At 35.2% G+C, this 72089-nt stretch overlaps 1 protein-coding gene across 1 annotated transcript; it reads left to right on the top strand.

The window, feature by feature from the left end:
* Positions 1 to 22455: 22455 nt before the first annotated feature.
* Positions 22456 to 56559, top strand: LOC145694640 (potassium channel subfamily K member 18-like). Its single transcript, XM_081771054.1, has 2 exons — positions 22456 to 22641; positions 46023 to 56559. Exons 1-2 carry the CDS (start codon positions 22536 to 22538, stop codon positions 47126 to 47128), a joined length of 1212 nt encoding a protein of 403 aa, XP_081627180.1. The 5' UTR covers positions 22456 to 22535; the 3' UTR covers positions 47129 to 56559.
* The last annotated feature ends 15530 nt before the right edge of the window (positions 56560 to 72089 follow it).

Here is a 72089-nt window from a genome sequence, read left to right on the forward strand (position 1 = left end):
AAGTTTCGATCGGCTACAACATAATTTGAAAGAGGATTTACACGTATTGATTAAAAGGGTGAATGGTACTGATGTGAATAAGAAAGTAGAACCGGAAGAAGATCAGAAGAAAGTCGATGAACGAAATGAAAATATTGAAGAACAGGATGGAAATGAAACAATTGAACCTGTGACGAACGGTGATGCGGGAGATGTTACAATTGAAGAAAAACCGTCATCTCCGGCCAAGGAAACCTCCACTACTACTACAGGCGTATTCAAAATTGAAGTGAAAGGTCTACCGAGATTATACAGGTTAGAGAAATTGAAGAAATTGTTGACAAACGATTTGAAGTTGGGAAGCCATACTATTTGGTCACCGAAAGGAGTGAGTTCTTGGATTTATTTGATCTTTAAAACTGAAGAAGACCAACAGATGGCAGTGAAGACCTTGAATGGATACAGTTGGAAGAAGCGAGTTCTTTCAGCCGAAGTTGCCGAAGCTGATCATCGTAAACGAAAATTGGAAAACTCTGTTGATAAGGATTCTAAAAAGGCGAAAGTTGAGCTACCTGTAGGAGATAGAATAAAACAGGCAACAATACCTTTGTGGGATGTTACTTATGGAGAACAGTTGAAGAAGAATAATGAAGAAATAAAATCTTCACTCACGCGACTGATGGATTTGTTGCCGAGAAGGAATTTGGATTTAGCAGATTGGACAGAAGAAAGAAAAGAGAAGAATGAAGGACTTGCAGACTTTCTGAAGCATTCGCTTATAAGAAAAATTACGCATGATTTGAAAGATTATTTCCAAAACAGAGAAGGTAACTGTTTGAATGTGACATCGTTCTATTTCCTGATCTCCACTGAAAAGGAAGAAGGTGAGAAACCTCCACCACTGCAGCTGTTGTTCGGGAAAGAATATGTGAAAGAAACTGTATGTGACGTGAATTTCCGAGTATCTACAGATTATTATTTTCAAGTGAATGCTTTGATAGCCGAGCAGCTTTATGCTTCCATCACGAAAGTGGTTGAAGTTGACGAAGAAACTTCCTTCATAGATGTGTGTTGTGCCACTGGAGGAATTGGATTTATTCTTGCTAAGAAATGTGCTCAAATTCTTGGCATAGATACGTTGAATCAGACAATTGAAGATGGCTATATTCTCGTTTGTGACTCCTTGTTTAGTTTGATTGGATCTTTTGGACATGTAACTTAGATTTGAGTTACGGAGTTTGAGAAGGTTGTTTTTAAGTAATTTTACTTTAAATAACGTTATGATTTTGTCTATTATCAGTACTTTGTTCGAATAATAACATTTTGTTCAGAAGGGGAAAACAAAATATTTTTATGCCGATATATTATGTATATTTTGTTTTATGTTATTTAATCTTGTTGAGTTCATGTTTATGATCGCGGTTGCTGAATTTATGTTAGCATATGTCCTAATATTATGTGCCTTATTAAGTCTTTCTCTTATGATATACCTATTGTTTTGTTTATCTTTATTTCATCTTATGTGTTTAAAAAGAGATTCGATTGTATTAACTTGAAATCCATGACAGTGAACTTAAATTGAAGCTTTTAAACGTAATTATTGCCTTCTGATCTTGTTGTTGTTTTGATAAGATGACGATCTTAATTATAAATAATGTTGTTTGTATATGGATGTTATCGCTCAATGTAAAAGAGGATCAATTAACTAGTAACACAGCGTAAGTCATCAATTACTTATAATTTTGAATAGACCCATAAATGATATTTGTAATGAATCGACGTTTTATGATATGTAATTAGTAATAAAAGAAAAATATTGTTATAAATGAATTGATATATACATATGGAGAAAGAAGAGAAAAGAAAAATATTTATATTGATGTAATAATAATAATTAATACGAGGATTGATGTAATAATAATTAGTACGAGGGCTATTCAAAAGGTGAATGTTTTGAAAATATCCAGGGTTCTTTCCTTCACTGTAATACTGTTACGGAATTCCCGTTCTGGGCGACATTTACAGCGATTATCCCTATTATAATTAATCTGTACCTATATTATCAACATTGATCAGAGGCGCAATAATTAAGCATATAGCTTAGATATAATTAAAAGAAAGAATGTTGTTATTGACAGGACATGTTGTCATGAGTAAGATTATTAGTTTATTATTGATAAAACATGTTGTTATTGTCGAGATTATTAGTTGCTATGGGAAAGCTCATTACTGAGTTTTACACACGAAATTAGAGGATACGTATATAAAAGCTATGGTTGCTGTTGATATTTAATGTACGTATAAAACAGAAGAATAAATCGACGATTTCTGGACGCAATTCATGTTTATGGTTAGTAATTAGTAGCTGATATGTTTATTATAATAACATGATAATTTAAAGATACGTAAAACGAATCAGGGCTAAAGCGAAGTGTTTATATATATTTCGTTTTACATTGCTGTAGCAATTTACGTCACTAAGGAAATGTAATGTCCGTCTGGATAATACGTCAATGCGGTTTAAACAAAACTAAGTATAACAAAATATTTGAAGCGAAATATACACGTATAGAAAGCATAGAGAGCATGGTCAGGGACAGATTTTTTTTTAACTTCAGGGCGATGTTTAGGGTAGTAAGGAGGAAAACATATCAAACTTCCTCGGACTTACGAGGTGAGCGGGTACAGTGTAACAAACGCCGCCACTGAATCCAACAAAAGCCGCTCGTTATAACAGGGGGGCACGGAGAAGGTATTTTTTCTTCTTTTGCTTATATTTCGAAAAGTTATCTTAGCGAAAACAAAGTTACTAGATGAAAGCTGACAAAAATTTCCTAAAAGAATGTTTCTATTTCTGTTCCCATTAGTTTCGATAGGTCTACCTGAAAGAATCGCAAATTTTCAAAAAACACTTTTCCCCTCATGTTTTCCGACAAACTCTTCAGCGCTTCATCCCTTATTTTTACAGCAAAATCCTGAGATAATAACTTGTAGAGCACTAAATTATCTTTAAGATAAGTTATTATTGAAATTTTTATCTTCTGGTGATTGGAAGTTATAGCAATTTGATATTTCCGGGTAATTTTCGAGATTCCGGAAGAAAACTACCTTTCTTTGTATATATATAGGTGTTGTTATGTTGTATATTTACATTATGAAACCTCAGGAGAAGGTAGTTGTACAATAAACAACTATTTAAAAAATGCTCACTTATTAAAAATCCAGTCATATTAAGGCAAGTGCAGTACATATAATGGTAAGCACATTACTCAACTACACTATTGTAAATCTCGACCAGCGAGGAGACCTAAAGTTGACTCTCATACTTGATTACAGTATAAAACAAATTCTCGCATGTTAACAATTATTGATATTTTCCCCACTCATTTCGTTTCATTCTTTCAAAGTTAGTAGTATACGCTAATACCAGGCATGATTAATTGCTCATAATATGACAAACACACAACAAAGTTACAGTTGAGCATTCTTAGGATTAAAAAAATGATCGTTATTAATAATAATGAATGGCATATGTCGTGCGTATATGTATTTTATATTCCTTGGATTACATTTCGCATGTTGAGTTTCATTACTCTTAAACGTCATGAAATACAGTAAACAAATGATTTAGTGTTGTCATTTTGTCCAAAACATATAGAATAAGTTCATTCTCCAAATAATTTTGCTCATAAACAAATTTTCTTTCTTTTGAGTAATGCGTTTATAATTCCTTTTAATGTCTATACTTTATCATTGATATACACGCAATCCCAGAGTAGGAAGCTAGAGTAATTGTCAATTCTGGAAGAAAAATTAGGGGAGATGTATATCCTATTTTGTGTGTATCGTAGTGAGGAATTCGTCATTAAAAACGCACACGCACAGCTTATCTCACAATACTTTACAAAAAGAAAAAAAAAAAAGATAAAGAAATCGTTGATTGTTCAGAAACTAGTTAGGCTACCCACATCTCAAATCTGTTATGTGGGTTGCCTATGTCACCAGGCAACAGACTTCAAATTCTAACAAAAGTTTTAATTTAAATTACGTAATATAAATCCACCATTGCTACGCGTAGGAGAGGGAATAATCATTACAACAACAAGTGAGTAAGCCTCACCTCCTTTACTTCGACATCTTTTAAAGTTTATATGTGACCAATTGATGGAAACAAAAGAATGTGTGAGCCTTCAAAAAGAACCAAGTCAAGTCATATGTAGTATTTTACGTTGCTTTTGAATATATGAATAGACCATAGGACATAAGAAAAAATGTAAATTGCTTTAGAAAGTGAAAGAAACAAAACACGTCTATTCTTTTAAAAATTTATATTTTCCAAAAACGAGACATCAATCTTTATTTTCAATTTGGACAAAACCTGCAAATATCATAATAATAATAATAATAATAATAATAATAATAATAATAATAATAATAATAATAATAATAATAATAATAATAATAATAATATGCTGCATAACATTACAACATGAAGGGCTATGCTCGGCCAAATGGTAATTACTTAAGTTTTATGTTAGCATCAGGGGCGTACCCACGGGAGGTTCACCGGGTCCTGCTCCCCAAAACTTTCTAATTCAATATACATTTGTACACTTTCACAATAAAACTATACTTGTCTGACAGAGAAATGATTGATGTAACGTGAAAATTTCATCTTACACTTCATCTGTACTTTTTCTCTTATAAAAACAATCTAGTTTTATCATTTATTTTCCCTGATAATGTAAGTGAAAGTATTTTACAGTTACTTATCGTCTTTTCGAGTGCAGAATAATACCCGTTCAATACTACACACAGAACGTAGTGGCTTGTAGTATTGTAACTCGTCCCAAGAAAAAATTCTGGATGCGTGCCTGGTTAGCAAATTAGCAGCTATTACTATTTGAGCAGTTCGGACTATCTCAATGGCGAGCAGCACTCCTACGAAATTGAGTTATTAGTTTGGAATGGGTTAGGATCGAATCACATAATAGTATGTAGGTAGTTTTATTTCCGAAATGTATCTGCAGATGGCAGCAGAAGCTTGTTTGGCAAGTGTCATTGCATTGATTTGCATGAGGATGTTGAACTTCCTTTCCCCGTTTACTCGAAACTTAGAAAATTTTACATACCATTGTGTTCTCCGAGCCGCTCATTTCTTCTGACTTTCCAGACCGAAGTATGATATCTCTAAATTCTAATTGCATCACAATGCTGGACTACTACAAAAAAAGTCAGTCCTCATATAGCAAAGGCTTGTGCGTCAACGGGGGCCGCAGTGACTCAGTGGTAGAGTGTTTACCTCTGGTGTTTGGGGTCCCTGGTTTTGATCCCAGCTTGCGCCAAGTGAAATTTGTAGTGGACAAACACCGTGTGCGTGGGTTTCCCCGGGGTTCTCCTGTTTCCTCCCATTTTCTTCATTCCGCCATTTCATTGATTTTTCATCACCGTCTCCTTTATCCTAACCGGCATAACTGTTGGACGTAAAACTCGTGCACGTGCGTTAACCATTATGTTACTTAGCAGTAACAATAACCTAATAATAAAAATGGCAATGTAAAATTATATATGCTAGAGATAATGTGAAAATTGTAAAAACAAAATTTTCCTTATTGTAGTGGTAATAGTCAAAATTTCAGCTTAACCGTAGAAAGTTCGTGCTCGTATCCTCTACGTGAAGGACTAGGAGGGGGTCAAATTTTCCCGCGCTTTTTTTAAGTACCTTTCGGAGTATATTTGTTCAATTTGAGTTCGCGTGTTAAACTAAATTTCAAAAAAGTAACTTTTCAAGGAATTATGATTTTTCTTTTGTAAAAAAAAGGGGGGCTAAACACAATGCGTAATACAGCTTATACATTACAACAAATTTCTATAATACTATGCAGAAAACCAATATTATAACTAACACTCGACAAGTTCTATGAAAGCCTAAGCGTTTATGTAAAGGAGAAAAGTAACATTTTAAAAAGTAATAGAAGTGTTGCATATAGAAAAAACAAATGAAAGGAATATTGGGGAAAAAGAAAGATGGGTAACCTATGACCAAGGGAGGAGGTGTCAAATCGGACCGCACAACATGAATTATTTTTTAACAAAAAAAAAACAAAGCACTATACTCCAGTTCAAAAAAGCGAAAATGAATCTTTCATCAAAAGGAACAATAACAGAAAAACAAAGAATCCTGAATACATATTAATGCATATAAACTAAATAAAAAAGAACGCGCCGGCAAAAATTGATACCCCTTTGGTCTTTCTAGGGTTAACAATTCAAATAATAATTTAAACTTTTTATCTTCTTGAACAATATCATTCCATGATCATTGAGTGTTGATGCACTTGATAGTATGTCGTTGCTGCGACTCGAAAATATAACTTTTCATAAGAACCAAAAAAGCGTGATTTATCATCATTTAAGTTATTAACAAGTTACCTTTTCTTGGTTAACTCCCTCAGATGGCAGCCCCGAAATACAAAATTTTCTGACAAATGAACAGAATCAGAGTAAATGTTATAATAAGAGTAACAAACGTTAGAAAGATCATCACTGTAGGGTGATTAATAAGGGAGAAAACGTAAGTTAAATTGTGGACTGTATGTGTTCGCGAATTGATGCGATATGAAGTGAAGTGGCAGTAGAGCATAATCTGACAGTGTTTCAAAGCCACTGTGTTATTAACTAACTTAGGACATGTGTGCTGCTGTATTATCATCGGGGTCAAAGTGGAACAAAACGAGCCCTGTGCGGCTTCTAACGTGTTCCTGCTCCTACTTCTACTCCTCGTCCTACTACTATTTATACTATGGATCCGTATAGAAAACTGCACGCACTTTTTTATCAATAAAATTATGTGTGCAAAGTTGACTAAATACCACGTGATATTACGTCATGCTCGGGTGGTGCACCTTCAATGTAAATTTAACCTCACCCTTTGGGAAGACATGATATTTAAACAGACCCATTGTTTGCGCACTGTGTAGTACTGTGTAGTTTGCAACACTTAACAGTTCCAAGGTAAGAATTCTGGGCATTAATACCAGGGCCGTCACGTGAGTTGTAAGCGCCCAGAGCGAGAATTCCGAGCCCTTTCCGCCCCAGTGTGTTATGAGAAACAAGCAGAGTTTACTCTGTACTCCTAGATTTAAATATGGAATGTAAGATAAAAGAGGTTAGTATTATGTCAATTTCTAAAAGTGAGTGGCTTTTGTAGTTAAAACATAACAGTTTGTGAAAACTGGTTTTGAACTATTGAAATCGAGTGCTATTGAACTTGATACACATCAACATAGTAATAGCATAGAATATACAAATAACGATACAAATGTTAAATTCCAAAATTAAAAAAAAAAAAAACTCAGAGAGTTCCAGTTGAATAATCCTAACTTTCAAGTTCAATACTTTATCGGGAGTCCCTCAAGGATCTTCTCTAGGTCCCCTGTTGGTTTCTTCTTGTTATTAATGACAGTCCTCTGTATATTAAAACTTCTCAAGTTCTTCATTTTGCCGATAATCTCAAATTATGCTCCAAAGTAAGTTTATTGATGAGTGCGTGAAACTTTCAATAACATCTACAATCAGTTCAAATATGGTGTGATAAGAATAAATTAGTCCTGAATGTATCCAAATGTAAATCTGTATCTTTCACGAAGAAAGAAAATCTAATTAACTTTACCTATACAATAAGTGGCACTTCCTTGTCTACTCCAAATACTATTAAAGATCTAGGAGTTATATTTAATGGCAAATTAATCTTTGCTCAATACGTTGACGCAATAACGAGTAGTGCATATATAAACCTAGGTTTAATTTATAGAATAGGGCAGGATTTCTACAAAGAATCAACATTAATAAGGTTATATTTTTTGTATGTGAGGTCAAAATTAGAACACTGTTGTATTGTTTGGACACCTAATGTTACTAAATACTCTGATGCAATAGAAATTATACAATTTATTATTTTTAAAATCCCTGCATACAAGAGAATCGGTTTCTACCCAAAGTATGTCCCCTATGAAGACTTAGTAACTAATTTTAGTTTTCAAACATTAGAAAAAATGAGATGGATGTTTGATCTTACCGTTGTTCTTACATAAATTATTCAACGGTAAAATTGACTGTCCAGAATTAGTTTCAGAAGTATTTTACGTGTTCCAATAGGTAAGACTAGAACAGCAAACGCTGGGACATTCCATTGAAGGGACACTCTGCTTCATGTAACGAAACGATTAGATTTCATGTAGTAGATGAATTTAGTATGTTCGAAAACAAGTTCGAAACAATTGTGTCAGGCAGTAACTTCTGCATAATTAAACGGCGTATATTTGTGTATGTTAATAATGTATGTTAGATAATTATGTACACGACCTTATAACTGGGCATTAAGCCTGTTCTGTTGTCCATATCAAATGAATAAATAAATAAATTTTACTTAGCCGTGGCCTGATCATTATTAAAATATCTGAATTAACATTAATTTTTAAAACTTTCATTTACCAATATAATCTGAATTTCTTGAATTTTGTTGATTTCTCGTCCTGGCGCCCCCCAGCCCTGATTAATACTCGTAGGAAAGAGCAAAAGATACCTGAAAATAAGAAATATTTGTGATCAATGGTGAACAATGAAGGCCAGAAATGAAACAGAGCTAATTGTAGGTAAGATATATGAAAGTAAGAACAGTTAAGTTGTAATACACCATTGAAAACAGATTCATGCGGGTTTTATCCAGGGCCGTCATCTGCGGCAGTTTAGCTCCTTTTTTCCAGAATATATATATATATATATATATATATATATATATATATATATATATATATATATATATATATATATATATATATATATATATATAAAAGAGAACGCACAAAATCCTTTGTCCGCTCATCACGCTAATACGGCTGAACCGATTTCTTTCATTTTTGGGGGGTTGTTAGGATTTGGACCCTAGATGGTTTTTATCATATCACTTTAATTTTCAATTAGCAGTGTCTTGAGATAATTGACCAATCAGGTGTTCATACGTAGAAAAAATCCTTTGTTCGCTCATCACGCTAATACGGTTGAACCGATTTCTTTCATTTTTGGGGGGTTGTTAGGATTTGGACCCTAGATGGTTTTTATCATATCACTTTAATTTTCAATTACCAGTGTCTTGAGATAATTGACCATTCAGGTGTCCATACGTACAAATCCTTTGTTATTAGTTCATCATATAAAAATAAACGTACTTATATGCAACCCGCATGACCCTGTGACTCGGCGGGTTAACATAAATGACAGGCGATATAAATCACTTGAAAGCGAAAAAGTAAAAATTATCTAAGTAACAAAGTTTATTGCGTTCCGGGATGACCGCAGCGAAGCGGGGCGGGTTGGGGTGACCGCAGCGAAGCGGGGCGGGTTAACATAAATGACAGGCGATATAATGTTAACATTAGTGCAATCTTCTATGGTTTTTATCATATCACTTGAAAGCGAAAAAGTAAAAATTATCTAAGTAACAAAGTTTATTGCGTTCCGGGGTGACCGCAGCGAAGCGGGGTGAACGCTGCTAGTATATATATATATATATATATTGTATTACAGGATATACTCATATGCTGGTGGAGGTTTTAATTACAAAGCAACAACTATTAAAAATTCACTATAGTAGTATTCCTGTGAAAATGGAAACTGGGAAAGGGAAAATGCAACACGACTTTCTGCTCATACTGTGGTATATAACTCATTTTCGACGAAAATGTCACATAGCTGTTTCCTAAGGCACAGCGATGATATATATAAATGATTCTAAGATCTACTCAAAGTACAAAACACATAATAAACTTTGGCCATTTGAATCAAGTATAGTAATTAGATGACAAAGTAACTTGAAGATATATGATTTCCGAAGAAAAGAGTATTAAATTTCAGATTCAAATTTCTAGATCAGAGTTCCTACTGATCAGAGAAGTCAGGGAAATCAGGGAAAGTGGTGCAGTCAGGGGAAACTCTGGGGAAAAGATGGAAATCAAGGAAAGTCAGGGAAATTTTATAAAATATATTTCATTCTAACATTAATTGTACACCAATTTCAGTTTAGCTAACAACCATTATATCGGACATTGTTCACATTTTATGGGAGGTAAGTGGAATGTAGTTGAGAAATTCACTGCTATTTTCTCTCTATAGAATAAATGTTCTCATATATAAATATTCACCGTTATTTATCCGACACCTGTCATGAAAGTCAGGGAATTTCTTTGCAAAAGTCAGGGAAAATCAGGGAGAAGTTAGGAAAATAGATTTCTCCTATCAATAGGAACCCTGTAGATACAGAACAAATATATTTATCTTTTCTCCTAATTTTCCTGTTATCAACGACTAATTGCCCTGCTTAATCTTAATTCTTGTTTGTTGTTTTTTTTTTTCAATGTTAATATAATACATAATTAAGGATAACCGTGAACATTCTGAAGTGACTTATTATTTGTGTGTATTAGCTGCTACAATGTGCATAATAAGAATTACTTTTAGTTCATTGATTAGGATTATGGGAAACGTGGACATTACGTAAAATTGATTAAAAGCGACTGGAAGCCTTATATCCGTTGTCCTTGGAGCACCAACAATGTGATAGGGGGTACTAACGATATATGAGGTCGAAATCGTTGTCTGCCATAGGTTGCCTGCCAGCTTCATAAAATGAAACCATCCTGTTACCCTAAAACTGTATATTTTCTATGTAGAAGTACTAACTTTAATGTTAATATATATTGAAAAAGTAATTTTCCCTTGAAATGTGGGTATGGAGAAGAATGGAGAGAATTAGCTGAATGGAGCGTAAAATGAATGAGAGGATGTTAGAAATGGTGGGAGAGAAAAGAACACTTTTAGATATTATTAGGAAGAGGAAGAGAAACTGGTTGGGACATTGCCTAAGAAGAGATTGTATCATGAGGGACGTCCTAGAGGGTATGGTGGCAGGAAAGAGAGGCAGAGAGCAAAGGAGACTACAATTAGTAAATGATATAAAAACAGAAAGATCATACGTGAAGACAAAAAGGTTAGCGGAGGACCGTGGAGCATGGAAGCTTCTTAGCTGCGGCAAGGGACCAGCCAATAAGGGCAGGGTTGACTTGAGTTGATTTTGAGTTTAACGTCCCGTTCAGCAGCGAGGCTATATGAGACGTGGACCTACTTATTAACGTGGAATCCGAACCACATGAGCTCCCGCCGGGAATCGAACTCGGATCTCCCGCGCTAAAGGCGCGTACGCTAACCGTTTAGCCACGAAGAAGCTCCCAATAGGGGCAGAATACCTATGATGATGATGATGATGATGATGATGAGGAGGAGGAGGAGGAGGAGGAAGAGGAGGAGGAGGAGGAGGAAGAGGAGAAAGATGATCATGATAGTGTAAGATAAGATAGATAAGATTGTAATATTAGTACGTTCGTCCGTTGTTCCACCCATAACTCTTGAACAAAAGGAATTTTTTGAATTATATTTCTCACAATAAAAAGCTAGAGGAATTACCTCGACCGACTTTGTTAATGGAGTCAATTCATTGACATTTTCATGGGGATTAACGACAATTTCAACGGTCACTATACATATCCCATTCATTCATAAAAATGTACAGTCTAGTTCAAAAAAACTGGTCAACCACATTTCTTTAAAATTTCCTGTGCTCTAACCTAAAGTTCAAATTAAATCAAACATTTATTAAATCAAACATTCAAATTAAATCAAACATTGATTTACTTTGATCAATTGATATCCTTATTTACAGCCAAAGTATCAGAATTTCCTATGGGTAAATGTCGGAATATGGACTATCAAAATAGGGTGGTGGCCAAGATTTCTGAACAAGACTGTACGTCTCGTGTAGCGCTAATATGCAACCTTCAAAACATTTTAAGAGTTACTGGTTGCATAAAAATCTACGGACGTGTTCAAATTATTAGGCTCAACATTCAGTTTCTGAATATTTTACTGTTCTTACAATCTTAGTGAGAAAATACGTTCGAACTTAGTCCAAATTACTACTTGGTAACTTCGCTCTAATTTCTAGTGGGTGTGGCATATGCTTTTCAATATCAATAAAACAAATGCGTACGTAACATTCAAGTATAATTACTATAAAGTGTGTATATCCAAATTGGAAACAAAAATGAATTAGAATACTTACAAGAAAATTAGCTCTCACACAAGCATTAATATTTTTTATGAAATCCCTTATTCTTTATTAAGTCTTTTATCCTTTGTGGCATACTATGTACGAATTTAGCATATTTTACCTTCAATTCAGCATCGTGAAACCACATATTGTTGATCTCCTTGTTCAATTGAAGTTTGGTTCTAATGTGTTTCTCCTCTAGCTTTTCTTTCATGAAGCTCCAAAAGTTTTCAATCGGGTTCATATCAGGACATCTGCCTGGTCACGGAAGAACACTAATTTCGTTGTCCTCGAAGAATTTTGTCACAGCTTTGACCCGGTGGCATGGGGCTCCATCATGCATAAAGATGAATTGTGCGTCATCAAACCAGAGTGCAGTCTGGGAAAGCAGTTCTTGAAGAACTTGTAGGTATTAGTAGTGCTTCATTGTCCTCTCTACTATATACAGTCTTCCAGGCCCGAAGTCAGAGACCACACCCCAGACCATGACTGAAGTAGAATGCTTCACGGTTTATTAAAGACATTCCAACCTGAATTCCTCCCAGGTGAACTTCGCACATATTGTGAACATTCATCAGACACAAAGATACATGATTCATTAATGAAACACACTATTCTCCAATCGTCAGCAGTCCAATATTCTAGGCTTTGTGCCCATTCGAGCCGCTTCTTTGCCATGATTGGAATAGAATCTATTTTTTTCCTTCCTTGGCCGTGTACTTTTATTCGCTCGACACAAAGTATCCTTCGAACACTTTCAGGCCAAATGTCTGCGCCATACTCAGCCATATTTATGCTTAAATCTATAAGAAATTGTACTTCTGTTTCCTAGAGCCAATTTTTTTAGTTTTCTGATACCTCTTAGCGATAGCTTTGGTTTTCGCCCATACTTCCCAACCATATTTTGGCTCTTTTTCACTTCAACAGAGATTCTACTCACAGACTTTTGTTCTATCCCAAATCTACTAGCAATGTATTGCCGTATATATATATCTTATTTCCACCAGAAGTATTTTGTTAACTTCCATTTTACAGAAGAGAGGTCTTTTGCTTTTCCCATTATACTGCAATTACAGGACTACACAGAATAAAAGATTGATACACGAAACACGTCACGATTATTTTAAACTGGCCATTCGAACTGTTGAACGCTTTGAATGTCGTTAACTTCTTACGACAGCAATCACAACACTTCAGACTGTAACTTGTTGGTAGGAACCACAATAGCTATCTACAACTGAAACACCACTTTCAGAATCTCTTCCCCCTCTCACTAATACCATCTGCTGTTCAACGGTGATATCACCACTTCAACTGTACAGTAAAGAAATGAAGGATCGTATATTGGTGGTTGAACCATTAAATTAAATGTTCTAGAACTTTGAAATTAGGAATCCTATATCAATTTTGCATTTTTCGAGCGTGAGTTTAATAATTAGAAAACGTCTGTAGACGAAAATATTTAGGTACTCTTAATTATTATTATGAACGCAAGCACATGCAATTACAATTGTAAGTTTCACTAATCTTATTTAAATTTTTCCCTCATTTAAAAATTTTGAAAATATTTGCATATGACTCATTCAATTATGCTGCTCTATCATCACTACAAATTTTGTTGATTCGCATTTCAGGGAAAGCATAGTTCCAGCTTTTTGTTTCTCCTTAATAGCACTTTTTTTCCGAACTTATCTTCTTTCTCTGCTGACGATTCATATACTGATTAAGGCATGTGTTATTCTGCAGATCGAACAGACGAGATCGTGGTGAACATGGTGAACAGACTATATTTCTAAATGGGTCGGTATTTTTAACCCGGGCCCAGGCGCGGGTCCGGCCCGTAAATTTACAATGTGAGGCCCGACTCAAATCCGAAATATGTTTTAGCATTTAGGCCTGAGCCCGGCCCGTGAATTTACAATTTGAGGCCCGACCCGAGTCCGAAATATGCTTTAGCATTTAGGCCTCAGCCCGGTCCGAGCTCGTGTGATAATCAAATGAACCCGAAATACAGAATTACAGAAACTTAATAATTAACGCAAAATTGTATTTTTATTTACAGCAATTTACAGTTGTGCTTTAAAAGTAATCCAGAAAGAACGCTGTAATATATATCGTGGTACAGTATATTTACAAAGTTAGGCCTGAAATGGGCCGAAAAATATGGCTATACATTTAAAATTTTACGACGCGATTCCGCCCCGGTCCCGAAGTTATATATGATTTGTAGGCCCGAGCCCGTGTAGACCTCTAGAACAGACGAGGCCCTTTGAATCCAGGTTTCTCGAAGATGAGACAGTCTGGTACGAAACGGATTTATACTCTGAGGATGGATCTTACATAATAATCTGCGTACCAGCCAACTGTACCGGTTTTAAGTCCCGGTCTGTCCTTTATCACCTACATGTTGTAGAAGGATGTAAAACCCAAAAACTCTAATTCAACTTCAGATAATATTTCAAGACACGAGTAAGCTTCCTATTCTTACTATAGAAAAGCAACAAAAAAGAATGGAGAATCAGAGCTCATACGTACGCACCAGATCCAGCAGTGTGAAATAAAGAAAGAGAGGGATTCCTAACCCTCAGTCTTAATCTCAAAGGAAATAGCATTCTCTGACTCTTTCTTGATCTCTCTGTTAACCTTCCAGTTTTACGCTCTTTTCTTTTGGCCGGAGAGCATCTTGGGAAATTTCTCGCAGTTTTATCCCTTGCCTCTTTTTGTTTTCTTTCATTGTTAGTTGCGAGCGCAGATCGATCCTTCGAGACAGCGAGAGTTCATCCGTTGGAGGTACCTGTTGAATTACTGGCGTTCAACGGAGGAAAGAAATTACGCCTCCCCTTCTGCTGTTTACGGCTGCCTACAACGTGAAGAATCGCACACGAGAACACAATATGGCCACCCAGAGACTATTCTTACCTTCTCCATCTCTCTATCTTATTTTTCGTTTTCTTTTCCTTTTTTTTTAATCCTCGAAACACTTCCTTCTAATTGCTAACCGAAACGATTCCTCAAGATAAAAATGTCCGCTGAGTCACATTGACTTCCTTTTCTCTAATCTTATCTATTATTTTTTTAAAAGAATTTTCCTAAAATATTTGTTTATTTAATAGGGATTTTTTAACATTTATATTTTTTTGATTGCTTGATTGATTATTGAATGTTGAATGGGAAAATCTTTTAGTTTAACGTCCTACGATTATGTCTTTTAGGCTAAGGGAGACGGTGATTTAAGTAAGTGAATGATGATGCAAGAATTGGTGGAATGAGAATGTGGAAGGAAACGGGAGTACCCTGAGAAAACCAACGTACACAATGTTTTCCACCACAAATTTACTTGGCCGGGGGTCGAACCAGGGACCCCACGTACCAGAACTAAGCGCTCTACCACTGAGCCACCGTGCCCTCTGGAATATTTAATATGGATGTCAAAAGCGGGGCTATTTGTGCTTGTCACGAAACTATATATTTATATTTTTATGTTCACCTACGATTAGAAAGATATCAATTTTCATAATTCGTTTCATAAAGTTTACTTTAACTTCTAAATTTACTAAAAAAAATAACAACTGAAAATAGTGCGGCTTGCGGAGCTCAGTGGTAGAGCGCTCAACTCTAGTTCACAACATCCCTGGTTCAATCCCAACTGCGCCAATTGAGCTTTGTGGTGGACAAACACTAGTGCATGAGTTATGCCAAGATTCTCCCGTTTCCTCCCTCTTCCTTCATTTCATCATTTCATTCGTTATCAATATCAGTCTCCCTTAGTTTGATACATAACTGTGGGTCTTTAATAAACTAGAAAAAAGGAAAACAGCGTTAATCTTTTATTTAATTAATTAATTAAGTAATTATTAGCAATTTCCTGTGAGCAACAACAATGGGAAGTATAATGAATAGAATTTAACCAAAGTCTACATTTAAAGATACCTCCCAATGTTCATCTGGTGAAACCTTAAGCAAAATAATAATAATAAAAAAAATACTTATTAGAAAAGTTGAACATCAGATTTGAAACAATTTGTTCACCACAAGACTACATGATTTAGGGCTAAATCAGCTCCTTTTATACTAGCGGGAGCTCCCTACCTTAGAACTCCCCGTCAAAATGATAAGATAGCTGCAACAACAATAATATGGGGTAAATGAGAATACTGAAAGAAACCGATTCATAAAATACACTCTTGTTCAAAAAAAATCTTGGCTACCCAACTTTCTTTAGAAGCGCATATTATGGCAACCGTCCGTAGGACAATCTAATACTTTTTCGTCCTAACGAAGATCTTAGTTGGCGAAAAAAATTTACAATTGTTGATCTAACTCTAACTTTAGGTCAGGCCCGGCGCTAGTTTTGCCGTCCTGGGCAGTACTTTGACATGCCGCTCATTTATTATTTTCTTTCGTCAAATTTTTCCGCCCCTGTATTCTTTTTCAAATTTTGCTGCCCGTCAGACTTGCCGCCCTGGGTGATGGCACAGCTCGACCCCCCTCGCGCCGGCCCTGCTTTAGGTAATAGTGCCAGGGCATTCCAATGAGAGATGGGTGGACAGAATTTTCTCAATAAGACTGTACAATCTTGTTGAATAATTAAACACGTCATTAGTTTAAAATTCCTGCAGTCGCACTCGTAAATTGTATCTTCACATGAACAGGATTACAAATTGTTTCTGAATGTACGTTAATATCGTATTCCTCGTGGCAAGGACATATATGCAGAGCTTCTGAAAAACAGGTACGTATTGAAGTCATTTTTGAGCACAACTAAACATCTATAAAGATTGATACTAGGAAAAGAACTAAAGAACAATATATTATCATCTTAAAGTGAAAAGCATGTCCAACACCATCCTCACCACGTTACCTCAAATATTCCATCATGTTTCGTTGAACTCTGTTCTACGTGTGATGCTCCAGAGCACGCGCTGCAATAGAGCTAGCTATCCTATCACGAATATTCTCCAGATTCCGGATTTCAACAGTATATACCTCAATTCCAAAATTTATTAAAGGACCATATCCTCTATGTTGAGGTCAGTTCATTGCGATATCCATTCCACAAGCCATTGCTTCCAAACAAGAATAGACGAAATAAATGTCATCCAACAAGAGGCTTAAATTTCTATATAAAGATTCATGAGGAATTGTCTTAGATAGAGGCTCTATGGAATAAACGAGGCAAGACAAATTTATTTCATAACAAGAGTCGAACACCCTAATCTGTGCGATACCATTTAACTATCGAAATCAATTTACCATTCCCTAATAGGTAAATTGTTATAGTATGCATATTTGGCGCGGGAGATCTGGTTTTGATTACTAGTGGGAGTTCGAGTGGTTCGGATCCCACATTAACCTGTAGGTCTACGTATAATATAGCATGGGTGCTCAAAAGGAACATTAAACTTAAAACAAACCATAACCGTGTTCCGATTTCGAATTCTTATATCTTGTAAATTAAATAAAATGCTAAAAATTAATGGACATTGATTGCCTCACGTTAGCTTAGGTCAATACATGGTGGCTCGTACGAAATATACTCTTTTTCTATAAAACAAAATCGGTTATGGTTTTTTGATGGTTAACATTTGGTCATCTACTACCTTCCACCCGCTCTGCCCTCCTTATTAATCCGTCCTGTTTTTAACCAATCCTCACCTCCGAGTTTTACAGGACCAGTGTTTCTTCCAGACATGTTTTTTCGGGGGCGGGGCACTGCTCCCGAAACTCTGAGAGTGCCCCTCGGAGGAGATCAAAATAATACATCTATAATATAATAATAAATAGAATAGTACCAGTAGTGCCTCCCCGGAATACTAAGTGTGCCCCGCCGGAACACTTTTTCTGAACGAACGACTGTACAGGACTTCATATAATTCAATTGAAGACCTGAATTGCAGAACATCCCAAGTCAACCGGCGTACTTTTGCATTTTTAGAAGAGAGACAAAGAAGATTCTAGTACTTGGCATGGTATTCTGTTTAGCTGAAATTATTTTGTATTAAAAAAGGTTTTGATTTGGATTTACGTATTATGTAAATGAATAGCCCTTAAAACATAGATGCTAACATAAAAAACAAAAAACGCAAAATACGAAGAAAAAGAGTGGACTTGGGATGTTATGCAATTCAGGTCTTCAATTATTATTTTTATTATAAAAAAACATTTATCTGTTTAGGTTTTTGTCTTTCAATGGTCTTAACCAAAATTGTCTGCAAGAATAAGCCGGTGTTAACTAGAATTGTCATGCACCTAACCACCAATTTCCTTCAAGCACCTTGCACCTTGGTCCAAATCTGTCAAACAATTTCTGAGAAACAAAACTTACATTTCTTTGTCCATTTTAACCTTAGCTATATTTGGTCCATCTCAATTAAATTTGGCACACCTGGCATTTTACCATTAGAGACCTTTGTGCCAATTTTGGCCCAATCTATGAAGCCATCATAAGAAACAGGTTATCAATCACCTCCATATTGGTGAAAATTTGTGAAAATTTGTTCATCCATTTCTGGGTAATAAAACTTCAGGCAAAGATTGTACTACATAAAGTTTTAAAAGTAATTTTTAGTTATTCCTAAATTTATTTATTTACTTATATATATACATATATTATGATTCAAAAAATATAATTGATATTTTTTGTTTATCCTTGTTTGTGTATATCATTGTTTGTTTAATTAAATGAGTAAGAAACGTAAACATCATTTCACAAAAACTACAAATGTTCTTGTAGAGAAACGTGGCATAAAGGCATTTCATCAGATTACCTAAGAAACAACAATGACAAAGATACAGAGAACTCAAGAATCTCGTGGAGGTTCGAAAGTTCTGAGAGAACAAAAGTAAACATGAGAGAAACAGGTAGAAGTTTGAAAACATAATACTAGTTAATACAAGTGAGTACTTTGCATTATCAGAATAAACAGCAAGAGTTGAGTTCGTGCACTATTTATATATAGGCCAAAGCAGTTGTAATTAATCGAAGTGCAATACAGCTGTGGAATGATATCTCTACGTTCCTGAAAAAATACACGTAACATTAAATATTTTAATTCCTACACTGCTGTTGGGCTTCCAATAACAAGTTACGAGTTATCGTTAGTCAGTTATGTTACAATTTTTGAGTGAGCTAGGTCAGTCACCGAAGTTTAGTTATTTACTGTATATGGTTTCAAGTAACAATCCATACGAAAATTACTAATATAGAATCTCAGCAATAGCTTTACAAACTGAAGTTTGCAGCACACACTATCGAGCCAAATGCCAAATTTCATCTAAGTTTGGGTAAAGGTAAGATTTTAAAACATTTATTTATGTTATAGTACAAACCTAGTGATCAGTCTCGAAGCTCTAAGCACGCGATGATGGAAGCGTATCACGATTGTTCAATTTACTTTGTATATTTCATAAGAGCTCCGAGCACGTGCCATCAATAATTTGTACACTTTTTTTCACAATTTAAAATCAGTCATAAGTTACTTTTATAACTTAATACCTTTATATGACGATCACTTTGTTACTTAAGGCAAACACAGTATCCATCACAGCGTGTTAATAATTTTAACCACAAAAACTGTTCGTTTTGTTTTTTATACTTGATGCACAAACAGCCCACATGAGGTAGTTAGTTGAGAAAAAAATGGATTAAGTGAGAACATGATATGTATAAAACGGCACGGAGAAGTGTAGCTGAAAGACGAGTAGCTTTTTCTTTCTTTCTTTCTTTCTTTTTTTCTTTCTTTTTTTTTACATTGCTTTAACTTTTATTTGCAGGAGAAAAAAGTTTTCCAAAACTTTCTTTGGACTCAAATCTCCATGAATTATAGCATGTTTATATGCAAATTTCCATCCTTCCTTTTTCTTCCTGTTAGTAACATTATATTTTATTCTAGTTTTATAATCTGTCTCTTTCCATTATTTATTTCAGTAGTCCTTGGTTTACAGATAAATGTAAATCTCGATGACTTGTAATAGCGCATTTTAGAAATTACAGAAGTATTTTTATTGATTTTTTTTTAAAAAAAAACTATTTTCTTTCCCCACAACAGAATCAATATCGTTATATTATATTGTAAATATCTTTATATTATATTGCTTACACAGGTATAGATAGAACAAATTACAGTCCTAATTCGATTTCTTCCACTACCAAGTTTTATTACAAAATCCTCTCTTCTATAAACAGCATGTTACAAAAATCACTATAATGTAAATTCCTCTAATACTTGGGGAAAATATATTATCGAAAGACCCAAACAACCTAGAGAAGGATTTCCACAGAGCTCCGAGCAAGCTAGGTGCAGTGGACTTAGGATCCCAATACTCCAAATAAGCAGAGGGGTTAAAGGCCACAAAGTTTCACGCAAGCTGGGTGGTTGAGGTTAGGAATCCCAGAGAGTTCCAGCAAACCAACAAGTAAAGTCATCCGGACGTCCGAATCAAACCTAGTCCATTAGATAAACATAACAAAGATATGTTCATGCACAAAAATTTAGGTGCCATAGACAACGGAGTAAGTTCCTGGGGCCCATTAACCCTGTTAGTATAAAGAAAATCGTAGACTCGCAGTGAAATAGCTTTTGCATCAACACTGTTCATTGGAAAGTCATGGTTTATAAATCATTCTCTTCAGCATGAAACAGGCTTTCCAGAGGTGCTATGTATTGAGGCATATAACGTACTTGAACAGGGAAAATTGGGAGAATCTCGGGAAAATTCCCTCCAGAAATCCCTCCCATCAACAATGTACTTCGAAAAATACTATAAAGATTAAGAAATGTGTGTACCAAATTTTATATTGATAGAATAGATATGAAGGAAAAGCTTGTATACCAATATACTTTTGTGTATACATTTGTATACATTTGGATTGTGCATTTTTATCCGGGGCCCCTCCAGAGGGGTCCAGAGTTGATGGGAGGGATTTCTGGAGGAAATTTTCCCGACATTCTTCCAATTTTCCCTATTCAAGTACGTTATGGGCCCCAATACATAGCACCTGTAGAAAGCTTGTTTCATGCTGAAGAGAATAAACTATAAACGATGACTTTCCAATGAACAGTTTTGATGCAATAGCTATTTCACTGCGAGTCTACGATTTTCTATATACTAACAGGGTTAATTGGCCCCAGGGACTTACTTCGTTGTCCATGGTTCCTAAATTTTTGTGCATAAACATGTCTTTGTTACGTTTATCTAATGGACTAGGTTTGATTCTGACGTCCGGATGACACGTTCATGTCCGTTCCTTGTAAATGGGCAGAAAAAGAGGCCTAGAGTTCCAAGCAAACAAAAGGTTTTGGGTTAGGTTTTTCTCAAAGCTTCAGGTAGGTTGAGAGAGTGGAGGTAAGCAGCTGTATACTGATAATGATCGCTGTGGTCCTCTTGGTTATATATGACGGTGGCGCTGGTAGTCCTTCGACCCGTCACATGACCAGTTTTGTTGCTGGTGTTCCTGTCGTCTTGTCACTGGAGTAGGTCTTAGCACCGCTTCGACAATGACAATGCGCTTCACAATGCTGTTAGCGGGTGGTTTCATTTCCAGGAGGGAGATTTTTTGTAGAAGGAATTTCAAACCTTGTAAAACATTTTGACAAGTGCTTCAGTTTGAATTGTGATTATATTGGAAAGTAGTGTAATGTTGTACTTTTCTTATGTATTTTATCTATGAGTATGTGTAATTGATAAAACCAAACGGCTTTTTTTAAATTGCTCTCGTAGCTCTCTTCATGTCAAATAAGATCGTTCTCAGATATGACCATTCCGTTCTGAAGCTACTAATGAAAAATATTTATAAAGAATATCAAGAGGTATTTTGTTGATGACAGCACATGTTGTACTTTCTACACAATATTCACAAGTAAAATACCAAAGGCTATGATAATGTAATAAACATGTAACACCCCAAATGATTAGTGCCTTGACTCCGAGTACAAATTCCATTGGCTCAGAATTTTGAGTGCTGGCCAGCATCATGATCCAATTAATATTAACATTATATTTGAATTACAAAATAGTGAACTCCTGTCTAAATCCAGAAATAACAGGAAAATAGTACATGTGTTCTAACAACATATCTCCCATTAAAAGCTTCATAAGCCGTAACACTAGAATTTTTTTTATCTAATTTATTGCATTCCACAGTGTATTTTTAATACGCATACTGAAGAAAAAAATCGGTTGAAAGTATAATATTTCAACTTATTTTTCCTTTGTTTATCATGTATTGTCCTACAAATTGTATGCTAAATAAATATATTGTACACAATTAATTAAAACACCTGAAGTATTTAATTTGTTTGTTTTGTTCTTTGCAGAGCGTCTGAACGTGTTGTATAAGGAGAACTGGACTCATCAGGTTGGCCAGAAGCTTCGAGAATTTGAAACGAATGTCGTGATGGCAACTAAATTGAAAGGCTACGATGGAAAGAATATAACAGACGATCAACAATGGTCCTTCAGTGGAGCTCTCTTGTACTCTGTTACGGTCATCACTACTATAGGTAAAACTGTTTGCTACATTGTTTTCGTTTAATTGTTTATACTTGGCACGCCCAAGCTCTTGCTTCTTACCGGCATTTGCCCAATGAATGAAATAGTCACCCAAACTATGGGAATCCTTCACGAATTTCGGAGACTTTCTGGATACGACTTTGGAACTCCAGCTTCTTCGGATACTTTTCTCTATGATCAAATTCTTCTGGTTTCGTGAAGTAAGTATCTGACGCCAGGGACGCACGCACCGGGCGTCCGGAGCCCCTCATACTTTCGTAACTCGACTAACATTTGAGCAGTTTCTTAACATAACTATACTTCTGTAACAGAGAAACAATTTATGTAGCCTGAATATTTGATTTTACACCTTCCTTTCCTTATAAAAATAATATAGCTCTAGCAAATTTTCGAATATAGGTAGCAATAATGAAAACAATTACTTATCGTCTTTTCGGATGGAGAACAACACAGGTTTAATACTACATAGACGTATTGGACTCCTCCAGAGAAAAGAAACTTGGGACTCCTCCCAACAAACAATTCTCGGTGTGCGCCTGTCTGACGCCAATATTTCAGTTTTGGTGCGTGGATTAGTGGAACTTATTCCAGGTTTATCTGAGATAGGAGCAAATTTACGAGTCCGTTCTCAACTATGTTTATAATAACTGGAAATACTTATTGGATTGCAGAAAAGAAGTAAGAGTTATAGTGTGAGTCCACTGTAGAATTCATGAGATGTTCCTTTACTTCCTGACCACTCAAAGTACACAAACGTTATATATATCGATGGTGCTCACGGATTACAGAGCACAATTCAACAAGCTAAAATAAACCGAAAAATGCATATAATTGTATACCCTTCGTATCCTCGTCTATAGACACGTATTGCACCCTGTGGCTATGTCGCACATAAAGAACCGTAGAGTAAATATACCCAATCCATCAAACATCGATTCTTTCCACGTGGCAGTTAAATTGACACACTTTGACACTAGCACCACTTATTATCGTAACAATCGATGTAGCTGTTTGATGGATTCGTAGAGTAATGATGATGGTTTCAAATTAATCTGCAACGTTGCCAATAATGAAACTTTTGATTCCCTATAGCGGTTGAAGGAGGCTCCTTCGCTTTATTTGACCATAATAATAGCACACTGTTTCCCTTGGGCGCAATTTTTATAACGCCCAGCATGCTAATGTTAATTGGTTAGTTGGTTGAAATGTATGTCCCTACAGAGCATCGAGGTGACATGAGACGGGATTAAAGTGGACTCTGAACCTCCATCTGGTGTTGTATCCGTGGAACGTTCACTTTTGGAGAATCAATATTGTCAAGATAGTTTTTTTTAAAGTGAAAATTCGCATTGTATCTGTTCGGTAGGACTTCATTAGCAAATTACAATGAACTACAGGGTGAGGCCAAAGTCTGGATACACCCCTATAAAAGTCGAACGGTGTGAGAAATCATAATGTCATTTGGTATGGAGTATCTATAGGTGGGAGTGCAACTTACAGAAGCTATAGCGACAGCGGCGGTCATCTTGAAATCCTTCATCTTGGATCCGGGTTACGTTTTCAAACAGGAAGGGGGTCATGTCGCATATCATTCTAGACTTCCTTTTCCTAAGAGATTCGCCTGTGCAATCCGTTTTGCAATATCTTTATTTCTGTAGGTATTATGACCTCTTAAGATTTAAAATTGCAAGGAGGTGATAAATTTTCTTTATCGTTGCAGGTGATCCACAATGGTACTTACACAGGAGGAACGCACTGAAATTGTGTTAATAAGTAGTGGACGAAGTGCCAGAGTGATTGCAGCTGACCTCAGTGCCCGGTATACTGAAAGAAATGACATTTCACATATGACACTTTCCAAGTTATTAGACAAATTTCGTGCAACAGGTTCTATGTCAGACAAGCCACGCAGTGGATGTCGAAGAACAGCCACTGACGAGGAGACTGCAACAACAATTGTAGCATCGGTTGAAAAGTCCACATCGCAGTACGAGCCGGTTATCAGCAATATCCGGTGTCAGTCAGCGTTCAATCCTGTTGTGTTGCACACACACCAATGGCATTCGTACAAGTTACAGTTGCAACATCATCTCTCGGAGGATGACCCTGATCGGCGGTTAGAGTCTGCAGAATGGACTCTGGATCAGTGCGACAGTAATCCAAACTTCATACGACAGGTGTTGTTCAGAACGAAACTAACTTTCATGTGCAAGGTGAGGTAAACAAACAGAATCACCGTTACAGGTCAGATGCAAACCCCTCGTGGTTGGATCCCTTTAAAGGTGCTGGTAGTGGAAAAGTGATGGTTTGGTGTGGGATTTGAGACACAGGAACCGTGGATCCGGTGTTTATTGATCGAACCTTGAATGGGGAGAGGTATCTTAACGTGCTCATGATTATGTGTTTCCAACGTCGTTGAATCCACAGGATGATTTCCCAACTTTCTTCCAACATGGCGGTTCACCTCCCCACTATGCTACTGAGGTCAGACAGTTTCTGGATGAAAAGTTTCCAGGTCACTGAATAGGTAGGAGGGTTCCCATGGAATTGCCACCACGGTCCCCTGATTTCACACTTCTTGACATTTATCTGTGGGGTCATTTGAAATCAATTTTCTGTCGACCCACAGACCCTGCGGCGTGTGCAGGAGGACTGGCAAAAAAGACTCCGATTGTGTATCCAGCGCAATGGAGGTCATATTAAGCATATGCTGTAATGCCGACTCTGACAAGTGTCTCAAATTTTAACAGGTCATAACTCTTACACAAATAAAGTTATCGCAAAACGGATTACACAAGTGTATTTCTCAGGAAAAGGCAGTGTAAAATGATATCGTGGCATGACCCCTTCCGAATAGTAAAAACTTAACCCAAATCCAAGATGGCGGATTTCAACATGGCCGCCGCTATATCCATAGCTACTATAAGTTGCGCCCCCAAGTATAGACATCTATACCAAACGACATTATGATTCCTCACACTGTTCGACTTTTATAAGGGAGTATCCAGACTTTTGCCTGACTCTGTAATTTGATTGACTGTCAATCAAAATCAGCTGCTCGACAAAAGCGATCATAAGTCTATTGGATTACCAAGTTCATATTTGTAGTGACTCAGTTTTTTACTATCCAAATACCTTGGTTGGAAGCAGTTCAAGTAAATCCCAGAAATACATACTAAAACATGAAGTTTTAAAGGTGATACCTCAGCGTACTCCCTCTGTTAGAAATGTTTCTCTGTTTCGTCTTTTAAAATAACTTATGACTTAACCTTCTTAAAATATTTGATGTATATAATTCTTAAAATATGTTGTTTGTTCCTCTTAATTAATTTACTAAGTATTTCTTTTGATGGAATGAATGAAGTCATATTTAAATGTGAAGAGGAGACGAATTCCAAGGTAGTATAGAGTGTCCCATAATGTGGTAATATTTTGCATTAACTACTTTTACTTCTCTTAATCTCATACAAATTCAGAAGAGCCGTTTATGAAAATGTATGACTTCCACCACAAAATTTATTAATCTATTGAAAATCAAATATTCATAACCTTTACCATGAAACAATTTACAGTATAATCTATTTTATCGTCTCAATAATGTTAATTAGCAGGAGACCTTCCATTCTGTTTAGATGTGTTTTTTTTTTTTATCTGGAGGGTAAGATATTACTGATCACAATAAAAGGTAAACTTACAATAGAAGTATCTTGGCCATTTTGTCCCTTCTGAATACAGTAATTGAGACTATCACTAAGCACAGTCTAGTGAACAGTCAATGTGAATCTGCTAAAAAAATCTCCGAAAATCTCCCATTCAATACCTTGTTTGAAAGCTTATATAGGCCGTTCCTTTCTCTTTTACATCCTTGATTTCTAGGATAGAACTTGTTTGTTTTTCCGTTTATAATTTACCTTTCTTTTCTTAACCTAAAAGCATTTGAAATTAGAAACTGTTCTGCTATTTTTAAATAAATTTTTCAAATACAGGATCACAAATGGTAAACATGTCTTACATTTCAAAGTTATGCATAATTTTTTTAAAAAATCGTTATTTCAAAAATCGTTTTTTAACTACAGAATATCATTACATCTCAGTTCAAAGCATTTACAAATGAAAGTCACATTATAAGTTAAATCGGTTGGGTTAGAGTTTATCCTCCCTTTGAGCATCCGGATTCAAACCACATGACATCCGACCGGAGTCGAATGCGAATCTCCCGCGCCAAAAACGTGTATGCTGACCATATAGCCACGAGGGAGCTCTTATTATAAGTGAAAGTTAACGGGTCAAATGTTACGATGAAACTTCATTTAAATAAGTGTGAGCTGTATGAAGGTGTAATAAGATCAGGAAAGTCGTTCTTAATATTGATAAGTATTTATGTATTATAATTAGAAGACATATGCATTCGTAAGCGCATAAAAATCAAAAAATTGTCGTGACTCCCTTGCACAAAGACTGCAGATTTCTCAATATGCGACGGCCTTCTCTTAGTAGTCAATGAGAAGTACTGAAAACTGCCATGATCTCTAAGATAGCGTTATCAGAAGCTATCATATAAATAGCAAGATGACCCCTATATTAAATTAATCTCAATTGTCGACTCTTTTTACCAATTCACTGAGTTTGAAGAAGATCATTGTCTCCACAAAGCAAATCAATGCTTTGTTATTCAAGTTGTTCCTCAATTGAATTATTTAGAAGTTCATATTGATGTAGACCCTACTGACTATGCTGAGGTCAAGTTCTCTAAAAAATAGCAAGATATAGAGTACAATAATAAGGCAACTCCGATCTTTTAAAGTTATTGCCTTCAACTGAAATTGGGGCACGGTGGCTAAGTGGTAGAGAGATCACCTCTGGTGCGAGAGGGCTCTGGTTCGATGCCCGGCCATGTCAATTTATCGTAGACGATATGCTGTCCATGGGTTTTCTCAGGGTTCTTCTTTTCATCCGAAATTTTACTCCATAATTTATTTCATTAGCATTCACTTTCTTTAATTTTGTATATTTCAACTTAAAGGGCATAACAGTGGGATATAAAACTGGAACGTTCATTTCATCTATTTTCAACTTGCGTCGATTACCCGCTTCACTGGGTTAAAATAAGAAAAAATTAGTGATATGTTCCGTTACTCAGTCACTTTTTACTATTATTAGACCTACTGAAGCGCTCTCTGATATCGGTCATTTTCGATCATTTATATATATATATCTCCCCCTGCTTAATTTGAGGAGCTGAATTTGGATTTAAACGGCGTTGGAAGTGTCACTATTCATCTCAGCGATCCCGAAAACTATGGATTCCACACTAATATCAGTCATTTTCGATGATTTTTATATATCTTCCCCCTCGTCCTCTCCTAAGTTGTACCATCAAAGGGAAATGATAAAAACCATCCCAGCAGGCCGGTAGCCAGCCCAAAATGTAGGGGGGATGGTAGAAGTCAGGGGGGCCCGACCCAATCCTATTATAGTTATCACCATATTATTGTTCATTTGCAAGCCTACCGTAAAAATTTTAGAGGGCGGCAAAAATTTAGGGGGGCCCGGCCCCCGTAGACCCCCCGTGCATATGGACCTGTATCCAAGGCCCAAACCTCATCTATAATGAAAATTTGGAGATCGGTCGGGTCGTTCAAGAGTTATTAAGTCACGAACATAGTGAATTTCATTTTTATTTATATATAGAAAGTATAGAATCAATTGAAAGTATAGAAAAGATCGACAGCTGATAAGCCTTCGCTCCATTGAGAAATTCCGCATAACTAAGCTTTGACCCTACAAGATAAGCCAGCTTGCTGTTAATGTTCAAGTGTTGATTACTTTTTGTAAGAGAAAAATGTGTATTCTAAGAGGAAATGATTAAAAATAAACAAACTTTGATCGTCTCCAGAAGAACTTGCATTCTATAGCTAAGTTTTATAGACATATTGACAGAACAAAATTATTAACCAACTGAACAGTGAAGTAGAAGAATCAATAACTTAAAGAGAAAATTAGCCATTATGTTTGTTTGGGAATATTTTCTTCACGTCCTGTTATATAGTAACTTTACTGTAGTTACTTTCAGGTTCAAAACGACGAAAGTACACATTGCTTGAACTTGTGGGAAATACTTTACGAAAACAAGAGATGTTGGCGAAAATCACTGTAAAATATCATATTACCTTCTTTATGCATTTTATCATGAGAGAAGGAGCGTGCTCAGCCGTTAGAACGACAGGGTCTGGTCCAAAGGCTATAGATAACAAGAGTTTCAACCCCAAGGGAACTTGGTGAAGAATGTTCTCGTACACTCACTGAGGACAGTGGCGCCGTTGAGTTTCATAAGAAAAAAAGTGCGACAACAATTTGAATGATAAATGGTAACAATTGAAGATAAACGAAAAGACAAAGTTTGAACATACTGTCTTCAAGAATAGGTCGTTTCTTGAAGTGGGGAAAAGGAGAAACAGAATGTCGAAATTTTATTTATGTCTTACAAGTTCAAGAATACGGCCTTGTTCTTCCTATATTTTACACGGATTTTCTCCCACGTTCTTTTTTTCTTTTTTTACTTTTTCTTAGCAGAAATTTATAGATAGCCAAAAATCACTTTTGTTTTATTCAATTTGTTAATGGGTCAATCCATACGAAGTGGTCCAGAGGTGGTTGCTCGACCATCTCCGAAAATTAAAAAAAAAAAAAAAAATAGTGTGACGAACCTTGTGTATGAGAAGGTCAATTACATCATTCACGTTGTTGTGTGTAGAGTGTTCCTGAATGGCGGTCATCTTTGTTGTCGGTGGAGTGCCAATTTTTGCATTTGCAAGCGTTTATGAAAACTACAGTTGCTCAGGATGTACACATCAGACGAACACCAAAGAAAAACGAATGTTTACAGGAGAGACTGAGTTACACGGGAAATATGAACTTTTACATTTAAATAAATATGGAGAGTTGCAAACCAATATATGAAATCACAAGAAAAATTAGAGAAAATTACACTTTTAAACGCGTTGTATTTTGGAATGGCATAAAGTGGAGGGTTCATAAGTTTTGTGCTGAATACTATTGCATGTAAAGATTCTGTAGAAATATCTACAGCTATGATGCTACTAACACCGTACATTTATGGGAGGTCCGAAGTTGAAGTTTGTGATTTTGATGCCATTTTTGGAGCCTAATATCTCAGGAAGGCAAAGTACTAAAAATTGCTGCTTATGCCACAAAGTAATTATGGATGTGAATAAACTATTGCAAAAAAAAATCATGACTTATATTACATGGAGAAAAAAGTGAGGACATGGTAAAAATGCGAAGAAAGTACCTGCGTGACCGCAGTCCAGTTCGACGATGGGTATCGTGGGTGCAAGGGGGAGCTAACACCCTTATCATATAGACGTGGCAATGATCATGGAGCTAGAAGGGTGGAACAAAGGCCACTCACAAGCTTTTTTATAACTGAATACAAACAAAAGCGGACCTAATTGCTGCATCATGCATAGTTTTTGAGATCTAGCATGAAACATATCCAAATATTTAAATTTTTCCAGCTACTTTATTCACATACAGAATTACTTTGTGGCATAAGCAGCATTTTTTAGTACTTTGCCTTCCTGAGATATTAGGCCCCAAAAATGGCATCAAAATCACAAACTTCAACTTGCGGACCTCCGATAAATCTACAGTGTCAGTAATATCATAGCTGTGGATAGTTCTACAGAATCTTTACATGCAATAGTATTCAGCACAAAAATTATGAATCCCATTTTATGCCATTCCAAAATACAGCCCGTTTAAAAGTGTAATTTTGTCTAGTTTTTCTGGTGATTTCATATATTAGTTTGCAACCCTCCATATTTATTTAGACGCAAAAGTTCATATTCTTTGCGTACCTTAGTCTCTCCCTTAAACATTAGTTTCTGTTTCGTGAACGTCTGATATGTACGTACTGAGCACTGTAGTTTTCGGAAACACTTGCAAATGCAGAAATTGGCACTCCACCGACAACAAAGATGGTCGCCATTCAGGAACACTTGTACATACGAAAACGTGAATAATGTTATTGACCTTCTCATACACACGGTTCGTCACACTCAATTTTTTATAATTTTCGGAGATAATCGAGCAACCATTTTCAGAATTTCTGGACCACTTCAGATGGATTGACCCTAATGTTTTCCTTCTTCCGAAAATTCAGAATCAAAGGCTATAAAGTTTAAATGGAAATTAGAACCATTAACGAAGTATTTATTACAATAAAATGTTATTGATGTGGGAGAGCCAGGTTCGATTCCCGACGGAAGTCCATCTGATTCGAATTCCTCGTTAATGAGTACTGTAGGTCCACGTCTCATATAGCTTCGCTGCTGAAAGGGACGTTAAAATCAAAATCAACTCAACTCAATAAAAACTGATCAATTATCCTATTCTCGAAAATATACAGAGGTAGTCTACGTGAGTAACATTCTGGTTTCGAAGTCATAAGGTCTCAGGTTCGAAATTTACTAGTTTATCTTCACTAGAAGGTTTCCAGTTTCTTTCACAGCCCCTTCAAGCGAATTTAAGGATGACACATTTATTTTATGGGTCCTAGTTAATTTACTTTTAAATCTTAATCTTAATTTAGCTTCCGTTGTTACACATTAGTTCTTAATATTTTTATTTTATTTATTTATTTTAGAAAATTACAAAGGCAACGAAGAAATGTCGAAATGTCAGAAATCTATTTAGTATTTACAAAACATTAAACAACTGTTCTTTCTAGCACCCTTATAATGCAACTGTTTTTTTTTTTTTTTTTTTTTTAATTTTGGTACATGATACAATATTGAAAACAGATACTAACAAATAAAACCAACATGACTTGCGCAATACGCTATAAAGTGATCATTTTCCTGTAGGCTTACTGTTGTAATATACATCGTATCTTTGTGTATTGGTTTGTTGTATAATTAATGCAAAAAATGTGGGATACCTTCAGATTGGCACATGATTCTAACCATAAAACACCTATTCTAAATGTATTATGTTCATTTAAAAGTTTATATTCTGCAATTGCTGGCTGTATATGCCATAGGAAGTATCTGTGTAGTTTCGTTTATTTGCAGTCCTGAGAAAATAGAACGCGAGAAGAATCTAGTTCATTAAGTTATAACTCAAAATCAGTCACAGAGGCCCGCAAACAGCTCGAAACATTAATAGGGAGCACGGTGACTCAGTGGCAGAGCGCTTCCCTCTGGTTCGTAGGATCTATCGTTCTATCCCCTGTCAAGTAAGTTTATGGTGTACATCATTAGGTCCAGAATATTCTCGTTTCCTCCCATATTCTCATTCCACCAATTCTTCCATTATCATTCACTTGCCTTAACCATCTGTCTCCCTTAGTCTAAAAAGCATAATCGTAGGACTGAAAAAGTTCATTTTATTTCAAGTGCAAGGTAAATGAAGTGCAATTGAATATACAGTGTAACAATGTTTGCAAAAGTTCTGCTGCGGATACTTAGACGTGGAAAATAAGAAAAAGCATATACAGTATATCGTACTTTTGCTAATGACGATAAGTTGAAGCCAATCATTGATATAGATAAGCGGAAGATGACACGACAGATGGTTACGAATTCAATGTTAACTGTCGCGTAGCATTTGGAGAAACTAGGAGTGTTACACGCAGCCCCGTATTCATATATTGTGCGCTCCTGTGCTCTAATAATTCCACACACACCCTCCCTACCACGGAAGTAACAATAAACACGTACTTTTGTCTATTTCACAATCACAGTTCAAAGTGTATTGTAAACTAACATATAGACTAACAAGCACAAAAAGCACTAGAAGCACACAAACACGTGGCACTTGTCGGAATGCCGAGCGAACAATGGAGGGATTGTTGTCACCAATATTAATCACAGGAAGTGGAAGGGGAGGGACACCTAAGTCCACAGAAAAAGAGAGAGAAGCCTACTAGAGATCTAATAGGGGCGTGATTTGGAAGCTGGGATTAGCTTACATCCATTGGTGGACGTCATTGTGAGACACCAATAATTATTGGTGATAACTGATAAGAAAAATAATATTGTTATATTATTCACCGTCAGTAATGGTTTAATAGCATTTGTATTAATAATACAATAAGCTGGCTGTGTGTAGCACTTTTCAACTCAAGAACAATAACAGATAGAAACATGAAGTTTTAATTTATTTTTAAAAGCTCTCAGAGAAATGATCCATATGACCTATTCCAGATCCCCAGGTCACACTTGAGCTGAGATATGGGGGTGCAAAGTCCCCATAAGAATAACATGGGACATTTAAAAATTATCAAAAAACGTCCATTTCATAGTTTTGGGGGTCGCTGAGATGAATAGTGACAGTTGTAATCCAATTCAACTTCAAGGTTATACTCCACTCCCCAGGGAGGAGGCGAGATTTTAAAAGGAATCGAAAACGACAGATATTAGTGTTGAATTCTAGTTTTCGAGGTTGTTGATTTTAACGGTATCAGTGTTCATGATGTTCAAGTTCATCCTTACCCCTTGGGGTAGGAGATGACTAAAAATAATCAGATAAGCTAGATATTTAGTTACTACTCTGCAATTAGAGCGAATTAAACACAATGACATATTTTCTTACCATTGCGCTTGACTCTATGGGTTGCTAGTTTTAAATGTTACTTTATTGTAAATCTTGAAAAAAAATCCAAACTTTTTTCCGCCAGCTAAATTCTGCCGTCTTGTGCTAGAGCACAGAATAGCACTTACCTAAATACGGGTCTGGCTACACGAAGTCAGCGGTTTAGATTCTGCTTTAAGCTGCTATTACGCAACAAAGGCAATCCATTTATCGACCATACTGAGTCACAAAACCAGAGATATCTTGTACGATAATCGACACATTGTATTAAAGATTGGTTCACCCTCTCACTCCTGAAACCTTTACAAAGCTGACGCTGTACTGAGAAAAGTTTACGGTGACTTTTTGAGGTGCACCGTATCAGCAGTGATACACTACAGCTTATCAAAGACGTCCAAGAAGTATTCAGGAAACTAACAAAATAAAAAGATACTGCAATGGTTATGTCCGATGATCAATTGATCAATATAAAGGTCCAATCATATGAGACATTGATGTGGGTAAATGTCGCGGAAGCTGCATGCATTGCGGTAGGAAATCCTAACTTATTCACCTTTCTAATTCGATTTCACTCATGGATTTCCATTGTTTCCGACAACTATATATAAAATACACCTTCGACAATCTATACAGTGATGACAATACCTTAGAAGACAATATCCATTCCAGAACAAAAGATTTTTATATCACGGAATAAATAATGTTGTTTTAGTCTACAGAACTGTACTGAAAAACGTTTATTATTATGATTATTATTCCGTTCAGCTTCAAGCAAGTTATGTCAGTTTGAACTTAATCAAAATCCTGCATTTGAAACCTAATACATTGTAAGTAATTTATCATAGAAACACAAGTATTACAAATAGTCTACACCAAGTCAAAATCAAGTACCAAGTCTCTGTGACGGCAATCGCTAAATTAAATTGAAACAAAGGACTAAAAATATACACGCTTATCTTCCACTCATATCAAATGATTTGGCTATTGGTACCTGAGTAAACAAATAAGCCAGTTGTTTTAAATACCTATAGCAGGTGTTAAACAGTATGTGTGTGTGTGAAAGGGATTATGTTCAACAAGAGTAATTACTAAGAGATTAAATTAACTAGAATTTAATTGAAGTGATTAACAGAATACGACATTGTCTACAACATAGTCAAAATGGCTAATTTATAACTAGTAGCTAAATGGCAAATTCATATGAGACACTGTGTCAGTTGGAAGCGGAGCAGCCTATGAGATGAAGATTTGTAAAAGCTAACAACTTGAATTGCGAGTAATGCTTATATAATTAGCATAGTTACACAATCCTCACTTTCCAAATCCCAGCAACGTCTAAATCCCTGTGTTAACGAATCACTGTTGTATGAGATACTTTCGAACAAGATTAAGTAAGTAGTCAAGATTGGGAATTTTAAGTAGGAGTTGTCAGAAACTATAAATTTAACATGAGGTGTTTTATTTCATGTAACAAGTATTTTATGATGTTGAAGGATAGCTGAAAATCAATATTTAAAAAAGAATTAGGATTAGAAATTAGATTGTTGGGCTTTCGGAACCTATGGTCGTGTTAGCCCGTCACACGTACGAGGGATGACGCCCGCATGGCGATCACATTCTCCGGGTAATTGGAGAGGGAGAAAGGAATGGGGAAGTAATGAAGCGACCTGGGACTATTATGCTAGGTACTATCCCGGCATTTGCCTAGCGTGAATGAGGAAAACCCCGGGTATTCTGCGCTTACACGCGGTTTTAATTGGTTTGCAGAATTTAAACGCGGCCGACAATGTCTGACAGATGAGCCTCACTCTGGGCACCCTAGCGCCGCAGTTACGAATGAAAATGTCGCAGCAATAAAAAAAAAACTTGTGAAAGAGGATCGAGATATCACGTACAGGGGAATTCAGTCAACATTAAATATTGGATCAACTGCAGGCCAGTCCATATAAAAGTTTATTTCGGCTTTTCCAATATGTTGCAGTTGCTGGGTCTCACATGCTCTTACGCCTGAGCAAAAGGATGACCACGTAGAGTTGTGCCGCTATACGCTTAAAAGATTTTCACAGTGGTAAAGTAAAGACGTTTATAATATCGTCACGGGTGACAAAACATGGATTTACAACTATGACCCCGAATAAAACAGCAGTCGACAGCATGATATTTTCAAAATGAAACTACGAAAGTTAAACGAGGACGGAGCGTGAGTAAAGTTATGATGGCATCTTTTTTCTATAAGATCGGCCATGTAGCAACTATACAGTTAGGTGATCAACGTATAGTAACAATAGAATGGTACGTTACTTATTGCCTACAGAGTGTCTTTGAAGCTTGGAAGATCTCTTCACCGAGAGTCTCCACTATCTCACTTTCATCACGACAATGCACGGCCACACACAGCTACTAAAACTTTGGAGTTTCTACTGGAAGATGGAGTCCGTATTCTACCGCACCAGCTTATTCTCGATTTAACTCCATGTGACTTTGGCTTCTTCCCAAAACTCAAGAAAAAGTTTTGAGGACGCCTTTTTCAAACAAGTGAAGAGACTAGCGCAGCGTATAATAATGAAATTTATGGTATTCCAAAGAAAATATTTTTTTAAAATGTTTGACTCGTGGCTTTTAAGAATATAAAAGGATATTGATATTTGCGGGAACTATTTCAGAAAATTCTGAAATATTTTCTGGAAATAAATTGATTTTCCAATGAGTATTTCAAAGCTTTCGGCATGCACACCGTATTATATATATATATATATATATATATATATATATATATATATATATATATATATATATATATATATATAAATGATTTGCTTTTTTTTATTTCATATCCGTGTTAAACATGAAAACAAATAATGATTATTACACTCAATGGTACTATTAATATTTGAATTGTCTGAGACCAGCGGTTAATCATACGACAACGATCGCTCCTTGTACCGGACGTGTCCAATGTGTTCCCCATTCCGGTCAATTGTCAGATGCATTCTAAGTTCCTAGCCACGCAAAACCTTGTACAAAATGTCGGCTGTAATTGGAATATGTGTCCAAGATTGTTCCTTGAGATGCTGAACATCTGTAATGTTCACTGCATACAGAAGAGACTTCACATGGCTCCACAGGCAGTAGTACAGTGAGACCAAGCCAGGGTAACGAGGAGGCCACCTCACAGCACCTTGGCGATCAATCCACGCATTAGGAAGCTGATCCTGGTAGTCACAGACACATGTATGGTAATGGAGGAGATGCCATCGTGCTGGAAAACTTAAGGAATGACCCATCCTCAAATATCAGTCATGACAAGATAGCATGCGCCGTTAGGGACTGATAAAAAGTGAACCCACAACGTAGTTCGTCACACGCCAGGCCATACCACACTTTCACCTTGTCGGGAACACCTGTGGTGCATCAAATCAATGCGATATACTATCCGACCAGTACGGCACGTTCTATTTGATAGTCTCAGCCGATACGTAGAAGTTTGCCTAGTCAGTAATCAATGCTCAGAGGCGAATCTGGTATCGTAGTGGGATTTTGTCGTAGCTAGTCTGTGGCCCATTGAGGAGATTCCAAACGAGGATCTGGATCATCTTCGGTAAGATGTTGGTAAAGTTCCAGCTTACAAGGGTACCACCTTCTCACTAATATAACGCATGTGATGAGGGATGACTAACATCACTTTGACGGATTACATTATGCGTGCTTCTTTTGAAACTTTTATTGAATGATACCAACACTATCACAGTTGTTGCCGCGCGTGGTCTACCAGTCTTGGGTCGATCTGCCACACAGATCTGGTTTCTTGGAATTTCTTCAGTACTCTGAACATAGTACCATTGCTGAGAGTTCTTTCTGGATGACAGTGGTCTGCAATCACCTGGATGCTTCATTCTCCAGAGATGAGTACGATCTCAATACGCTCTGCATGCGTCAGTGTCATCTTATACTAGTAAGACGCCTGCAACGATACAAACAAAGAAATAGTCGCAACTTCGTAACGGTTAGCGCTAGAGCAAAAATTGCAACGTGTTCAATTTCTACTGCTATTAAAATGACATATCACACACTCTGGTTTGTATTTAAGAAACTCGCGTAAAATTCAAGATGGCGGACATAAGTGCGATGTACTTTCAAACATTTCTCCCATTCCCCATCTACGTTGTCACTTTGGTTATATTTTGCTGCGTTTATTACTTATTATGGTGTTCCCACACTTTTGAACCACTCTGTATTGGCTTCTGTCGAAGGTTGCCATACTCTTAGAGTGTACTTATTGTTTACTAAAAAATAATTAATCAATTACTAATTTAAAATATGTGATGAGTGTAGTGAAAAGTTTTCAGTCTAATATAATTTCGGTAGGTTCGCATGAAACTTTGTTAGTAAATACCAAAAAAAAATCGTGTTGCCACTCCTGAACCTTTATTGACCAAAAGCAGTTGTGTTGCTGGTCCTAAAATAACTATATACTAAGCGTGCAGTTGTTTAGGTACAGTATCACCTACGCATACCATTGCCATTACAATTTACCTCAAGTTTACTGTTGTTCTACTTTCATTATAGCGTAACAACCAAATAAAAGAGCCCGGAATAAGCGCGGTTTGACTTTGTACAACAAATTTCAAACTTTACCTCAAGAGATTTGAAAAGTTCCAAGCATAAAGAGAAAACCGTAATTTTTTTGGCAATTAACCTACTTTCTCCTTAACAATTCAATAAATTTCAATTGTCCTTTTCACTATACCTTTCAGCATTTTATGTGATTTATTCTAACATGCTCAATTATTGTGTTACACTTTTATGTTTTCATTATTTGGAAAGAACTCACAATTGAACAATTAAAAAGCACCACAGAGCCTATTTGTTTCAATGAAATTCTTTTTTTTTTTTTTTTTTTTTTTACTCCCTCTCTGGGGAAAATTTTGAAATCCAATAATAATTCTGTACCATGTCGGAGAGTTCCATAATTTTTAGCTTCCGACTCGCACACGTGCTACATTAAAGCAACACAGGAAATCGATATTTTCAAGCGAGAGATATCAAAAGATGAATTTTCTTTTCTAATGAGTTCATTATTTTTCCTTCTTCCTCAAAGTAGAGTTAATTACGGTTTATATTTGATGTTATTTCCTTTCTTTATTTGGTTTATTACTTTTCCAACTTCACTTTTTTATTGTCTTTGTTTTCTCAAGTTATTCTGTCCGTGCTGAATAAAATGCTAATTGGAAAAAGTGAATCAATCTTCTGAGTCCACAGATGTTCCAATTTGTATTGGGTAGATACTCGTATTAATATTAAGTAAAGCTATGAGATCTTAGTTTAGAAACAAGGTATATCTGAGCTTCTTTTAGTTTCGTGGCTAGCGCACTGGAACTATAAGCGGTTAAAATCACTGGATCAGTGTAAAGCAGTCATCACTAGTATGAGGAATGTTGGTTCGATCCCCGACTACGGGAGTTTATGATGGAAGGAAACCATAAAATATAAAAAGCATTAAAAGCATAATAGAATTTTTCAACCAATTGGTACCACATCTTTGTGACCATGTACAACTTGAAATTAGCTAATTCTTTAAGCATAATAAAGCGTACTTGAAAAAAATAAATCCTAAAGTATCCTCAGTTTTAAATACTTCAGATAGAATATTGACCTGAGTACCTTGTGTTTCCTAACGACACTTGCGCCCTTCCTCTATCTTTTTTTATTATTTAACTTCAAGTTGATTGCTGTAATTCTATATTATTATTATTATTATTATTATTACTATTATTATTATTATGCGTGTTGGTAAGTCCTCGAACAAATGAGTTTTTGTTTGCACCTGGAATGTTTCTTTCACGTTTCTCGATTTTCAGCTTCCTCTTTTAACTCCCAATATTTTCTTCTATTTTTCAAATCATCAATCAGTTGTGTTCTTCTTACTTCTGGCGTTCCTTCTATGGCTGTATGAAGAAGACATTTTTTTGGCAAAACATTCCAATCCAATGGTCTTCATCTTACGATGGGTGCTGGTTAAAAGCGTCCTATTCTCTCATACCCGTTTTCAAAATCTTGGTTTGTTATTCTCTCCGTGCATTTTATCTTCTCCAACTTCCTGCAACACCACACTTCAAAGCTCTCTAAATATTTCTCCTCTAATTTCCGTAATGTTCAAGTCTCTTGACAAAATACTTCCCAAATATTTGAAATGATTGACCTCTTCAAGTTCTCTTTCTTCTACTTTAACCCGTAAGGCGTATTTACACAAGATATTCTCATGACTTTCAATTTTTCGACATTGATTTCCATTGTTTCCCTGTATCAACTAATTTTGTCACTCGTCTCTTGTAGTTCTTCAGTTCTAGCTTTAATAACTGTGCCATTCGCATAGCTGACCTTGTTGTTGATCTACCCTCCAATCTTGATATCTCCAATTCCCTTTAATGCTTCCCTCGTTAAGCATTCACTGTAAATGTTGAATAATTATTGGACGTACTACTTCCTTGTCTGCCTCCTCTTCCAGTCTACACACTATTGGCTTCTTCTTGGCTCAAGCGCCACTTCACTGGTTGTCCTATGTACCTGTTGCAATGAGTCGGTCTCTCCATTTTGATCCATTACCGGACTATTTTCATTTTTTCTAATTAAAATTTGACCGTTAGCATTAACCCAGCAGTACTTGTGTTGAGTATTTCTTGCCGCGTTTCGCGTTTTCCAGAAGAGTTGCCTATTTCTAGGCGATAAGTTAACATTTATAAAAATCTTTTGATCGTCACTTCCAGAAACTACGTTGTTACTAACTAATCCCGAATTTCTTTTACCTAGCCAACTATCCCTCACAGATCGTGTCTTGAACTGTACAATTATTGCTTTCCTCTTATTTTTACCACTACCATTTGATATACGATGTACAACATCAATATCTTGTTCCTCACAATTTAGTCGCAATTTCCCTGCCAAATCAATTACTATATCCTTTAAGTTCTCACCAACACGCTCTTGAATTCCATGAATTTTAATGTTTCTGATACGCCCGTATTGGTTAAGACCATTCAACTCCATGGCCTGTTGTTCTATTTGATTTTTCAACATTACATCTTCCGCTTTTAGTTTTGTGATTTCTTTGTCCCGTTTAATATTTTCCGTCACCTCTACTTCAAATTTTTTTTAGCAGTTCATCATATTTATTAAACATGAACTGAACACTGGTTGTAAGATGTGCAATCTGATTACACAATTCATCAAGTTTTATTGCTATGTCTGTAATTTTAGTAGGATTATTAGTTGATTTTGAAACAGAGGGAACTTTAGCTCCAATTAAGGCTGCATTATTGACAGATGTAGCCTCAATATTTTCGGTTATAACATAATTTTTGCACTCATTACAAAGCCATTCTCTACCTAATTGTTTCAGATCAGTATATATTTCCACCGACATATTATAACACGATATATGAAACAGTTTATTACAGTTCTTTTTTGAGCACTGTGGTGCATCATCATAACGATTTATTTTCAAGTTGCATCTCGAACAGGATGACATTGTAATTGTATACAAAGTGAATATCAGGATTCAAAATGGCGGTTAATAACAGTATTAGCAAACTAGACCTCCAGGAACTGGCAATCTGCTCACCGGAACAAAACACTGTCACAATGCAATGTAAACAAAGCACTGATTCAAATAAGTCCTCTTAATTATCACGATATTATCGATGTTCCTTTTAATGTAACGTGGTATTGTTACTAGCTTGTTGATTATTTAGTACAATAATAATAGTTTGTTTATACGAATCTTATTCTTCACTTACGTATATACTCCACTTGCTTTACCAGCCTTCCAGGGCCAAACAACCAGCCTCAATGGGATGTTTGTTTACAAGTAGAAGTCACCAAATTTTCAGTTCTTGGGATTAATCTCACCTCTATATCATAATCATATACTATTGTTATAATCAGTAACACTTCATGTTCACCTCACTCTCTTCGGTAATAAAAAAAGAACAGCATAATTCACTGAAACACAAAATAACACGGAGATCGCTCTCCACACATCCTCGGACCAACACAAGGTAAATGACCGTTCTTTTACCTCGGTGCTCTTTTCCTCCTTCCGGTGCTGTTATGGAATGTGTCTAACAGAATCTGTTTAACTTTGCCCCAGCTATTTTCTACATTGCCTACCATATCGCCCATTGCATAGAATTTTTTTTTCTTTTCAATTTCTTCTTTCGCATCACTGCCCATACTTCTTAGTTGCTCTCAGTTTCATTTGCGATTTCTCCTATCATTTTTCTTTATTGACTTTAACCAGGTTTGCACTTATGCCACAAGGAGATCGTGATCCAAATCAATGTCCGCTCCTGGCAGTGTCCGCTACTTTCAGCCCTTTAATTATTCGAATTTTTAAGGAGACAGGGAAGAATGATGCAATCCAGAAACCACATGAAAGGAAATCACATGCAGAAATTTTGATCGATTTACACATTCATTCAAATGACAGTACGAAGCTATTGATTTGAGTGATCTATCATTATAATTGAATAGAGAAAAATTACATATGTCATCGTCTGTATACATTTTAAGTGAATCCAGAGATTTTTTTTAAAAAATTATCTATTTTGTCTTATATCTGAAACAGTTACTCTGTTGGAATTGAGACTACAATCATGCATATAGAAAAACTAACGAGTTAGGCCCTTGGTCATAAACGGATACGGGCATTATTTAATGAATGTCAGATCGATCCAAATATGCTATTACAAAATATGAGACAAGTTTATTATTTTTATCTAGTTTGATCCTAGGCCATGTGGGTTACTGGTGGACAACATTGGGTCCGTGAGTTCTCGCAAGGTTCTCCATTTCCTTCCACATTATCATTCCATCAAGTCTTTCATAGTTATTCACTTTCATTTAATGATCTTCTCCTTTAACCTACAAGGTATAAACATGGGATGTAAAACTACAAATTCTATTATTATTATTATTATTATTATTATTATTATTATTATTATTATTATTATTATTATTATTATTTATTACTATCGCAAACTGAAACGCATGTGGTTCCTGGTAGCCAACATCGTTTTCGTGTTTTTTCTCGGATTCTCCCGTCTCCTCCCACATTCTCATTCTACTAATTAATTCATGGTCAATCACTTTTATTAATCATTCGTTTTCTCTATCCTACACGACATATTAGTGGATCATAAAATTAGACATTTCATTCCATTTCATTTTGGAGCTAAAATCCATATATAATGATTAGACGTTGTATTTCAAATAGTATGATGGTAAAGAGAGTCGAGAAACTCCAAACAGCCAAAAAGATTTAATTTCAATTTTTATTAAGGTCCGTACTCCATTATATTCTCATTGAAAAGAAGTATAGTTTATCGTGACGTGTGATATTGACAAAATCGTTAGAAATCAGCAAATATCTTAATTTGTAAGTGATTACAATTTTTTAAAAAATCTATTGGCATTCTTGGTAGTTAATATCAAAACGTTTGTCAATAACTTGTGTACAAAGCAAGCAATCAAAAACCAATTGAGAGACTAAAATGGCGTTCTGAGAGAGGAAAACTTGTGGAAGCAAACAAGCTGATAACAATCCATCATTTCACGAGAGAACTGTTAAAGTGTTCCAACACTTGACCCATCTTTTGCTTCCGTTGTGTTTACTTTGAGGATCAGAAGCTCGTTTGTGACGATGTCCTGGTTAGGCTTAAAGCTTTAGATGTTTGTTTTGTTTATCCTTATTTCTCGGTTGTCTGGTCATTCTTTTCTATTTTTCTTAGCCGTGTTCTCATTTCGCGAGACAGGTGTGGAAGGACGAAACCTTTTCCTTTTAAGCCCTAACTGCCAACGTATGACAAAATGCCTTGAAGGAAAACTGCACTTTCAGGGATGACGTAAATCTCTAGTTGAGCGATGTGTCTTCTGTCCGCTGTACGTGCAGGAACACCTGAATCATATCGCTAACTTCCAAGAAAAATTACACGACTTTCATCTTATTTTGTCTTAGAAATACTTCTTGTACGTTCATATAGATCTTAAAAGTATTAATGTATTCTTTAAGTAACACAGAATTCCAAAGATGAATAATTAATAAATAGTGAAATGTTGTTTTGTATATATTCATATTTCTAAACAATAGGGAAGGAGAAAATTGAATGTGAAAAACCCAAGTTAAATGTTTTATGCTATTCATATTTATTTTCTGAAAACTTTCATTGTGGTAATTCACTCTCTGTGTTAATTCTAGTGTTGAGAGTTTAATCTGACCAAAGTAAACATCTATATTTCAATAATATGTGTTACAGTTTTGGCAAATGTCAGACATAATGCCTTCATCAGACACATTCCCTAACATCACAAGATGTGCTAGGCATGTACTATTCAGGTGTCCCACCTACTTTTTAGGTACTCGACACTTGGTACATATGGTATTCATGTGCTAAGTATGTACTTCAGCTACTCAAACTTTTAGGTGTTTGTTACACCTAATTGATATTTGCGACTATGTACCACAAATGTACATTTATGTACCTGGCTCAGTTTCGCACTGATAGTCATTTGTTTTTATGTCGTCACTTGGGACAAATATATATCGAGGTACTTCCTTTAGGTGCATACTTTTTCAGATATTGATGACACATAATTGATATCTGCAGCGACGCACGAATGACAGTCAGCTGTTTGCATTTGCTCATGCACAGTAACATGGAACAGTTTCTCGCGCTTTCTGTTCCACTTTTTGTCCTTCTAGTACTCAATCGCTTAGAAGAAAGAAATGACATAACTGATGAATAAAAATTAAGATGAATCTTTCATACATATGTGAACAGTTAATTATTTACGTAGTTAGGGATAAAGAATTGTATTTCGGAAGAGCATGCGCCACCCCATGGTACTTTTTTTTTAACGTTTTAAAGTGTTTTTAAACTCACCTTAATGTAAACAAATTACGCATAAAGACGATTTAACATATTTTGTGGGAGTAATTTTCGTTTACGGTATGGGGAAGAACATACCTTGAACATACTAGGTAAGTTTTCCTGATACATGTCTGGCATGTGCCTAAGAGTGGACATAGACTGTGACTATCACTTGCCATGCATGTGATTTCTCTCTCATAGGTATACAGAAGGCACATTCCCAAGTATCTGAGGGAACATTATAGGCATATGCCTGCTATGTAATTGTGCTATTAGGGTTATATCTTATGTGTTATATAATGTGTTTGATGTGTGATATAATGTGCCTGCGATATGGCATGTGATATCATATCTCTGATGTCTGATATAATGTCTAATATAATATGTTCGTTGTGTGATATAATGTGTCTGATAATGTATAATATAATGTGTGATTAGATATATTGTGTGATATAAAGTAATCAGATTTCATTTTTGTTTAAATGGCCATTCACAAGTCAAAATCACTTAACCCTGACAAGCTGTACAATTTTAGCAAAGACTATAATGTGCATACTTTTGGTTTCTAAGTTATAAATAGAATAAAAATTAAAAGAAGATGGATTTTTCTGTAATATGTGTAAGATTCAACTAGTTGTAAGTGCTTTCCTATTTTTATTTATTTTTTTTATTTTTAAAGAACATTCATATTCGTTTAAACTGAACATATATTTTTATTTATGTATTTTCTTTGGGGGGGGGGGGGTCTTCAGATCAAATTAATCAAATTCCCATAAAAATCTATAGGAAATCGATAATCGGTTAACAGACATTGTGGACAAGATACATTGTCTTTGAAAGGATTGCACTCGTTCGCTAACCACCCAGTGTTCAACGAAAGAGTCTGAAGATTTTCTCTCATACCAAATAGGGTTAAATAATTTAAACACAAATTTTCTGAAGTATGGAGTATTGTGATAGGGATAAAAATCTTAAACACTGAAATACTTAGAATATATTTTCATATCTTCTGTAACTATAGTCTATTGAAATACATTCAAACTTATTGTTTCACCTAATAATTACAAATGCTTAATTTTTTGTTTCTCAATTATTTATGAGAATTTATTTAAACCTTTAAAACACAGACATTGTTGGTTATTTTAAAGATGTAGATCAATATAAACTCGATAACATCCAAAAGTACAAAGGTTGGATAAAAAGTAGTAGCAACACTGTCTTCCGTTATAAGATTTCCATAAGTGATAAAGAAATGTGAGCGATGAAGTTTGGTGAGTGGTAACGACTATGTGTTGTTCAGTCAAAAGGAGCACTGCCATAAAATAGAGAAGGAAAGTGGGAACGCCATTACAATATGTTTCGGAAAGACGAAAAAAGTGTGTAGATGAAGATTGAAGTGGTAGATGGGCGCAGAGTACAACAATGCGTTCAGGGACTTCGTGGCGGCCTTTTCGCCAAAATAAAGGAACCACTTCGCATGAAGCTCCACGACACTAGAGCAGCTATCATCCATGACATGACATATGCCTGCGATACATCAACAAAACGCCTACCACATGCGTTACAGAATGTGATAGACATAAAAGACGATTACATTGAAGGAATGTAAAAGATGTTCTTCTGTGCATAAAACCCGATAGGAAATATAAAAATGTTGCCCTTACTTTTTATCTAGGTTTTGTACAAAGTAAGCTTAACTTACTTTTAGAATGTTTATATTGTCACTAAATTATTCTAAAAATACTGAGGGAAATGCTAATAAAAGTAAGAATATACTATATTGTCATTTCAAAACCAAGCTGATTAATTCTACTATTGTTTCTTTCCAGGTTACGGAAATCTCGCCCCTAAAACCTCAGCAGGCAAAGTAGTGACAATGCTCTATGCATTAGTAGGAGTTCCATTGATGCTACTGTGCCTCTCCAATCTGGGCACTTTAATGGCACACACGTTTGAATTCGCATACTCCCATGTCTGTTGTGCTTTGTGTCAAATTCAAGGGCGACGAGGAGGGGCTGGAAATAAAAGCCATGGAGACCCACAAGGCGTCCTGCTGACTCCACCAGTTGGTGCTGAGCCTCTTCTTAGCGGGAGTGCAACAAGTGAAGACAGTGCTGAGCCAACGTCGAGGGATGTTAGGTGTAAAAAGAACTCTTTAGGAGGTACTCCTTCAAGACGGCGTCCTAAACCGCTCTCACCAGAAGTGCGTAAGCTCTTAACGGAGTGTGTAGAATACTCCATCGCGCAAGATGTTGCCGAACCTGGAGCCAACAAACTTCTGGAGGAGCTCCGGAATCCGGAAACCGTCCCGGAGCATGGAGAAGGTGAGGAAGATGATGAAGAGGAGGAAGAAGATGACGATGAAGATGATATTGATGATGATGAAAGTCAAGGTGAAGAGGTGGTTAGGCCGAATCATACTCATGACACCCCGTCCCGCGTTCCCCTCATCTGGCGAACGCCTACGCATCGTCCCCCTACACCCCCTCGACCCAGGCCACCAACCCCAATGCCTCTACCCCAGGATGAACCAGTGAAAATATCTATCTCAGGCGGAGACAATGACAGCGAAATCTCTCCGCCAGAGCGAGCCACGATGAGAGTACCTGTCTACATTGTGTTATTAGTCCTCAGCTGTTACATTTGTATTGGTGCTGGCGTATTCTCAGCGTGGGAAGAGTGGACATTTCTTGACGGTGCCTATTTCTGTTTTATAACTCTCTCTACGATAGGTTTTGGTGATTTAGTTCCGGGAAAATCTTTCGAGAAAACCAACACACAAGGCGGACAGTTGCAGCTTGTGGCCTGCTGCGCCTATCTTCTTCTGGGACTTGTTATCATTGCAATGTCATTCACATTGGTTCAAGAAGAAGTGATTGCCAAGTGCAAGGAAATAGCCTTGTACATCGGTATTTTAAAGAAAGAAAATGATTAATGTGACAAACATTTTGTGATCTGAATTTTTCATGGTTTTTAAACTTAAAAAGAATAAAATTGCATGTCATGTGTAGATTATTTGCCACAGCAGTCATGGTCTTTGTTTGTGTAATTCTTTTCGTTGCTTTATACAGCAGAAGGAAATGTAATGTTGGCCTAGAAAATTGGCGAAACATAAATAATAATTCCCAGACTTTCGATAGAGCAGTCATTTCCAGCTTGACACTCTATGATATCAGTAATTTGTTTTTCCCATGTGCATTAAGCCAAACGAGAAACGTGACATTAACACAGACAATAGTGACAGGAACACAAAAATATCAAACGAGAAACGTGACATTAACACAGACAATAGTGACAGGAACACAAAAATATCAGTGTCGAAGTCGATGTTTATATTGAGTACACTAGTAGTGGATCCATGATTCTCGTACACTGCCATTATTTCTCTCCACATTTCTCCTGTCTCGACTTTCACCTCATTCTATTATACCTTAATTGTCAGTATCGCTGCTGGCATCATAAAACCTTACTCAGGATCAACCAAATATTTTCGATACGAAACCTCGCAGCCATCTATATTGTAAATTCATTGAAAACTGGAGGTCGCTTGCGACATTATTCAATTGAGCCTATTTTTCTCGCGGGTTACTTTGATCTGATGTTGTACCATTTTAGAGGAGTGAGACAAAAACACAGAAAAGTAAGGACGTATAGGTGAAATATCGAACACTTTGTACTGAATGAATGATTGTGGCGAGGTTTCGGGGGACGAGATTTTGGCCCGTAGCTTTTATGCATTGAGATTTAAGCCACAAGGATTAGTATGTGATATTATACCAATCCATCGACCAGCTGGAAATGACTGTTTTAGACGAAACGAATAGAACTTTGAAGAGCAAATGTTAGGTATAATATCACATTCACTATGCAGGTGTGTAAATATCAGCACGCACATATGTATATTTTGCCTTCTCATTATGAAGTATAGTTTGATTTAATATACATGAAAGTGACGAAAACAGTAACTTCTTTGCGTTTGATTTATAACATTTCTTCTACTTAACGACTTTAATCCTAACACAAAATAGCTTCCGAGTCTTAAAGCAATTTCTTCTGTTTTACTGCAGTGACTAGGATGTAAGAAATAGTTTTCGTGCCATGATTTCTACGTAAGAACTAACTGTGGGATAATTTATAGATAATAGTTTTGTAAATGCAGTAAATTGTTCTAATGAAGTCTGAACAACAAGAAAATGCAACTAAACTATATATACAATGTAACAGAATGCATCTGATGTAACAGAATACATCAACTTGGTAAAACATATTTTAAAAGCACTGTCCACAGTTGGTAACAATATTAATCATGTTATATGTTAGGCCTAGACTTAGAAGTTTCATTTCAGAAGAATGGACTATATCAGGAACCACACGAAATCAGTATTTGTCAATGGTAGTGAGTGAAACTTATATATATTTATATCATCATTTAGCTCCAGATTCGAAACAGGTATTAACCACATTAGAACTATGTGTACACCATTAATGATTTCGATAAGTCGACGAATCGAAATGGTACCATAAGTCTTGTACAATGTGTTACTAATATTAATGAAAAATTATTTATAAGAACGTATATAATGGCATAAAAACAATTTTCCCCTGATTTATTTATTATTTTTGCATGTTATACAATGGCCTAGTGAATGCTAAATAACAGTACTAATCTTTTGGCACTATGTGAAGTATAACTTTCCGTCAGGCATCTGATAGCATGGTACTATGGTACGCTATAGGAAGTCAGAGAATCTTAAAAGGAAAGAAACAAGTTTGTACATGTTTTCTGTATTTTTTAAAAAAAATAAAGATTTTTTTCACTTATTCTAACTTCAATTCAGAGTTCACACGAGCTTATGACTTACTTAGCATTCTCGCTGCTTGAAAAAAATGAAATGAGGTTTAATTTGAAAGGAATTCAAGCGTCTGTGCTTACATTTGGGGCTATCCCCTTTAAACATCGTTGAAATGGCTTCATTTAGTTCATTTATTAGAACTCCATGACTCTCTTCTATGTTATCAACACTATCACAAAAGAATATTCAAGCTACAGTAAGAACAGAAAAATCTCCTTCATTAACTGTGGAAAGATCCTAAATTCTAACAGAAGAGCTTGCCCTAGTTATATGTAATCATAATAAAATTTGTAAACTCAAGTGAAGATTTCAAGTGCGAAGGAAAATTTTCAACTAAGAGAAAATGTTAATTTTTCAAAAATGGTATCTAGATCATTTTATTTATAATTAGTGTCTTATGTTAAACTGAAACATACATTCAAGAAATACCAGTGACAAACCAGAAAAATAGGGGCTAAATTTTAAGTTCATTAGTAGGAAATGGATTATATGTAAACACACAAGTACATACACACATATTAGTACGTACACACAAATTCAATTTTGTAATAGCCCTCACTGCCAGTCTAGTGGCTAGAGAGTGTATCTTTGGTGCATATGGTTCAGACTTTGAGTCCTGGTGAAAGAGCGTTAAAATTTGAACTCATTACTGTCGTTCGAACGTCACCTTAAATTGTAGGTCCACCTCTCACATGGCCTTGGTGTTGAAAAGATACGTTAAATTTCAACAAGAAAGCGTGTAAACAGCTCTATATGTTACAGGTAAGCAAGATAAAGATAACAATGAAGTGGAAAGATTTTAATGCATATTTTAAAAGTGTTCATATTCATACAATTTCTATATTTTAAAACATTATCAGGTATCGATATATTCCATGCTGGTGACATTATAATGTACTAATCCTAGCATTCGCTAGTATGTTAAAGGTATTTTTGTACATTTGGAGAAATTGTGCATAGTGTTTTAAATTTTTTAACCTGACAAACTTGCTGGTGGTATTCTGAAATTTGTGGATGATTAGTTAGATGGCCTTTTAGCTTCCTTTTAAGCACAGAACTTATTGTATATTAGACGTAGATATAATATCGAACTCGAAGTCCAAATTGGACATAATATTGAAAGGTTTTATTATGGAGAAACAAATGGTAACATTTTTTAAAAAAAAATAAAGCAATAACATAATATATAGATTGAGGAAGATGCTCATAACCTTCAGCTTTAAACATGAAATATTGGTTTTTATATTTTACATTATATCATGCATAATATTTAGATGAAAAAATAATATATTACTCACTGTTTCGTCATTAGTGCGCAATCAATAAATACTACAAAAGTGTTGATTACTATCCTCTGGATGATCATCTTTAATAATAACGGTAATTGTGAAAAAGTTGGACTTAGAACAATCGTATTCGGTTGTTATGATAGTTACGTAACATTCGTACGAAAGAAAATTGTCAGAAATATTAGCAAATACCGTGTTTCATTGCCTTTTTGTATAGAAGCTGTAATGCTTCCTAAAATGAGAAGACATGTGCGTTTGGTCAAAATATCATTCTTAGCCCTTTTTTTAAAAATAATAAAAAGTACCTAATTCCGTTAAGTTTAGTATTCTGAAATGGCAAATTTAATAGTGCGTCTGCGTCACTTCGCATAAATGAACGAAGCAAATGACCCATAGCATTGACATAGTAGAACTCTGAGTTGTCGAGGTACATAACATAACCTCCATGAAGAGGGTAATTTCATCGTTGACAACTGCACATTAGCTCTCACAGGTCAAATTGTCTTTAATTACAGTTGTAACACTGGACTATAACTACACGAGAAAGAGGCGTCCAATTACTTAAGTTACGTTTCATATTAATAAACTGAGTTGGATTAGTGTTCGACAAAATTAAGAATATGCATTGAAAAATGTTAACGGTACGTTGTAAATGAAATGTACAAATTATAATGGGATATGTGTAGAAGACAAAGTTTGTCAAACATTACCCAGTTGGAGTGGGAAGAAGGGATAAAGGAAATGTTATAGTTGTGAGAACATCAGCAAGCTGTATATCAATATTCATATTCTCTTTCTTGAAGGAACAATCATATTTTCCCGCAAAAATCTACCGTATCTTCACTATGTAAGTATTCGCCGATTCTCGCTGATGTTTGTATCCATGTTAAACTTTCTATAATAACATCTTGTTTCATAAATACTATATATACATATAAACTGATTCAATCTTTTGAAAGTTAGTAGTTTTAAAAGATAATATTCAATGTAGCAGTAATCCTGATGAGACAGTCTGAGTGATAAAACACAGATACATTTTTCAATAATGTATTCTTAAAAATAAATATTGGCCTCCAATTTTTCTTTCCAATACTATATGCTCTCAAACGTACAAAAGAAATGTCAATAGCCTACTTTTGATGGAAATCAATTTCTCAATCGACTAAAGACGATTCATATTTGTTTATAGCTTTTCAAAAATGACCGAGACATCATGTTTCTTTCAATATGATTTATAGTAGTCCAAAATTACAGAAGTCCTCAAGTTATGTACATATGACATACGTACAGGTGAAATCATATTTACGTATATAAAATCCGATATAAATAAAATTTGCAAGTGTTACTAACATCTGACGATAGAACTGGCAAATTCTATTTCTAAATTATATTTTAATATCCCTCTAATGAATGAAGCATCAATTAATTAGGTAACACATTATTTTAAAATTGTTATAGATTGATTAATTCATTCTTTTGCAATCGGTGTTGTAAGAATTTCCTCCTGTACTCTATAAAGCATATTATATAATTGAGATTTTTTTCGAATTTTTTTCATGAATTTTCATACATATATGCGAAAAATTTTAGGTGATAGTGAAAATTCAACTTATGGAAAACGGTCTGGAACAACCGATTTACATAAATCGAGGACTGTCTGTAGTTAAATGTTCACTGAAATGAACTTATATTTCTGAAAGACTTTTGTAGTTTAACATGCCATCAGACCTAGTTTCTTTCATTATATAGCTATTCTACTAATTGTTTTATATGCATACTAACTAGATTTCATAGGTTCACTCGCAAAAATTAATTAAAAATTTGAGTTATGAAAATTAAAATTTAAAGTTATTTAAAGTTAATGAATTCCAATTAAAATTAACATTTGAAATAGTAATGTTTAAAATTAAAATTAAAAATAACAATTGTCGTTACTACACAATGAGGATTGTCTGAGTTGTATATGTTAAAATAAAATGTAATGAATACGAGAAATTGGTGGGCTAACATGAAAAACTACTGTTTACAAAGAAAAATGTTAATTAACAAAAATAAACAAATATTTTCGACAAGTCTGAAGATAGAGAAACATGTCAGTGAATATTATATATATATATTTCATTAACTCTTTTATATCGATTAGTTCTATGCTTCCATTAGACATAATTTTTAGGTAGTATTAAAATATACTAAAAGTGTTAAGATTACAATGTCTTCTCATTAAAGAAACTGAGAGTTGACAGGTAGAAGGAATTATAACTATTCAAACCGATACCGGAGACAGTGCTATTAAATTTTATGATGGAAGATGGACTAGTCGAAATGAACCAGTAAATATATAAATTTCATTACCAAATAAGATATAAGTTTATATAAATACAAACTATCAAAATACCAAAATTTCAAGAAAACTACATCTAAGACACACAAGACTGGGATGAATTTTTAGTCATGAGAGTGGCAACTATGTATGCCCTTTTCTTACGTATAAGGCTAATGCAGGCAAAAGAATAATTGTCTGATCCTAATTTTGTTCAAATGAACAATTAATGGGTTATGTAATTCATTCTGGTTTACCAAATTAAACATTGAATATATAAGCATTGTAAGTTTCTAATGTCTCCAGATTTTCATTGGTGGAATATGTAACAATATGTGAGTAACAAGAATAATGGATCCTTAACGATATTGAATACCTCGGCCAGCTTTCTTCCAGCCTATTAATTTATATGGGAAATTATTCTTCTGTTTAGCTTTAAATGAACTAGAAATTTAATTATTTTATTTTAGTTATTTCTTCAAATGTATTAAATAAACTTTCTTTCTAAAAATACAATTCTGTGTGTAAGGCTTATTAAAAATGATTGACCCATTTTCATAAATTCACTGTAGTTTTATTATTGAATATATTGTCAGAAAACTGTGCAGATGTATTGAAAATCTCGAAAAGATTTTAGTAACATATTCAAATGTCCTGTATGTATCCCCCCACGAATTCTGAAAATATCAAGTCGATAATCAAGCTCTTCCCATATTCGATGCAGCATGTTCTTAACAATCCGTTGGAAAGCACTGTTGATGCGAACTCTCATGTTGTTAGGTTTGTTGGTAGAAGAAGCGTAAACACTGTATCTTTCGTATAACTTCACGCACAAAAAAAAATTGTGGAGGCCATGACAGGAATTGTTGATCATCATCCCCACCACGACCATTTCTTCAATCATTGTAGGCCGATCATTTGATCAGGCCGATTATTTGATCAGGCCGATCATTTGATTTCCCCTTACAGAGGCATTCTGAAGTTGTGAATATTGTATATCATTACGGAATTAACTTGGTACCGGATTCGGTTCCCGGCGGTTGCACTCGGTCGAAAAAGTGTAAAAAGCAATCCTGATTGAAGTTTGCCTGGATTTTCCTCCTTCACACCAGGCAAATGCACATATAGGTCCCAGGCCACTTCCTTCCTTCTCCCATCCTTTCTTCCTTCCCTTCCCCCGGATAGTGTACTCGCCGAGGGACATCATCCCTCACACGTTACGCCTAATATGGTTATAAATTCTGAAAGCCCAGAAATCTAAATCCTAAATCCCTGAACTGAGCAGTTGGTGGATCTTTGTTGAACTTGGTTAGGAAGTGTCATTGCACTGTAAGGGCAGATTGATGTGAATGAAACAATCTTCTCTGAGCATAAGCTTTCTCTGAGCTTGTCGTCATTTTGAATAAATGTTCACTACTGCGATCTCGTGGCAGAAATCAGAAGCGAATCTGCAACACACACACACAAATTGAGCTTTGCGAGACGTCTGAAAAATTTTGTGGCATGTCCAATAATAAATCTACACAGAATTTATAAAATCTGATCAATCATAAAAGCCCGGTCAAAGAACAAATAACTAAAATCACGTTCATTAAAATTCCATCCCATTTCAAAGAAAATTGATAAATAATCTCTAGTACACAGTAGAAGAGATCATGTACTGCTAGTATCTTCTTGGTCCTGTAAATGTCAAATGCTAGAGGATGTTTGCTGATATCTAACAGCGAGATGTGCAACTACTATTAACTTCGTTTTAGCAATAGAAAATGCAATATGGTTATTTACCGTTAAAGTCATCGTTATCCATGGAGATGTTAACGGATTATCTCCAGTAACTTGGCCTAGATAATCTTCCTGGATATATTTTGCCAGAAAAAAAAACAACTCAAAAATCTGCTTTCGCCCAATAATCATTGAGTGAAGTAACGGACGAACGTATGACCGTACTACCATTACAATATTATAAGTCTCATTGGCTCTATACTAATTATTTCCAATATAAATCAACAGTCTGAAAATTAAAGATGTGATATGTACATAACACCGTTAAAATTGTGGGTTTATTATTATTAATTCGATTTAAATTGATGGGAAGTGGACTTCTTATATTAAGAACATGATAATACGATTGATTGATATTAATCAGAGTAAATATTCAAACAATATTTCCAAGCACTTATTTAAATTTGATTAATTTTAATTGATCCATGTTTTATCTGACTTCACGTAGCGCTATAATTTGTAAAACCAAAGGTTCTGTATTCAACTGTGGACAGTGCATTGCTATTTACCATAGATTTCTGTATATAAACTTATATATAATCATGTTAAGAAGAAATTATATATCATTTTACGTTTTACGTCAAAACTGCAGGAATTAATTCACGAAGAAAAGGATGAAAGAAATACCTTTCCACCCGAAAGAAATATTTAAATAAGTTTCCATGTGACAAAACTAATTTCTCTAGTAATCTAATATTACTTTAATTTTGAAATCTATTAACATAAATGAAGTAAATAAAGAACTACCACATACCAATAATACTTTCTCAGGTACTGTTTATAACAGATACAATGTTACAGTTATTTTTGGGTGGCGTGTAAAACCACTTCATGCTTGTGGTACCTGTTGAGTAGTGAACTCTAAACCAACTAATTTTAAACTGGTTGAAATTTCTTTTATTGAATACTTTTGTTGGATAATAACGACGATTACTTTGCTCTATAGTTACCTCCTCTATATCATTCTAAATTACGATATAACCTTTATTGATATCACATATGATAGTCTTTCAGTACAGAAAATCTAAAATAGCAATTTCTTTTTTTACAATACGTTCATTTTCTTTAGTCGTAAAAACATGCATCGCAATATACTCATTTTCCTTTCCAAAAGTTATCTCTGGAACCGCCACTGGAACTTAATGTAAAATTTGTTTTAATGATTAAGTTTCCTAATAAAGGTTTGAAATATATGAACAAAATAGATGCTATATATTGAAGATAATGTAATGTTTTCTCAACGACTTTACGTTAGGAGTTGTAACACTTTTGGACGCTTTAAAAGCTCATATAGGAAAAAATTGCTTTAATTAATTAACAGAAGTATGTCAAAGTTTATGTTTCTTCTTAATTTTGAATGGAGTATAGAAAATATTACATCTGTGAAACAAAAATTTATATTGCAAAATATGAAACAGAACAATTATGTTTCTTCCACCTATGAACAAATTATGCTGGTAAAATGTATGGTGAGTAGTGATTCTAAGATTAAAATTATAAAATGAAAATAAGTACTTTTGCAAATACACTTTGTCTGACCTGGGAGAACAGACATGTATTTATAACGTTAAGTGCAATAAGAAATATAATAATTAACGTAAGTCTGCCTAATGTTTACCTGTATATTACCTGTAACGAACTTTTGAACTTGGGAAGAATGAAGGAAATCATTTGTAACATAATATCTTTATGATGTACATTTTCTTTCATTGGTGAAAATATTTTTGATGTTTTGTGAGTTTTCCTTCGAAAATTAAATCTAGTTATATATGACTTACATTGATATTCTTTGTGTTCATAACTAAGTCTTTCTAAGTACTACTTCAGAGTATAAAGTATACTTACATGAGTTTTATACTTTTAAACATTTGTTTCGAGCACGAGGACATGGTTAATATTTGATAAGAAAAAGCAGAATGCTAGAATAATAATAAATTTGTTATAACTCATATATACATTTTGTAGATATCTTAAATGTCACAATTTTTAAGAAGAAAAATCTTGCCAGATGTGAAGCTTCTTTTCTAACTTAGAAATGCCTTTAAATTCAACAAAACCATTCCTAGTGTTGTAAAGCTAAAAATATATGTCTTTAAAAATTATTGTAATAAAATAAAATCATTGAAAGTAACTATGGACATGGTCTTTTCCACTACCTATTTATTACATACAGTATTATGTCACTATTAAGACTTTCCGTATCACTGTTTATTTTTTCCATACATACTGTAAACAAATACATAAATGAACAGTTTGTTTTTAGCAGAATAAAATATGTTAATTACAGAGCCATACAAAAAGTAAAAAGTTCTATGCACCGAACCCCATAATATGAATTCAATATATTTTGTTACACAGAACTTAAATCTCAAAACTCCAGGACTATTGACCGTGTTAATTATTTGTTTTGGGCGAAAAACTTGAGTGATTTTGGATATGAAGAACACGTTTTTCACTTATAAAACAAAATTGATATTGTCAGTCGTCCTAGAGTTTCAAAAATGGGATTCTGAATAACAAAATACATCGAATCCATTATCCTGGGGTCCTCTGAACAGAACTTTTGTTTTTTGTGTGTGGCTATGTTATTGAAGACAAAGAACGGCATGCCTTTTGCTACCATAAGGATTCGTATTTATCGTTTACTCGAAAATTACGCATATGAATTTATGCACAAACATCTGACTATGTTTAGTTCAATGTGTTCTATCAATTGATATGACTTATTTCTGGGTAATGTGAATAATGCAAAATTAAAATTTTAATGGTTAATCATATTTTTGGCTATAATTGATGAGCGTTTTTTTTAAACTCGATAGAGCAGAAAAATCTTCTTTACAACAATTGCACTTTTGTTCTTATTGTATATACATAACCTCTATCAAGCTCTGACAAAACGTTCATGATTTTGTATTCTATAAACATGGCACATTTCGATATTTGTCAATTCTGATCTCACAGCTCGATTGGTAGCATAAAAAGCATACCAGAAAATAACATACATCCGTTTGTCAAAATTTACTCTATCGAGTTTTGAAAAAAACGGTCCTCAATTCATCACCCACATAATGTACTATTATGTTGCTAGTGTCATAATAGAAGGTTGAATAAGATTATACCTCAACATCAGTTTCACCTTAATAGCGGAAACGATTATCGTACAGCATCAAGTCTTTCTCGAAAACTACTCATGCATATAATTTTGTTCAGCTGGATAAGATCTATCAAATGGTGTATGTTTCATCTTCGAACACTTTTTTCGTTAAAAGCTATTAATATTGTAGAACTATATATATATATATATATATATATATATATATATATATATATATATATATATATATATATATATATATATATATATATACCATGTTAATTGAACCTTAACATTTCTACAAAAGGGCACAGTCAGAGGATATGAAATAGGATTTCATTTTGAATTTCAATAGGATTCAGTAAAATGTTAATTTAAAGACGACATACAGAGAAGTTGATAATTTTCAACTTATATGTAATTCTTATGCAGAACATCGTGTCCGTGGGTTTTCTCGGGCTCTCCTGTTTCCTCCCACATTCTCATTCCATCATTTTTTTCCTCATTATTCACTTGCTTCAATGTTCGTCTCCCTTAGCCTAGAAGACATAACCGTTGGACGTTAGACTGAAAAGTTTTGTAGTAATTCATAGTGAAGATCAGGGGCGGATCCAGGACCGACTTCTGTGGGGGCGGAGGGTTGTCATACTGCTACTTTTAAGGGCTCCAAACTTTGGGATGGGTTTTATTTATATATATTAAATAAGAAAGTTTCCTCTTCTCTGGGGAGGCGATCGCCCCGGTCGCCCCCCAGGATCCGCCCCTGGTGAAGATAAGATTTAGGTTAAAATAAAATTTAATTAATTTTGCACCAATGATTAAATGTTTCCCACTGTAGAGTTTATAATAACACTTCTAACACATCCATGTGTTTTTTTTAATTTATTACTCACTGTTTTTGAACCTAGTTTCATACGAATATTTTTATACGTTTCAGTAAAGTAAATATTCTTTATTATGGCACCTGTTTCTTTGGTAGTATGATTCCCTCTTAAAATACGTAAATATCAGTTCAAATTCTATACCAACCGCATTTTCATTATCAGCTGCTCATGATTTTACTAACAAACTTCTAACACGTATACAATTTTAATTTTCTTTTTTTTTTAACATATACTATAAATTATTCCATTAAATGTACGTCAAGAGAAGATGCGAGGATGTCCCAAGAAGACAGCTTCTTTAAAATTGTAATTAAATAGACGTAAATAGCACTTGGTTCTAATGCAATGTACTAGCTTTAAAAGCTTCGTAATTTCAATATATTGCATTAAATGAATATACAATCAAGTAATCTATCAGATGACAACATCACCTCAAACTTTTAATTGAGTTGATTTTTTGTTTAACGTCTCGTTCAGCAGCAAGGCCATATGAGACGTAGACCTACTGATTAACGTGCAATCCGAACCAAATGAGCTCCCACCGGAAATCGAACCCGGGTCTCCCACGCCAAAGGCGCGTACGCTAACCACTTAGCCACGGAGGAACTCTCTCAAACTTTTAAATTTACGTTTCCTTGGTTTCTACACAATTATTTTAAGTAAATGTTTTAAATACAAACTATTAAGACTCAATGGAATACGCAAAGCGAGAGTTCTTGGTTTTACCTTCCGTCCCTCCCTTCAGTAAAACACAAGGGCACCGATCCTGAGGGGGCCGGGGGCCCGGGCCCCCCGAAGCTCATGTTCCCCCTATACTTTTTATGAATATGTATTTTTGTTATATGTATTTTTTATGAATGCCTCCCTCCCAAAAGTTACAGAGAAATCGGCGCCCTTGGTGAAACATAGTGCAAAATTAAAAACATTCATCATATTAATATACTTGGTATTCTGGGGGGACCACTTATCTTAACATGCTCTTGTAAGTTTTAAAATAACTGACAAAATTCGGTTAAATTTAGCAGTAAACAACAATCTATCATATTTTGATGTAATTCGCAACGTCATCTAATTAACAGTGTTACAAACCCAACTTAAGTTATACTATTAAATGATACTACATCAAGTTATTCAAATCTTATATATGCTAAACGAAAAATTACAATACGACATACATTATTCAGTGTTATAAAGGTAACCAAGAAAATTCTGTCGCATTTTGTGGAGGTCTGTGTTCAATTAGTCCTCACACCGTGAGTAGAGTGCGAATGGAGATAAGGCGAAGCTCAGTTGTTGGTGGAATATATCCAACATACTACCTGATTATAGCAGTTCAGTTACACCATGAACTTGCGTTAGGACAGCGTGAACATGGGACCTCCAGAGAGCGTCATAAGGGCGTGTATGCTATACGAGTGCAAACTGGGGTCTAGCGCCGCTGCAGCAGGGCGAAAGATGTGCCAGGTCTTTAATGGAAGATATTCACTGTGACTACGAGGACAGTGTAGCGGTGGTTTAACGGGATGATCTACCTTTTCTCGGCACAAACATTTTTATATTGGACCTTATGGGGAGAACATGGCTACCGAATTTCCTCAGTTTCTAAGGAACTAGGTACCTCTAATGGGAAAGAAAAATTTTGCAGCATTCTACAGAAGTTTATTAACAGGTTGAAATACTTAAATTGTATATTTGTCTGCTAGTTTAGCAGAAATAAATTATTAATAAATAAATAAATTAGTTTCTTTTTATACAAATTATAATATGTCTAACTTTGGAACCAATTATGGTAGAAAGATCAACTTTTTTTGTTTTATTCCTTGAGAAGAAACGACTCTAATAGTTTTAATCACAACCATATCTGATACGCCAATTAAAAAATAGTATTTTAATATAAGTATTAAAGTCCACCTGTCAAGAAGTTTGACGAGGGTAAGGCATCCACGCCCACCCTTTTCTTCTTTTTTAGTCTCGAGAGATATGAAGGGACCGTTTTCACAGCAGGTGTCAATGCGAATGTAAACATCCTGTCCTCACGTTCAATAGCCCAAGTTCGGCCACTTTCTCTCTCTTTTTTTCTCTCTCTCTTCCGAGGAGGTGTTTCTACCCTGAAAGAAAATTATAGATATGTAGAGAAAATGGTGATCAATTATTTCTGATAGCCAGATGATAGACAAGCATTCTAAAATCCCTTCGAATTCCAAAAATGTATCGACTATAACTTTACCATCTGGTTATTTTCAGGAAGCAAAAGTTATATTATTATCATTACTATTATTATTATTTTATTATTATTATTATTTGGAGTTAGAGTGCAAAGCCACGAAGATACAAATGGCTCCATTGGCTAAACATACACATAGCTGCCCCCATTCAGAACATCCCTTTGTGCGTTAGAAAGCATGCTATAACAATGCGCCCCTCGCAAAAATCTAATTCAACTCCTATTGACTAATAGCGTAAATGCTATAAATCAGGCATTTGCAAGTAGGAACAGGGATTGGCCGAATCACAGAAATCTTACTGTCGTCACGGGCTGTAAAAGGTAATATATGACATTTTCACAAGAAATAATTATCGGATAATTTAATAACGGGAAATTTCGCGGCCTGTATAAAAGAACTCGGCATGTTTTTCAATAAATAAATAAATAAAAGAAAGAAAGAAAACGTGAATTTTTCAATTCCCATATCCTCGTCCTAAGAAGGCGCTTAGCGCAACGAGCCTAAACTTTAAATGCTTTAAAAGTTTGTTCTTTTTGCGTACCCTGCTTCTTGTTTCAACTCTCTAGGACAGTGATGATTTCAGGGGTGATTCCGGGGGAGAATTCTCCTAAGAGCTACGAAATTCACCCTCGGGTGCTTGAGATCTTCGCAGAAATTTCTGTGGAGCACGCAATTTTTAGTCGCTTTCCCCCCTGTGCGTGGTGCCTCTGGAGGAAATGATATGAAATTAATACTGCTATAGGATAATTGGAGATTGGCTTACAGTGCTTAGTCTTAGCGAAGTAAGCAAGAGAAACCAGAAATATCACAAAAAAACAGGGCTTTTGCTCCGCTGTTCCCCCGTGAAAATGCACGGTTTCCCCCGTGAAAATGCACACAATACAGGTTGGATCTAACAGGGCTATTTAGAGAACGTCTTACAGAACATTTGGTGTGCAGTGTTGTCTGCGGACAAGAGGCAAAACCGTGTTTTTCATTAAAAAATGGAGTATTTTAAATTTCCCTCGCCCCTCAAGAGACGCTTCTTCAATGAGAACGTATCCTGCCTCTTTCTCCCATTTTCTAGGCTCTAGGCCAATTAGGACTGACAGGTATTTGAATGAGTCCATTACTTGGTTCCCTAGTAATTAGCCATCATATTGGCTGCCATATTGGATTTAGACAAATGTTCTCTCAGGCAAAATTACGGTGGCTACAAAATCCGAATGAAACAACTACACAAAATTTCACAGATATCAGGCGGGAAACTTCCAAAACTTTTAGAACAAAGAAACGGGATTTTTTGAAAGCTAAAATTAAGGAACTTGAAGATAATAGTAAAAATACAAATATTCGGGACATGTATAAGGGGATCAGCGAATTTAAGAAAGGCTATCAACCTCGTGCTTATATACTAAAGAAATCTGACGGAACAGTTCTCACCGATACGGATAGCCACTTAAATAGATGGAAAGATTTCTTTGACGATTTGCTGAACACGCAGCCAAAAACTAATGTGCGTGGAGAAAAGGAGATACACACCGCAGAACCGTATATTCCAGAACCCAATCGAATAGAAGTGGAAGCCGCTATAAAGAAATTGAAGAAACACAAATCTCCGGGTGTAGATGAAATTCCGGCTGAGTTAATTTTAGCTGGAGGCGAAAAATTGTGGAACAAGATACACAAACTCATTCTCCTTATCTGGAACAAGGAAGAATTGCCACAAGAGTGGAAAGAATCAATCATTGTTTCAATTCACAAGAAAGGCGGCAAAACTGACTGTAATAATTATCGAGGCATTTCTCTTCTGTCAACATCCTATAAAATCCTTTCAAATATTCTGTTAGCAAGATTGACCCCATACGCAGATGAAATTATTGGAGATTATCAGTGCGGATTTAGACGAAATCGATCAACTATTGACCAAATATTTACCATTCGCCAAATACTCGAAAAGAAGTGGGAATACAATACCCCGGTTCATAACTATTTATTGATTTTAGAAAGGCTTACGACTCGGTTAGGAGAGAAACATTATACAACGTTCTTACAGAACTTGGAATACCGAGAAAGCTAATTAAATTAATTAAGATATGTTTAAGTGAATCCCAAAGTAAAGTTCGGGTAGGAAAATTTTTGTCCACGAGCTTCCACGTCGAAAATGGCCTGAAACAAGGAGATGCGTTGTCGCCATTATTATTTAACTTTGTGCTGGAATACGCCATAAGGAAAATCAAAGATAGCAACCAGGGCCTAGAGTTGAACGGCATTCACCAGGTTATGGCATATGCTGATGATGTAAATTTAATAGGGGATGATAGGAGAACAGTAGAAATAAATGCAGAGATCTTATTAAACGCTTGCAGGGACATGGGTTTAGAAGTAAATGCAGAGAAAACTAAATACATGGAAGTGCGTCGGGACCGTAATACGGCAAATTGTGGAGGCGTTAAAATATTAAATAATGCTTTTGATAAAGTGGATACTTTCAAATATTTAGGATCAATATTAACAGACGAAAATCATATTCACGAAGAAATTAAATGTCGACTAAAGCAGGGAATTCGTGTTACTATTCGGTTGAAAATCTCTTGTCGTCGCGAATTCTGTCGAGGAATTTGAAGCTTAAAATATATAAAACGATAATCATGCCTGTTGTTCTGTATGGTTGTGAAACGTGGTCGCTTACTCTGAGGGAAGAACATAGACTGAAAGTATTTGAGAACAGGATCCTGAGAAGAATATTCGGACCCAAGAGGAACGAGAATGGGGAATGGCGGAAGCTTCATAACGAGGAACTACATAGTTTATACGGTTTACCCAACATTGTTAGGGTCGTCAAGTCTAGGAGGCTTAGGTGGGCAGGTCATGTAGCTAGAATGGAAGAAAGTAGAAACGCTTTCAAAGTCTTGACTGGTAGACCCATAGGAAAACGACCATTAGGAAGACCTAGGCGCAGATGGGAGGACAATATTAAGATGGATCTCGCAGAGATAGGAATACAAAGTAGAAACTGGATGCAATTAGCTAAGGATAGAAGTCAGTGGAGAGCTTTTGTGAACGCGGCACTGAACCTCCGGGTTCCATAGGCCATAGAGTTAGTTAGTTAGTTAGTTAGTTCTCTCATGTTACCATGTAAAATATGTCTTGTCGTGATGAAAGCTACCAGAAAAAGTAGGTTTCGTTTAGTCCTAAGGAAGTACGCTACATCCTAGAGTAATGCGTGCATATACGCATTTGTAACTTTGTACAGTTAATCGTTAGACAACAGTGTTGCCAGGTTGTAGGGTTTCTAAGTGGCAATAAACAATGCCATATTTAAATTCATCGGCCTCAGAAACCTATAGTTTGACACCAAAATTATCTTTCTAAGTGCCTTGGTTCACGATCTCTCTCTCTCTCTCTCTCTCTATATATATATATATATATATATATATATATATATATATATATATATATATATATATATATATATACAGAGAGAGAGAGAGAGAGATTTACGTAGGGCGGCGGCCATATTGGAAAATGACGGCTACCAGGAAAACACCTCAAATTTGAAATATATTCCCAAGACATTATTTTAAAAAGAACTTAGGGGACATTTTTTTACGGACACCTATATATGGGGGCCAGAACTTAACATTGTCGGAATCCTGTGGGGGCACCCCTCTGCCCCCTTCTTTTCGCCACTACTGTATGTTATAATATTTGTCCGGAAGGGGAAAAATCCCAAAATAACAGCGTTTTTTGATATATACTGTTCTTACCGCACACTCTAGAATGCATCTTGATGAACTTCCAGAGGTAACGGGGAAAAGAGGATACTTCACACCACATCGTCCAGTCTCTTAGTATGGAACCATTGAGAGAGACAAACTCTATAAAGTTAACAATATTTGGCAGCTGACAGGTAATCTCAGAAACTGGTCGAGAACCTGTTTCCACTCCCTTCCCCCTCCATTTCACCAGCCCCCACTCTTTCCGCGGCCAAGCTTAGAGTAGGGCGTGACTTACCCTCGTCAAATTTTGACAGGTGGACTTTAATACTTATATTAAAATACTATTTTTTAATTGGCGTATCAGATATGGTTGTGATTAAAACTATTAGAGTCGTTTCTTCTCAAGGAATAAAACAAAAAAAAAGTTGATCTTTCTACCATAATTGTTCCAAAGTTAGACATATTATAATTTGTATAAAAAGAAACTAATTTATTTATTTATTAATAATTTATTTCTGCTAAACTAGCAGACAAATATACAATTTAAGTATTTCAACCCGTTAATAAACTTCTGTAGAATGCTGCAAAATTTTTCTTTCCCATTAGAGGTACCTAGTTCCTTAGAAACTGAGGAAATTCGGTAGCCATGTTCTCCCCATAAGGTCCAATATAAAAATGTTTGTGCCGAGAAAAGGTAGATCATCCCGTTAGAAGTTTAAGGACGGTGACAAAACACTCGAAAACGCACCACGTCCCGGAAGACAGACACATGTACAAAATGAAGATCTTCAGGCAAGAATTGAGGCGAACAGTGGCCAGACATGTGACGAACTGGGACTACAATTCAGTGTGAGTGGAGAAACCATTCGGCAGCAAGTTGGGTCGTTGGGTCCCACATGATTTGACTCCAGGCCAAAAGGCAACGCGAGCAGACACTTGAGTTTCTTTGCTGTCTCATCTGAGGAAGAAGCCATTTCTGGACAGGGTGTTAACATGTGATGAGAAGTTGTTCCTGTACAAAGCTCCACGGTGCCGTCATTATTGGTTAGCATCCCATGAACTGGTTCCAAATCAGCCGAAACCAGCACTGCACCAAAACAAGGTCGTCCTATGTGTTTGGTGGACTGCTCAGGGCATCGTGCATCGGAAACTCCTACCAGCTTTTCAGAGCATCAATGCAACTGTGTACTGTCAGCAATTTAACCGTATTCAAGAAAAACTCAAAACTCAAGCCAGCACTTCTGAATCGCAAAGGGCCCCTCCTGTTACAGGTCAACGCTAAGCCGCATGTGGCTAGGATGACCCGGGACACCATTCAACGCATTAGATGGGAAACACTATTGCATCCGCCATACTCCCCGGACATTGCACCATCCGATTATCACTTGTGATATTTCTTGGACAATCATCTTAGAGGACGCCAGTTCAAATCCCTAGTAGAGGTGCAAAATGCACTTGATATCGTCTTCGTTTCACGGACCATCAAGTTCTACCGCGATGGAACCCATGACCTTCCAGAACGTTGGCAGAAGATTGTCAATGCTGATGGATATTATTTTTCATCTTTCAGATACGTCTTAGGTGACATATCGATGTTCGAAGTTAGTGGGTGAAAAACGGCAGAACTTCTTTGGTTACCTTTATACAAACTGAGAGCGTTACAGTATTACAATTATTTTAATTTTTGAAGGTCTCTACAAAAGTAACACAACATGTGAGACGAATGTGTAAAAGTACAGCAAAAGTACCTTACTGTCGTATACTATGATCGTGATAAGACGTTTTTTACGAGTAGAAACAACGCTAGATTGAATTTAAAATAGCTATTATTTTCATCAAAAGTTCTTATATAAGTATCACACCCAGGTACAGAGATAGTTTCCAATAAACCTAAAGATCATAATATCGTTTACAGCAATCTGATATCTCATCTCCTTTAAGAGATATCAAAAACATGGGTAGAGATTGCTGTATCTACAAAATTTACTTCCTGAAATGCTTTGCTTGAGTGCTTGAACCTGTACCTTGATGAAATTCTGTACACGCCACTGATTAGACTGTTTTAAACCAAATAAAATATACAATATTTTTACTAAAAATTTTATATTGACTACAGTCATATTTCAGAAACCAGGAAAAGTTGAAATGTCAGCTAAGCTTGTGAAACTCAACTTAATCCAAAGAATTGTATATGTCTTCTTTTTGAGTTCACCAAAGATTTCCGCGAACAAATGTATAGATGGAGAAAAGTTGTAAACCTGCATCCTTGTTTGTTATTTGTCTGTTTTGTGCACCGTGGAATGAGGGTTTAAAAAAAATGAAAAAGATGTAAACTGCAGGGCGTGTGCTTGACAATGCAACAGAACTTGGATTCTCTTTCTTCTCAGAATAACACCATGTCGCGTTAACACATGACCCGCTTCTTCCCTCTCCACTCGAGATTTTCCTCAAATGAAGTTTTCGCAAACATGCCACCAGCTTTACAAAGCAGTGCAGCCTGGCATCTTTTGAAGCAACCATTCACAAAGGAGATATGGAATTTGTTAAGCTTGTTCACTCCAAGTGTTTAAGAAGCTTCCAGCAAACAAGCTCTCTGACTGACACTTTCATATGACGCTACACAAGATATTCTATTCCTTGCATAATGGTACTCTCTTAAATACCAAAATATTATAAAATATATGCGATGCTTATGAAAACCAATACTATTTTCATAAAAAGTGCAAAATATACTTGGCTCAATATTTAAAATGTACAGAATGTCTACTTTTATCAGTTCTTTAAGAACCTGTTTAAGTAATTAATATTGATCAAACATCTCGATTAATCGTGATTGTAGCTTTCAAAAAATATCAATCGAACTCTGGTAGACTCTGACCAGCTATAGAAGGTTGTTAAATATTGTGGCATAAGGCTTTTGGTCTTCCAGTTATAGGCGGCCAAGTTCAAAGATAGATAAATGGCCAACTTACAGAGAATAATTACTGCATGTTTTATGTGAAAACTGTGGATGTACAAAACTGAGACCAAGTTAAAAAGGTTTTCAAATTAAAGACGTGGTCAATTTAGAAGGTTTTACATACTTGTGTTTTTGTACAGGAGTGGTTAGACAGAAAATTATATGCGTATTATGAAGGTTTGAGAAAAGTATTCTAGGAGTTATATTGGGTCAAAATATCCTCATGTAACCTCAGAGAAGTATATTCAAGTAAATATATAAACGTAACTGCGCATTATTAAGCAATGTTCAACAGTTATTAATCACAGTAGGTTACATAATAGCAATTATGAGTAATACAAATTAGTTTTAACCTTCAGTTCTGAGTTCATTAAAAGTAATTAAAAAAAAATTTAGGAATGATTAAAAATGGATCAAAAGATTGCGATCTTGGCCAATATTTAGGTTTTGAATCAGGGACCACAAAAATTTTTGAACGATCCCTAAATCGATGTTTCGTATTTTCTACAGAATAACCACATCATACTGGTAGTTTGGGTTTGGCTATACTGTATATTGTTCTCCAGATATAAGGTGTACAAGAAAACTTTTCATTCAAATATATTGAATCTTTTGTTGCAAATATGGTATATATATACATACCATATATATATACATACATACCATATATACCATATATATAAATTTGCTGTCCTTTTCTAAATTACCTGCAGTGTTGTCTAATTTCGTCTTTCACTTTTATAAATTTTGGAAACAGGAAGAGATGATTACGATATTGAAAGAGAAAAGTGAATAGTTATTACGGAAAATGATAGTGAAAGAAAGAAAGTTTACTCAAAGGCTGGGTATCATAGTTCATTTGTAGTTTGTGTAACACTGTTCAACGTAACGTAAACTGCTATCGAAATGTGGATAATATAGGCTTCAAGTGTTTAGGAAATTTGAAAAAAAAAAAAAGACACGTGTTTTCCGAAAATCTATTATTATGGGTTATTTGTGTGATTACAGTTGATGAACTGAAATAATTTTTAGCGATAACCAGTGTCTCGAAGTCACTAAACATTGCATTGGCATTTGTTCCATGTCTTAAAATAGTTAGGGGAGAGTTGCATAAGTTGGGACACCTTTGGAATTCATATTTATTTTACAGGTACTAATACAAAATATGAAAGAGAAATGTGCTCATCGGATATATTAGACGTTGTACTCAAAGGCATATAAATATTTTTTGTACCAAAGAAATAACAAATGTGTAAAACCATAGTTTGAAACAAAGTCTGGAAATGTCCCATCTTATGAAGCAGGTTGTGTAAATTGGGACAAAACGTGTCTTAAGATGGGGCATGCTGTTTACTCCGTGTCGTTGCACTCTACACAAAAGTAAACGTCTCCAGTTGCACTTGAACACTGTTAGTGTGACCAACCTTCACACTGCAAGCACTAAATCCATTCTTCTCTTGCAGTATTGTACGGTTCGCTATACATTAAACAATACCATTTACCTTATGTGTCAAATTTATTACTTCCATGGTGTGTATTAGGCATAACTTGAGACGAAGCGTCGGAAGAAAAAGGTAATATTTCTTTTTTTGTAATATGCGCTTTGTTGAGGAGTAGATGTTAGTTTACATGCACATGTACACAATAGTCATGTTTCGGCATGAAGACTGGTTCTGTACGGTGATGAAGTTAATACTTGTACTTCCATATTCTTTCTACGAACAGTCCTCGTTTCTGTTTCTGTATCTTGCAAATAGTTTGGAGAAGAACTTATCTGCTCAATGCTGACACATGATGATTCAGGCGTAGGCTAAAGCACTTGAATGTGGATGATAGTTCAATATTATCGACTTCTTGTGATGTAGACAATATCACAACCGAGATTCTTGTAGATTATGTCGCAGTAAAACTGCCTTCATAAAGTGATTGTGGGTTTTTTAAACGGCCGTTGCAAAAATCATTCTCTGAAGTGTTACTAGAGCTACTGCGCGAAGGTCCACCTAGAGGAGCAAGGAAAACGTGGTCAGCGAAAATAGTACAATCAATAGGCAAAATGCCTTTTTTTTTTTTTTACTGAAGCCATTTGCAAAATTTTTACCAGTTGGTGTCAAAGACGGATCTGTCAGGATATTGGCGTAGCCACATTTGAACATTTAAACTCAGTTTTGCTTTGGTTTGTAATTACATTATTGACCTTTTCTTCTCCTCCTTCAAACAATTTATTTGCACCACCACCTAAACATCTGGATAAAGTTACGCTTATGCGAAACATAGACATTGGAATTGGCTGTAAACTAGGATGACCAAACGTCCCGTATGCCATAGATGCCAGTTTGACTTACTTCCATTATCCGAAGTAGCTTATTTCGATTGCATATAATCAGAAAATAAGCTTGTGTTAAGCAGATTGAAATCTTCTTCAGGGAATATTGACCAATTTACTAAGCTTAACACGTGAAATTTTTCGTCTTAGCCTTTTTCTACGATTGTGATATGTACTTTGAGCCAGGTTCATAAGATGGGACGCTGTTCCATCTTAGGCTTTAAAACACTGTTTCATCTTACGAATTCGCCTTCTGTTCCATCTTTGTCACCCTCTACAAGACACTGTAACATCTATGACGCATTCGTGCTTTGTCAACATTGACATACTTATATAGTTGTTACAACAAAAAAACTAGGCCAAAACTCTTGCTTACAGCAGTACAGGCGAATTTTATATATCATTCAAATATTTTAGAAACACATTGTTCAAACATACGCATGCATCTCTTATGCCGCTCCTCACAACTATAGTCGTGCCACTTCTTCATGCAACCTCTACATAATAACACCCGAAGCGTGTCATGTAGAGCGCTTAGTAGAGAAGTGTTGCCAGTGTCCCATTTTATGAGCCGTCCCAACTTACGCAACTCTCCCCTAAGCTTTCATTATGTTACTGCAGCAAAATTATCATAAACAAGCGTAAAAATTTTGTAATTTGAAGAATAGAAACAACATAATTTAAGAACGAGATCAAATCCGTTTAATAATCAATGATCCGTTTAATGTTATTAATTTTCCTGAATTTGGAAAGACATTCAACATATCACAAAGCTCTCAAAATGGCCCCTCACGACTCACAATCTTGAAAGTATAAAATAGTTAAGGCTTTCCTAGAGAATTCAAATTTACAAACAGAGCGATTAAGTATAGTTTCATCAGAAAAATCTACAGCTCACGCCAACCGTAGAAGTGCACACACTTGGACTAATTTTTAATTGCGCTTTCTACACTAATTAGAGGGAGATCTATCCACTGAAACTCTTTTAAAACGTATCCTTCCATGGAGTTACGAGAAAAATTACTTCAAAATTGTGTTATAAATAAATATTAATATTCAAACTTCTATGTTATTTTTCTATCGACTTCATGGAAGGATACATTTAAAGATGGGTCCATTGGTTTCAATGTTCTCAAATTAGTGTACAGTATAAATAGCGCAATTAAACATTTATTCAAACATGGATATTTTTATATTTGATATGAATAAGTGGTAATTCTTGTATGTTCCACCGAACTAAACAAGCTTCCTAATCAATACTTCAATCATATTTGTCAACTACTACACTAAAACCACTTCAGTTTTCTGAAAATTTATTTGAATTCAAATATCCCTATACATGTACAATTTGTGTATAATTTGTAAAAGTAATTTGTGTAAATCTAAATTTGTTTCGTAATTATATACCTACAAATTACATACCAAATTCGTAATTATATACCAAATAAAACCTGGTGTATAGGCCTATATATATCATATCATTTCGTAGTGGTTTGCATTAAACTCAACGCCAAATTTGTGTTTTAGTTTGCAATATTCGTTATCATTACTTGCTATATTATTAGTTTGCATTGCGATCAGCAAATTTTGTGAAGACCGTTACGGAATGAGGCCCTTGATATGCTGCTATGCTTGTGTGTTTGTAATTTTTCCTTTTTTTCTACGTTTTTTCGAACTAAATGTGAATATACGTATAAAGAGTAATAACAATAAATTGTCACACACGAAATTATATACGTATTATGTTTTAATATTTTAAAACCAAACCATTATTAACGTAATTGTAGCAACCATAATACTATTTCTGTTTGACATGGATTCATTTGTTTCTTCCATACCATTAATATTTTTTTAAATATATATATTGTTATCAGGAACAAATCAAAATTAATTAGTTGATTACCTGCACATCAATCATCTCAGTTTGGATAAAGAAGCCATTTAATACTAGAATACCATTACTACCAATTAAGCATAGACTATTTAATTTCCTAATTTAGTTGGCTTATTGATTTTCCAACTAGAATGTAATTCATATACGCTTTAGGTATATTTTACTTTACTTTCAATCAAATAAATTACGCACATTTACAAGTACTTATCGTCATTTAGTCCAAAAATAACTGATAGAATAATACATTAAATTTAATCTGCTTTCTAGCTGAAAAGAGAAATTTTAAATCAGAGTTATAACATTCCATTGGACAATAAATATTGATCTATTAAATAGGGTCTTGATAAATGTAAAAACTGCGAAGTGCTGATAATAATTAATTTGTTTATTTAAATATAAATGTTAAAATACTGGACACTACTTAATTAAAATAGATCATATCTGTTTTGGAAAGGGGTTATAAAATTGAATATACTGAAATTATTAGTTGTTTTGAAAACGGCTTTAACACATTGACTGCCCAAGCTTAATTTCGGCTTGTATCTAGGGCGCCTAGAAATATTTATATGGTC

This window comes from Thermobia domestica, chromosome 9, assembly GCF_964235325.1.
Source record: "Thermobia domestica chromosome 9, izTheDome1.hap1.1, whole genome shotgun sequence".
Taxonomy (NCBI): Eukaryota; Metazoa; Arthropoda; class Insecta; order Zygentoma; family Lepismatidae; genus Thermobia; species Thermobia domestica.

Coding starts and splice junctions, on each gene's coding strand:
- LOC145694640 (XM_081771054.1), top strand. CDS start 22,536: ATGGCAACTAAATTGAAAGGCTACGATGGAAAGAATATAACAGACGAT. Junction 22,642..46,022: donor TACGGTCATCACTACTATAG/GTAAAACTGTTT, acceptor GTTTCTTTCCAG/GTTACGGAAATCTCGCCCCT.